Here is a 63,352-nt window from a genome sequence, read left to right on the forward strand (position 1 = left end):
AGGGAACTAGTGTTCGAACCCCATTTCAAGGATAAATCCGGTTCGGACCCGGACCCAAGTGGACCCGCACCCGCCTCCCTGCGGATCGGTTTCGGGTCCTCCAGAACTCGGACCTTGACCCGGTGGGTCCGACCCGCCCCGGGGCCGGGTCTAGTCCCTCGGGACCAACAAAGGGTAGCGCAGGAATATCCACCTCTTGTCCATCGGCCTGATCTTAGGCCCTGACTAATATATAAACTCCGGCTTGTCAAAGGAGTCTTGATTTTTTTTTTTAAATTGTAATAATGTGTTGTATATTGTTGTATTTTAATGTTGTTATTAAAAATATGAACTAAATTCTATATTTTTTCATCAATTTAATTAAAATTTGTCCGTTCCGGCCGTGAGGTTACTACAGACCTAGAACGGTAGTGTCTGCAACAATATACCGCACCGTTCGGCGAACCATGATTATGACCATACATTGGCCCAAAACAAAATACACCAAAAAATTTAATGATAACATTTTCATTTTTTAGTGTAACCTTTATATTTAAAAGAAAAGTTTTGCCTGAAACCCTAATCTTATTTTTGTGAATATTTATAACCCTAGGGGCATTTATGTTGTTTTATTTTTGTCGTTTTTTTCTGCTATTTTTTTTGGGTTTTTCATCGATACGATCAAAAGTAAATTGAATAAGAAACTTGTACGAGTGTGAATAACTGAAAACACGATCTGCGTAACCAACTTCAACACACCATCTCCTTTCAACTTCTATTTGATTTATATTTAAGACATTTTACACATATTATTATTATCTTTTGCGTGTTCACACGTTTCAATCCTCTTTTGCTTCTCCCTATTTTACTCATATTCCGCCGCCTCACCTATTTCTTCTCTACCCTATATTTTCTTTTTTGTTTGTTGGAAAAGCATTCAATATTTTTTTTTCCTTAATTTTGTTTTTGCTTATGACATTCTTGGATCCAAGTCTTATGATTATTTGCTTTTTTGTTTTGGTTATTATTAACAGTATAATATTTTGGTATTGTTGTTGAAGCTGGTGCAATTTCAATACTTGTGTCTTTTGATGTCTCTCCATCGGCCATAGCCCATAGGTAACTGATATGCTTAATTGGCCCAGCCCAATGGGCCTACAAATTATTTACCTACTGGGCCACGAGTCCAATATCGAAGACCACTATCACCGAGGCCCAATCACCTTCAAGCAAGGTTTGGGCCCGACAATCTCAACTAAGCTATAAATACACATTTGAACTCATTCCATAAGGTACGTCCAATTAACTGAGCAATACTACAATACGTATTCTCTGGACTATTTCTATGATCAGCACGTCTGATTTGAGCGTCGGAGGGGTTTCCGCCGGATCAACCCCCGGCGTAGTTCACGTGTGTTCATTTCGCAGGTACCTCAGGATCATCAAGTTGTCAAGCTACTGATCTGCTTTGCTCTCCCATCTCGTTTTCTACACTACCCCAGGTGATCTAAGTAATTAGCATCATCATTTTGGCGCCGTCTATGGGAACGATGCAAACCAGATCACGTAGCCAACAAGATCCTCCTGAGGCGTCAGCTCAGAGAAAAAATAACACAGTTAATCAAGATCCTCCTGAGGCGTCAGCTCGGAGAAAAAATGACACAGCTAATCAAGATCCTCCTGAGGCGTCAGCTCGGAGAAAAAATAACACAGCTAATCAAGATCCTCCTGAGGCGTCAGCTCGGAGAGAAAATGACACAGCTAATCAAAATCCTTCTGAGGCGTCAGCTCGGAGAGAAAATGACACAGCTAATAACCTCCCAGTCCGTGGAGGATCTGGCATGCCACCTCCTCCACGTGCCGCGGAGCCACCTCCTCAACATGCCGCGGAGCCACTTCCTCCACGTGTCGCGGAGCCAGCTCCTCCACGTGTTGCAGATCCACCTCGCGAGGTTCAGGTGATCCCCCCTCGGGACCCACCACTCGCCGATCCACCACTCCCTGCTCCTCGAATGGTTCAAATAACCGAGGATGCGCTTCAACGCATGATAGCAGAAGCTTCAACTCGTGCTGCCAGAGGCCGTGTCCCAATATATTGCCACGATGGGAGCAAATGCTCCCAACGCGATACCAGCACCTGCTCCACATGTGGGGCCACCTATGGCACCACCGCCAAAATATTTCGCTCGCCAAGGGTTATCGACTCCCTGGGGGCTTACATATGCCCCCAAAATATTTCGCTCGCCAAGGGTTATCGATTCCCTGGGGGCCTACATCTGCCCCCAAAATATTTCGCTCGCCAAGGGTTATCGACTCCCTGGGGACTTACCTCTGCCCCCAAAATATCTCGCTCGCCAAGGGTTATCGACTCCTTGGAGATATACAGTGCCCCCAAAACATTTCGCTCGCCAAGGGTTATCGACTCCCTGGGAGCTTACATCTGCCCCCAAAATATTTCGTTCGCCAAGGGTTATCGACTCCCTGAGGTTTATAGTGCCCCCAAAATATTTTGCTCGCCATGGGTCATCGACTCTCTGGGGGCCTACTTCCGACCCCCTCGAACGGTTCAGATAACCGAAGAGGACCTTCAGCGTATGATCGCCGAAACTTCAACAATATCAGCTGCTACTGGCTCCTCTAACGGTTCAGATAACCGACAAGGACCTTCAGCATACGACAACGAAAGCTTCACCAACCACTTTTCCCGCCCGTTCCACCTCACCCCTTGACTTGGCTAGAACTCCTCACCTCAGCCAACCACAATTCGCCAAGTTTACACCACTTGCCAAATCACCATCCTATGAGGATTTTTCTAGCCTCAAACTACCGGTCCCTAAACCGGCTCACGATAATATTACTCAAATCCGAGCCCAAAACCCTAAAACGGACCACCTAAACCCCAATCTTGTGGCCCAAGCTGGTTTTATGTCCAATTCAAACACTAAAAATGATATTTCTATCCCTATTTCTCAATTGGACAATCATAATCCGAATTCCCAATTCCAAACCCAAAATCCCCAATTAAAAAACCCCAATCCCGAAATTGAAACCCTTAATCCCGAAATTAAAATCCCAAAATTCCAATTCCCAACCAAATCCTTTGCTGCTGCTGTACACGGTGATCTCGGACCTCCAATTGCTCCTTCTAAGGTTGATCGCCGTCGTCACTTGCTCCACCGAGAAGATATCGCTCCAATTGGGACAATTAAAGTGATAGATGGCAAGAATGTGCTCTATTTCTCGAAAGAGGATGTTGATAAGATGCTTGAGCCGTTAAAGTACACCTTGATTGGTAAGTTTTCTCATGGGATACCTCACTACAAAGTTATGGAGAAGTTTATTTACGATTTAAAGCCCCGCGGTTCCTTTGAGTTGCATAAATTGAATTATCGGCATGTGTTGATTCAATTCTCGGTATTAGATGATTATTCTTTGCTTTTGAGAAGATCGATATGCTATATTGATGGGCTGCCCATGCGTGTTTTTAAATATACTCCGGGCTTTAATTTGAAAAACGAAACTTCTATAGCGCCGGTCTGGGTTAATGTGCCGGGAGTTCCTCCTTACATGTACAACCGGGAAGCTATATTCTTCCTTGCTTCTTCTATTGGAAATCCACTTGAGTTTGATGATTTTACAGCCGATCGAAAGAAGCTATCTGTTGCTCGATTTTGTGTCGAAATTGATCTCTTGAAACCGAGGGTTGAAGAAATTCCGGTGATGACTGGCTATGATGATATTGAGATGATTTCCTTGCCGGTAAACTACGAGAACGTCCCAAAATTCTGCACGTTTTGTTCTCACCAGGGTCACTCGATTGAAAATTGTTATATGAATGGAAATGCTAAAAAACCGGATTTTCCACCACCGCCACAACGGATTCCCAAACCCACAGCCCCACCAAAGGAAAAACAAGTTTGGCGACGAGTTGAAAAGAGGAAAAATGTTGTTGTTGAAAACATGGATATTCCTAAAACATCGGGGACAAAATCAACTGAAAATCCTAGTTTTTCTCAAGCTATTGTGCGGACTACTGCCGATAATATTAGTGAAGGAGATTTTGAGCATTACAACCCCTTTGAATTGTTGGAGAGTGGGGTTCAAGAGAATATAGAGGCTGCTCATATTCAACCGGATGTTGCCTCCAAACATGTTCCAAAATCTTCGAAAAAGGGCCGAAAAAATACTTCTAACACCAAACAACCGATGAGTCCAGACCCTATAGATACTATTGCCGATGATCAAGCAGCTGATTTGGATGATATTGAGGCCTTATCCATGTCCAAAAAAAATCAGCATGTGTCTCCCTCCAAAAAGAACAGAAATCAAGCTTCTAGCTCCCGAACCGCAAAAGGGGCAGCCCTCTCAACCCCCTCTCTATCACCTTCAGCCACTTCGGTGGCCAAGGATGTTCCCCTTAATCATGGGGTACACGGACGAGAGGGGTCAGGACTTTCGGCGGGTACGGATCCGATTACACCTACGTCGGCTGCCTTATTTTGCGAACACTATGTGACCAAGGTCCGGCCCACGGCCGAGCAAAATTTGGCCGGCACGCCTCCTTTCAATCACCTTGCCATGATCCCTTATGAGCACGTGAGCCCAGCCACGAGCATACGCCCAGCTGATCACGCTACTCCGGGCTCTATCACTGATGAACCTTCGGCCTCGTGGCGATCGAGCCTAATTGATGTTGAGCGTTGGCGTTTGCAGAATGCCGAACGTTGGCATGCGGAGGAGGCCCACCTTATTGGTAACTCATTCTTTGTCACATCTCGGAAATCTTCAAATGGGTCGCATTCCCCCTCTTCTTGATGTCGGGTAAATTTTTGGTGTGGAATGCAAGGGGGGTAAAAAATAAGGCGACCCAATCCCACTTGCGCTTTATTTGTCGCCAACATAGAGTTAATTTATTGGTTATTTCTGAACCTATGACTGAGTTTGTGCATGATTACTATTGCCGTCGTTTGGGTTTCGTTGCTGGTTTGTCTAATTGTGCGGGGAAGATCTGGATTTTTTGGGATCACAATTTTCGAGTGGAGTTGCTTAGGGATGAGGTACAATTATTACATGTTAGATGCATATCTGGTTTATTTGGTGCTCCTTTTGTATTTACTGCGGTCTATGCTAGATGCTCTCGTTCCGAGCGCCGTGTTTTGTGGAATTCGTTCCGCGACATTTTTGAGACGATTGGTGACACTCCTTGGATTTCTGGGGGCGACTTCAACTCAATCTTGCTTGAGTCAGAACGGAATAGATCGGTTTCGGATAGGAGACTAGATATAGCTGAGTTTGGTGCTATGGTTTCGGATTGTGAACTTTCGGATGCCGGGTTCTCTGGGGCTAGTTCTTGCTATACTTGGGAGAGCCCTTCAGGTCTTTTGGAGCGTTTGGACAGGATTCTATATAACTCTGCTTGGCTAGATTTACTGCCTATTACGCAGGTTACCCACCTCTCACGGACCTGGTCGGATCATGCTCCTCTTTTGGTTTCATCGGCTGCTTCTTCGTCTAGGCCTCTTGCTTCATTCCGGTTTCAGCATATGTGGATCCGCCACGCAACGTTTCGTCAGATTGTGGAACAGGTTTGGGATTTTCCGTGTGCTCAGACGGGGATGCATCGATTACATACGAAGTTGAGACGATTGAAACAGAAGCTTCAGTGGTGGAATTGGAATGTTTTCGGGGACGTGTTCAAGAATAAAGAGAGGGCCGAGGCAGCTGTTCTAGAGGCCGAGCACATATATGACTTGGATCGATCCCCCGAGAATCGTGCAAATTTGAAAAAGGCCACTGCTGAACTTACTCTCATGCTCAATATTGAGGAGGACTTTTGGAAGCAGAAGGCAGCTTGTAGATGGGCGACTGATGGAGAGAGAAACTCTAAGTTTTTCCACTCATTAGTCAAGAAAAAACGATGTGTCAATCGAATCCACTCTATCTCTCATGGTGATTCGGTTCTCACATCAGCTCAGGAGATCAAGGATTCGGGCGTTGATTTCTTTAGCAAGCTTCTTACCGATGATATGCCTAGTTTGCTTCCGGTTGATGAGTCCCTATTTTCTGCTCCTCAAAGGGACTTTTCTTCAGTCTCCACCCGTCCGTCGGTTGAGGAGATCAAAGATGCGGTGTTTGGGATTTGTCGAGATAGTGCTTCGGGTCCTGATGGGTATTCTTCGCTATTTTATCAGCATTGTTGGGACTTGATTCAGTGTGATGTTTGTGAAGCGGTTTGGGATTTTTTCGAGGGTGGATCTATGCCTGCGAGCTTCACCGCTACCACCTTGGTTCTTATTCCAAAGGTGGACTTTCCGACGGCTTGGACAGATTTCCGCCCGATTAGCTTGTGCAACGTGACCAATAAAATTATCACCAAGGTACTTACGAACAGACTGGCACCTCATTTGCCCCACATTATTTCTCCTTCTCAGAGTGGGTTTGTTCAGGGTCGTCTCATTAGTGATAATATTTTATTAGCACAAGAGATGGTCCACTCGATATCAGTTCGTTGTCGAAATCCGAATCTTATATTGAAGCTGGATATGGCAAAGGCTTATGATAGGCTTCAGTGGCGGTTCTTATTTCGTGTACTCGAGCTGATTGGTTTCTCGGCGAATTTGGTTGATATTATTCGGCGATGTGTTTCCTCGTGCGAGTTCTGTTTACTAATCAACGGGGAGCTGACGGGGTATTTCACTTCGTCTCGTGGTCTAAGGCAGGGAGATCCGCTCTCGCCGACTCTTTTTGTACTTGCGGCTGAGTATTTTTCGAGAGGGTCTCGATGCACTATACAGCCGTTGCCCAAGCATGTTTTATTCTACAAGGGGAGGCATCCCTATATTCAATTTGGCCTATGCGGATGATGTGATGATATTTACCTCGTGCCATAATTTTGGCCTGAAGAAGCTGCGGGATTTTCTCGATCATTACTGTCGGACTTCGGGTCAGTTGATTAGTGTGCACAAGAGCACTTTCACAGTTGATAGGGCATGTTCTGATGGTCATCTTCGCACTATTTCTCGGATTCTCAGTTATCCGAGAAAGGATCTTCCTATCATTTATCTTGGAACTCCACTATACAAAGGGAGGGACCGGGGCAGTTTGTTTCACACTTTGCTTGATCGCATGCAAGCCAGGATTTCGGGTTGGGCTCGGACCGCTTTGGCTTTCGGGGGCCGTCTTGCCTTGATCCGGAGTACGCTTTCGACTATGGCTTTGCATCTTGTTCAGGTTATTCAACCTCCGCAGTACATTATTCAGCAGATTGAGCAGTGCATGGCCTGATTTCTCTGGGGATCTTATGGTAATCAGCGCCGGCCTCATTGGGTTGCTTGGGAGACGATTTGTCGGCCAGTTAGTGAGGGTGGCTTGGGGTTGAGGCGTTTGACGGATGTGATTGACGCCTTCACTTACAAGCTCTGGTTCCGATTCCGTGCTCAGGATTCTCTTTGGCCCGTTTTCTCCGAAACAAGTATTGTCGGAATCGGTTCCCAGGTTCATCCGCTGTGTCTTCACTCTATAGCACGGTGTGGAAGCGCATGTGCCGTGTCCAAGAGCGTGTTCAAGCTCAAATATTTTGGCGGATTGGTCCAGGTCATGTTTATTTCTGGCACGACCACTGGTTTGGCGATGGTCCCCTTTCGGGCATTATTGATGGTGGTCGGCTAACATCAGTTTGTGTGGAGTATTATTTGGTAACGGTCAGTGGGATCGAAACAAGCTAGCTGAGGATATTCATTTTGAGTGGATCGATAGGATTTGCTCGGTCCCAATCTCTGGTGCTTCGGGTGATTTGCCCATTTGGAGAGCTTCTTCGGATGGCAAGTTTTCCTTGACCTCGGCTTGGGCCTTGATACGACAGCAGCATACCCCTACCCCTCTTCTTCGTATATTTTGGGGTTCTTGTCTTACTCCTACAATTTCTATCTTTCTTTGGCGTCTCCTTCTTCAGCGTCTTCCAGTGGATACCAAACTTTAGTCTCGAGGCACCTCTCTTGCCTCGAGGTGCTATTGTTGTCTAGATCCATCTATTCCTGTGTCGAGTCTTGTATCTCAGTCTGTCGAGTCTCCTTCTATTGAGTCGATTGATCATATCTTCGTGGAGAGCCCGACGGCTAAGAGGGTATGACATCATTTTTTCTATCTTTTTGGTTATACACCTGCACACACTACGCACATATCCCAGATTTTACTTTATTGGCAGCACTTCACTTCGCACACACTCACACACCACACACACATCACGACCATTGTGCCTTGCTTGATCTTGTGGTACTTATGGATTGCAAGAAATGACAGCAAGCACAAGGATATCACGGTTCGCGCTTCTTCCATCATTTACAAGGTCATCCAGCACATCAGGATTCTTCACCAAACCAACTTACTTTCGGCGGACAGCTGGACTGGCATTCCCCACGTGGCTGAGTCTCTTGGCCTATATTACCGAGTCAGAACACCAACTCTCACACCTCATCGAGTTGTTTGGCTTCCACCGGATCCGGGTTGGGTGAAGCTAAACACAGACGGAGCCCGTAGAGCATCCACCCAGATTGCAGCTATTGGCGGGATTATCAGAGGTTCGGACGCTGAGGCCATACTTGCATTTCACGAGAGGATCTCTGCCCCGAGCAGTATTGCAGCCGAGCTTGCTGCCCTTGCCTCGGGGCTGCGATTTGTTATTCAGAGGCAATTCACTAGAGTTTGGATCGAGCTTGACGCAGAAGTCGCTGTTCGACTTCTTTCGCACACGGACCAAGGTCATTGGAGTCTTCAGAGTTTTCTCACGGCGATCCGGAACTCTCTTTCTACTTTGGAGTACAAGATTACACATATCTACCGGGAGGGCAATACAGTAGCTGATGCATTAGCTAACTTGGGGTGTCAGACCGAGTTGGCTCGTACCTTCACAACAGCGGAGCTTCCCCGACCTATTCAGCAGATGATTCGGATGGACCAGCTTGGATATACATCCTTTCGACGACAGTCTCGCACATAGGTGCCATGCATTCCACGTTTTTATATTATTGGCAATTTAGGAATTTTCGTGAACTTTACATGTTAGGAAGGGTTGGGGTTATTATGGATTGTTTGGGTCTATCAAGACTAGACTGTTTGCCGAATGGTGCCACACATTTCGCAGCCGTTATACCAGTTTTGCCCATTTTTGGCGAAAGTGTAAGTGGCCTCGGCTGTTGTGGTGAGGCGAACGGTCTACCTTGGTCTTCCACGACCTTCTATGATCATTCCCTACCCGTCCATTTTATTATTTGGGCCACCTGTTTTGCCCGTATTCTTAACGTTTTGTTAGTTAGCTATTGTCTTTTGCTTGTCAATTGCTATTATTAGCCATATGTTGGGCAGTAGCAATTTGAGCGAAACTCATTATGTACTTCTTAAATATTTTTTATAAACAGGTAGGGGGTCAAGCCTAACCCCCCACCCTCATCGGGTGTCGTTTTCTTAAAAAAAAAAAAAAAGCTTCAACTGTGTTGTCACTGAAGCAACGACACAACCGTGTGCATTCACCTCAGACCATAGGTCTCGAGCGCCTCATCCTACAGTGGGTGGTTAACCCATCCCAAGGTTGGGCAACACCCTTACCTTTCAACCCCAAGTGGGTTCACATCGCATCGCAAGAGACGAGTATAATCTTCCTACTCAAAAAATAGAACATCCCAAGGGGTGAACATCAACCACCAAAATAAAAAAAAAAAAGGGGTAAAATCGCGCACGCGAAACCCAATAAAAGAGAAGAAGATGAAAAAATAGAAGAAAAAATAGAAGAAAAAAAGAAGAAGATGAAAAAACAGAAGAAGAAAAAAGAAGAAGATGAAAAAATAGAAGAAAAAAAGAAGAAGAAGAAAGAAGATGAAAAAAGAGAAGAAAAAAGAAGAAAAAAAAAAGATGAAAAAATACAAGAACAAGAAGAAGAAAAAAGAGAGTAAAAGAAGAAGAATTAAAAGAAAAGAAAAAAAGAAGAAGAATTAGAAGAAGAAGAAAGAAAGAAGATGAAGAACACAGAAACAAGAAAAACAAGAAGAAGAAAAAAGAAGAAAAGAAAAAGGAAGAAAAGAAAAAAGAAGAAGAATTAGAAGAAAAGAAAGAAAGAAGAAAGAAGCCAAAAAAAAAAAAAAAAAAAGGGCAAGAGGCGCGCATGCACAGCACGCGCGCGTCAGCAGGAAAGAAAAAAAAAAAGACAAGAGGCGCGCGTGGCGCACACGCGCTGACGCGCACGGGCGTCAGCAGTAAAAATAAACAAAAAAATTATTATTGGAGCGCGCGCGCTTTCCAAGGCACCCTTGGACTGCGCGCTCCCATCAAATCGCGCGCAACTTTGCCTACTCTCTACCAAATTGCGCGTAGATTTTGACTCGCTTCACCAAATCGCACGAAAATTTCAACGCGCTTCACCAAATTGCGCGAGCTCTCCAGCGCGCTTTACCAAATCGCGTACGCTCTCTCCCGGATAAATAAAAAATATTATTTCTCCACACCACGCCAATAATTAATGGTACACCACAACACCGATCTACTCTCGACACGATCTGGTATCCTTTTCGACTTGGCTCCCCCAACGTCTCGAGAGTGGGGGGCTTGCGAGACAACTCCCACGAGGAGCAAACTCGCACGGTCATATAACCCGCAGCGAGACAACTCCCACGAGGAGCAACCTCCCTCGGGTCTACGAAACCATAGTGAGATAACTCCCACGAGGAGACCACTCGCTCCGTCCTATAACCCGTTGCGAGGTAACTCCCACGAGGAGCCAACTCCCTCGAGTCTCATAACCACAACGAGATAACTCCCACGAGGAGACCACTCGCTCCGTCCTACAACCCGCAGCGAGACAACTCCCACGAGGAGCAAACTCCCTCGGGTCTACGAAACCATAGCAAGATAACTCCCACGAGGAGACCACTCGCTCCGTCCTACAACCCGCAGCGAGACAACTCCCACGAGGAGCAAACTCCCTCGGGTCTACGAAACCATAGCGAGATAACTCCCACAAAGAGACCACTCGCTCCGTCCTACAACCCGCAGCGAGACAACTCCCACGAGGAGCCAACTCCCTCGGGTCTACGAAACCATAGCGAGATAACTACCACGAGGAGACCACTCGCTCCGTCCTATAACCCGTTGCGAGGTAACTCCCACGAGGAGCCAACGCCCTCGAGTCTCATAACCACAACGAGATAACTCTCACGAGGAGCCAACTCGCTCGGTACCACAACCCGCACCGAGACAAATCCCGCGATGAGCTAACTCGCTTGGTACCACAACCCGCAGCGAGGCAACTCCCACGAGGAGACAACTCGCTCGGCACTACGAGCCTAGTGCAAGGCAACTCCCACGAGGAACTACCTCGCTTGGTAATAAGACTCGATGCGAGACAACTCCAACAAGGAGACAACTCTCACAGAGCGACCTGAATCCGCATGCTCCCCAATCGCGCGTCCAATGCTCCTACAACTTCGCTGCGAGATAACTCCCATTAGGAGAAAACTCGCCCGAAATTCACTATATAATCGCAAGCTCAAGTTAGCACGATTACAACCCTAGAAACACTTAGAGATATTATGAGAATCTATATAGCCTGGCCAGCTTGATTACTCAAATTTATCTACTTGTTTTCGATGGGTCCTTCATTAAAACGTGGCCACGGTCCAAACATACTTACGACCCACGAGGTCTAACAAGGGGCACGATCCCCATAAAAAAAAAATATCTTGAGAGCCTGATCCCCTCCTCAAGTACATCACGCACAAGGCTATATGTAAACACATACAAGCAACGAGTCAAAACATTGACAATGTCGATAAATAACAATTCCCACGAGGAGAACGCTAGCTCCGTGCTACTTCATTATCGCGAGACAACTCCCACGAGGAGATAACTCGATCAATTCTATTACCCCAGAGACAACTCCCACGAGGAGATTACTTGATCCGTGCTACTACATTATCGTGAGACAACTCCCACGAGGAGATAACTCGATCAACACTATTACCCCGCGACGAGACAACTCCCACGAGGAGATAATTCGCTACTACATCGTCGCGGGACAAAACCGACGACTCAATTAACTTACATCGCGACAACTTGGTCGCGCTATGCACCAATGCGCATTCACGCACCTCCGACACACGCTCTAACGCGTTATCGCACACCATCTACTACTACAATTTTTTTTCTCGACACGATATGTCACCCATTTCAACATGGCCCCCACATCGACTCGAGAGTGGGGGGCTTAATGATATGCCTAATTGGCCCAGCCCAATGGGCCTACAAATTATTTACCTACTTGGCCACGAGCCCAATATCGAAGACCACTATCACCGAGGCCCAATCATCTTCAAGCAAGGTTTGGGCACGACAATCTCAACTAAGCTATAAATACACATTTGAACTCATTCCATAAGGTACGTCCAATTAACTGAGCAATACTACAATACGTATTCTCTGGACTATTTCTATGATCAGCACGTCTGACTTGAGCGTCGGAGGGGTTTCCGCCGGATCAACCCCCGGCTTAGTTCATGTGTTCTATGATCGCAGGTACCTCAGGATCATCAAGTTGTCAAGCTACTGATCTGCTTTGCTCTCCCAGTTCATTTTCTACACTACCCCAGGTGATCTAAGTAATTAGCATCATCATTTTGGCGCCGTCTGTGGGAATGATACAAACCAGATCACGTAGCCAACAAGATCCTTCTGAGGCGTCTGCTAGGAGAGAAAATGACACAGCTAACGACCTCCCACCTCGTGGAGACTCTGGCTTGCCACCTCCTCCACGTCCCATGGATCCGCCTCGCGAGGTTCAGGTGATCCCCCCTCGGGACCCACCACTCGCCGATCCACCACTCCCTGCTCCTCGAATGGTTCAAATAACCGAGGATGCGCTTCAACGCATGATAGCAGAAGCTTCAACTCGCACTGCCACAAAGGCCGTGACCCAATATATCGCCACAATGGGAGCAAATGCTCCCAACGCGATACCATCACCTGCTCCACATGTGGAGCCACCTATGGCACCCCCGCCATCGACTCCCTGGGGGCTTACATCTGCCCCCAAAATATTTCGCTCACCAAAGGTTATCGACTCCCTCGGGGCTTACATCTGCCCCCAAAATATTTCGCTCGCCAAGGGTTATCGACTCCCTGGGGGCTTACATCTGCCCCCAAAATATCTCGCTCGTCAAGGGTTATTGACTCCCTGGGGGTATACAGTGCCCCCAAAACATTTCGCTCGCCAAGGGTTATCGACTCCCTGGGGGGCTTACATCTGCCCCCAAAATATTTCGTTCGCCAAGCGTTATCGACTCCTTGGGGGTTTACAGTGTCCCCAAAATATTTTGCTCGCCATGGGTCATCGACTCTCTGGGGGCCTACTTCCGCCCCCCCTCGAACGGTTCAGATAACCGAAGAGGAAGTTCAGCGTATGATCGCCGAAACTTCAACAATATCAACTTCTACTTGCTCCGCTAACGGTTCAGATAACCGACAAGGACATTCAGCATACGACCGCGAAAGCTTCAACTCGTGTTGTCACTGAAGCAACGACACAACCGTGTGCATTCACCTCAGACCATAGGTCTCGAGCGCCTCATCCTACAGTGGGTGGTTAACCCATCCCAAGGTTGGGCATCACCCTTACTTTTTGCTTATGACATTCTTGGATCAAAGTCTTATGATTATTTGCTTTTTAGTTTTGGTTATTATTAAGAGTATAATATTTTGGTATTGTTGTTGAAGGTGCAATTTCAATACTTGTGTCTTTTGATGTCTCTCCATCGGCCATAGCCCATAGGTAACTAACTTTTTTTAGTTTGGCTCTGCATTTCTTGATTTTCTGCTGCAACCATTTTAGTTTTTTCGAATCTTTTGATATGGTTTTGAAGCTCGCGATGTAATTAATCCAGGCTATAACTTATCAAATAAACCGAGCCTTCAAAAATTCAGCAACTGAATCTCGATCACGACGGCATTAAACAATATTTCACAAAAAATAAAAGTCAAAGAATTGGGGGAATCCCTTTTACGCAACACAGACCAACGGAACGGTAGTTTTGTAGTTTCATCAGTTTGGTTTCCTTTCTATCCGACTTATAAGTTTTTTGTTTTTGTTTCACTCACGTTTGTTTTCGGTTCTCATTAACGTTCTTAAATCTTCTTCTTCTTCTTCTTCTTCGTCTTCTTAATTAAGCGATGTTCTCCATATTTTCTTCCTATCACGATGCATCCCTACAAGACCTAAACTAGGTTTGTATCTTACTCTTTTTCTCATAATTTATTGTTTGTTAAAATTTAATCTTTTACTAATTTAATACATCAATATGTTTGTACTAATTTTATAGATAGACATTGTGCTATACATCATTCTTCTGGAATCCGTCAACGAAAAAATTGAAACATGTTTTGAATTTCAAATATGACACCAAAAAGTTTGTAGCATACGGTTGGTTATAATGCAAAACGAATTTCTGCTTACAATCTTTTATTTCTTCTTTTTCATCATCCGAGTATTGTTCGGCACAACCGATTATTTATTTTGTTTTATTTTCACAGAAACGTCAAAGAGAAGAGACGTCGCAATCCACCAAAAGATTTGTACGTAGTTCGAGTTAATCTGGCACAAGTTTTACTTTTTTCGCGTATTCCTATAATTTCTAAATATTATTTAGTTCAACTAAACCTGAATCGAAAATAATGTAAAAGTTGTATTGGAAATTTATATATGGAAATTTATATTTCAAAGAAAAATTCGATCAGCGTTTAATTATTTTCTGATATATATATATATATATATATATATATATATATATATATATATATATATATATATATATATATATATATATATATATATATATATATATATATATATATATATATATTATTGTTTGTTTTTTCAAGAGGGTTCCTTTTATTTACGTTGTTTTTTTCTTCTTTAAGATGGTTCACTAATTATCCGGGGCTTGAACATACAAAAGCAGTTGGAGTTCGTTTTCATCTGCGTGTTCTGTTGGAAAAATTGTTTACTATTTTCTTTGAGGCTAAGAATGTTCCTTCCAACATCAATTGCTCGAACAACATTGAATTATTTCCCCTTGATTTCTCGAGAGCGTTCCTTTTATTTATTTATGTTTCTATTTTATTTCTCAACATAGTAAATTTGCTTTGATGACTGACTACAGGTTTTCCCATTTCTAATTTTCCGAAGCTTGACGATAGAACAGCTATATGAGGACAACCATTTTTTTTCCGGATTTGTGGAATATCGATTGTCCATGTTGTGCCTCTTCAATCTGTTTAATTTTGCTGTTGATGTTAGAATAATATAATATAAATTCATTTTGATTTAGTTAAGCCTTAATTAGGTGATTTGATTAGATTCAATCAAGTCTTAATTAGTGATTTGATTAGTGATTTGATTAGATTCAATCAAGTCTTAATTAGTGATTTGATTAGGGATTTGATTAGGTGTAATTAGTTTCTTCCTTTATTATTTCTCTCTTGTGTGTATATAAATGTACAAGCTCTCATTGATGAAATACAAGACACAATTCATCTTTTTCATTATGTGTTTCATCTTTTCTACATGGTATCAGTGAATCTTTGATTTTTTTCTCCTCATTCTTCAAAATGTCTACCGACGATCTTCTTCCTACAAAGTCGTCTTCATCATCACCCACACCCATCATAACCGATTTATACACAATCCATCATTCCGATAGTCCTTCTACTATCCTTGTCACACCTTTGTTGACAGGAGATAATTACGGATCATGGAGTCGTGCAGTCACAATGGCACTTCGTGCCAAAAATAAGCTTGGTTTCGTTGATGGGTCACTCCCAATTCCGACAGAGAAATCTGACATTTCTAATTGGGAACGTTGTAACGATTTGGTAGGAAGTTGGATCCTTAATTCTGTTTCACCTGAGATCCGTCCAAGTATCTTGTATGCTGAAACTGCAGCACAAATTTGGACCGATCTCAAGGATCGTTTTTCTCAATCAAATGCTCCAAAAATCTATCAATTGAAACAATCAATTTCTTCTCTCAAACAAGAAAGCATGTCTGTTTCATTGTATTTTACGCAACTCAAATCTCTATGGGATGAACTCGGTTCCATTATCCATATCACTCCTTGCATTTGTGGTAATGCTAAAAGCATTATTGACCAACAAAATCAAGATCGATCCATGGAATTTCTTCAAGGACTACATGATCGTTTTTCCGCTATTCGCAGCCAAATTCTCTTGATGGAACCATTTCCTTCCATTCAACGTATCTATAATTTGGTTCGTCAAGAAGAAAAGCAACAAGAGATCAATATTCTCACAACTCCTACTGTTGATGCCGCTGCACTTCAAGCATCTAAACCTCCATTTCGTCCGTCGGGAAAACGTCAACGTCCATTTTGCGACCATTGCAACAAACATGGTCATACTCTTGCTACATGCTATCAACTTCATGGCTTTCCCGACAAACATGTGAAGAAATCCGTGCCACCACCATCCAACTCCACTCTTATGGCTAGTTCACTCACGCACGAACAATACAACAAGCTTCTCACACTTCTTGCCAAAGAAGAAACTAGTGGACCCTCAGTGCACTTAGCAGGTAAAAATCACACATTTTCGTCATTTTGTTGGATTATTGACTCCGGTGCTTCTAATCATATATGTACATCTCTCTCATTTTTTTCTTCATATTCTCCTATTCGTAAAAACATATATGTTCAATTGCCTGATGGCTCTCACGCGCCTGTGACTCACATAGGCACAGTCAAATGTTTTGGTACTTTCATTCTCACGAATGTTTTTTACATTCCATCTTTTAAGTTCAATTTGTTATCCATTTCACAATTTACGAAATCCACAAATTGTGATATAATTTTTTCTTCGTCTGGATGTGTATTTCAGGACCAATCAACGAAGAAGACGATTGGTCGGGGTAATCCTCACAATGGCCTTTTCTATCTAGATTGCAATTTGGTTTCTAATTCTGCTATTTCTATTACGCAATGTAATAAATTTGATCTATGGCATTCTCGCCTTGGTCATCCATCTAGGCCTCGTTTTGATTTTATTGTTAAGAATTCTCAAAATATTATTCCAAATAAGGATTTTGTTTGCGATGTTTGTCCACGTGCTAAACAGGCACGTCTTTCATTTCCTCAACGTACATCTTGTTCTTCTCATTGTTTTGAATTGATTCATGTTGATATTTGGGGTCCTTTCTCTATACCCTCACAAAATGGATCACGATTCTTCTTAACTATTGTTGATGATTATTCAAGATGCACTTGGATTTATCTAATGAAACACAAATCCGAAACTTTCAACATGATAACTCATTTTTTTAATCTAATTCATCGTCAATTTAACACGAAAGTCTCTCGTTTCAATTCCGGAAATGGGGATATTTTTCTTCCTCAACTTCAAACCATACGTTCAGATAATGGTTCTGAATTTCTTTCCAAACAAATTCAAAAATGGTTTCATGATAATGGAATCATTCATCAACGTAGTTGCGTTGCGACCCCACAACAAAATGGCATTGTAGAACGTAAACATCGGCATCTCCTTGATGTCGCTCGAGCTTTACGATTTCAAGCAAACTTGCCTCTTTCTTTTTGGGGTGAATGTATTCTAACCGCTGCATTTCTCATTAACAAACTTCCAACTCCAGTCCTTCAATATAAATCTCCTCATCAAGTCTTAGTTGGACATCTTCCATCTTATTCCTCTCTTCGAGTTTTTGGGTGTTTATGTTTTGCTAAAAATATAAATATTCAACATAAATTTGATGAACGAGCAAAACCTGGCATCTTTGTTGGTTATCCTTATGGACAAAAGGGATATCGTATATACGACCTCAAAACTCGTCAAATTTACGTTTCACGCGATGTCATTTTTCATGAGTCAATTTTTCCATATCATGATCTTGCAAATTCATCTTTACAAGATCCAATTTCAATTACTCCGATCAATGATAATGGGACTTTTGACTACCCTACACCACTCATCGACCCCCCTTCGGGTGATTCTATTCCTCATAATGAAACTACGAGTTTGGATGACTCGCCACCATCTCATTCCTTACCCTCTCAACTTGATGATTCAATCAATTCTCCCTCTATTTCCGAACCTCCTTCCTCACCTTCTCAAGTTGATGGTTCAACTAATTCTCCATCTATTTTCGATGGCACACCATCTTCTGATTCACCTTCTACAACCATTGTTCGTAATTACCCTCAACGCATCCGTCACCAACCAAAGCGTCTCAATGATTATATTTGTAATCATATTTCACTATCCACTGATTTTCCACTAGCAAATTACATTTCTTTCCGTAATTTAAGTCATTCCCATCGAGCCTTTCTCACAAATATCATTAAGAATCAAGAGCCGCGATCATATTCTCAAGCCATAAAATCAATTGAATGGCGTGATGCAATGGCCAAGGAAATTCGAGCTCTAGAATCAAATAACACTTGGTCCTTATGTCAAATTCCACCCGGCAAATCACCCATTGGTTGTAAATGGGTCTTCAAAATTAAATATCGGTCAGATGGTTCAATTGATCGATATAAAGCTCGTCTAGTTGCCAAAGGTTATACTCAAATTGAAGGAATTGATTATCATGATACCTTCGCACCTGTGGCAAAACTAGTTACTGTACGTCTCCTACTCTCAATTGCTGCCATTAAAAGTTGGTCCATCCACCAACTTGATGTTAACAATGCATTTCTTCAAGGAGATCTTAATGAAGAGGTCTATATGAAACTTCCCCCTGGCTTCTCTCACAAAGGGGAGACTCGTGTATGTAAATTAAATAAATCAATATATGGTCTTAAACAAGCATCTCGTCAATGGTTCTCCAAATTCTCAACCACTCTTATTAGTCGAGGTTTTCATCAATCAATTTCAGACTACAGTCTTTTTACATATATTCGTAATAAGACATCCATTTTTATACTCGTCTACGTTGATGATATTATCATTACAGGAAATAATGATGATGCTATTTCCGATATCAAAAAATTTCTTGCCAATTCTTTTTCCATAAAAGATCTTGGTAATCTTCGATATTTTTTGGGTATTGAAGTATCTCGTTCTAAACAAGGCATTTTTTTATGTCAACGCAAGTATACTCTAGACATCTTATCTGATTCCGGGATGACTGGTTCTCGTCCGTCTGATTTTCCAATGGAACCACATCTTCGTTTACGTCCACATGATGGGACTCCTCTTCCCGATCCATCAATCTATCGACGTCTCATAGGGCGCCTGTTGTATCTCACTGTAACACGACCGGACATTCAATATGCGGTAAATACTCTTAGTCAATTCATGCAAAATCCGCATTCTACTCATCTTGATGCTGCCAATCGAATCCTTCGTTATCTTAAAGGTACTGTTGGTAAAGGTTTATTCCTTTCTGCATCTAGTTCTCTCACTCTAGTAGGATATGCTGACTCTGATTGGGCTGGTTGTCCTACCACTCGTCGGTCTACCACTGGTTATTTCACCATGTTGGGTTCTAGTCCTATTTCTTGGAAAACTAAGAAACAACCAACCGTTTCTCGTTCTTCTGCCGAAGCCGAATATCGTTCTCTCGCTGCACTTACGTGTGAGTTACAGTGGTTAAAATATGTTCTAACGGATCTCGGTTTCAACCACTCTCAACCAATTCCAATTCATTGTGATAGCCAAGCTGCTATACACATTGCAGAAAATCCTGTCTTTCATGAACGCACCAAGCACATTGAGATTGATTGTCATTCGGTTCGAGAAAAAATTCAGGCAGGTCTCATTGTTCCCTCATACCTACGTTCAAGTGATCAACTGGCAGATATTTTTACGAAACCACTTGGCGGTGAAGCTTATCGGCGATTAGTTCGCAAGTTGGGTGTTTTTGATATATCAATACCACTTCCAACTTGACGGGGGGTGTTAGAATAATATAATATAAATTCATTTTGATTTAGTTTAGCCTTAATTAGGTGATTTGATTAGATTCAATCAAGTCTTAATTAGTGATTTGATTAGTGATTTGATTAGATTCAATCAAGTCTTAATTAGTGATTTGATTAGGGATTTGATTAGGTGTAATTAGTTTCTTCCTTTATTATTTCTCTCTTGTGTGTATATAAATGTACAAGCTCTCATTGATGAAATACAAGACACAATTCATCTTTTTCATTATGTGTTTCATCTTTTCTACAGTTGATGCCATTGGTGTTTTGGTGCCAAATTTGTCCCTAGTGTTGTATTGTTTGATGTGAACAATCTATATACATATCTTATTTGAGTTTTTTTTTTTTTTTTTCTTTTTTCTAATCGAGTATTTGTTGATTTTCTTCTTACGAATGCAGAATGGGGCTATTTGAAACATAATCTGAGTTGGGACCTGGAGAAATATGTTCCCTGATTTTGACATTTGTTCGAGTTAAAAGAATTCCAGCTTTAATTCGTTAAAAATGTCTGGGTTCAGAAAATTTTTCACATGAAAACAAAAGTATTTTTCAAGTTACTACAAACGAATTTCTCCGATTCTATTATGTTTCATTTCATTTTTTCATATATTTTTTTCTATTCTATAATTATGTATATGTGATTATCCCTGTAAATTTCTTATGATCAATATATATGTCTTATTTAATTTTGTAGCCAAGCATATTTGGACTTGGTTGAGTTAAAATATTATGAACAATAGTTAAAAAACGATAGTTTTGTACTAATTACCATGTTATGATTAAAGGCATAGATTTTTTTTTTTTTTTGTCCACTAATTAAAACTAAAATGCATTTTTGATGTGGCATTTTTTTATAAAATTCGTATTCTACAGATAATAGATCTATTATTACCTTTGAGGAAAAAAAGAATTGCTTTCATTAACAGATAAAGACAATATATTGGGCGAGTGAAAAACAACGAATAGTTAGTCCCGTGCATCGCACAGGGCTATTACTAGTTTGGGTAAAAGCACTGATGCAAATTGACCTAAAACATTTGACATTGAAGTCAAATAACACAAACATAGGACATAACAATTTCAAATTCAAATTCAAATTTAAACATTGCAATTAGGGGAAAATAAATAGTCTGAAACTCATACAACAGACAAACTTGGATATTATTCCATGCATGAGCGAGTTCGACTCAGGCCAGCAACATATATTTATTTAATTAATTAATTAATAGAGTTAAGGAATGGATAATCCCTTAACCAACTTTAGGAACGGCGATGCATACGTCGTTTTGGTCAAGAAACAGATAAACGCGGTTGCAGCAGTAGTTTGGATTAACTCCTTCATCGCTCGGAACCAGATTTATTATTGATGTCACAAATGGATTATCTTCTTTTATCGTCGCCGCGCATACTGGCGCCGGCAGCCCTACTAGCTCCGGCCACCTCATCTTGTAGTTCACTCCTGCATGCACAATTCAGTATAAGAGAGAGAGAGAGAGAGAGAGAGAGAGAGAGAGAGAGAGAGAGAGAGAGAGAGAGAGAGTACCACGATAGTCGCAAACATTAACACAAGGATATTCAGACATGTTTGTGTAATTTTTTTTTTAAGTTCTATATGCAAATGAATAGCTATTTTACCAACTTAAATAGCCATTTTTTTCCCCTGCTTATTAATGGTGAATTTTATTATTAATAGATAATATTTATTTGATTCATTATATTTTGATATGATTATATGATCGTGTTTCCTTGTATAAAAATAATCAATATTTGATCGTGTTTCCTTATATAAATATAATATTACCAAAAATCATATATTTAGGGTTTATATTTTGATATGTTTCCTTGTATATATATTACAAAATCAAAGAGACAGACCCTTTTGTAGGGGTTTTTTGCACTTTGCCCGCTTGAATTACACCCTCTTGGTACTTTGCACCCTTAAATTGCAAAATTGGCAGATTGCACCCTTTGAACATAAATTGTTTGGCACTTTGCACCCCAAATCATTTTTGGCTTAGAAAAATTACCTGCAACTTGTTGAAAACCTGAAAGATGGGCAAATTCGCAATTCTCTAATTACTATCATCTTCCCCCAATTCTTAATCATTGTTCCACCGTTTTTATATTCGTCCTATTAATAAAAAAAATCCTTAATTCTTCTTACCCGCTTCTATTTGCCATAATATGTAAATTCTGAACTAAAATCCAAATTATTCAATGGGAGCACAAAAAAATTTCCATCACGAAATTAATAGGCACCACCTTTCTACCACCAAATAAACTTCTGAGTCTTATTTTGTCATTTGACGATTCAAAAAAAAATTGAGGGCTCGGCCTAAAATTTCCAGTTACATTATTTTTCATACTCAAAAGAAAAAAAAAAGTGATTTAATATTATTGTTTAGTGTTTATACCGATTTTACCGTTGAAAGAAATGGCTAAAAAGATTTAAGGATTTTTTGATTGAAGGGACGAAAGATAAAAATGGTGGAACGGTGATTAAGAATTGAGGGAAGAGGATATATAATAAGAAATTTATGAATTCGCCCATCTTCCAGGTTTCCAGCAAGTTGCAGGTAAGTTTTCTAAGCCAGAAATAATTTGGGGTGCAAAATGCCAAACAATTTATGTTTATAAGGTACAATCTGCCAATTTTGCAATTTAAGGGTACAAAGTGCCAAGAGGGTGTAATTCAAGGGTGCATAGTCCCAAAAACCCCTTTTGTAGAGGGAATTACCTACTTATTACCCAAAAATGTATTGCCACCACATGATTGATTGTATATACAATTAATCAACGATAATATAGTTATTGTAATTAGGAGCTATAATATATAACTTTGACCCAAATTTTGATTGTTAGCGGCATTGACCGTACACAAGGATGTTACTATGGCACTGTATTGACAAGTCAACATAATAACATTAATAATATTCTTTTACTATGTTGACCGGTCAACACAATAGTATTATTGGTTGACACACCAATATTATCGAGAAAAAAATAGCGTTATTGTGTTGACCTGCCAACATAGTAACATTATCAGACAACACAATAATATTATTGGTCAACACAATAATATTATTATGAAAAAAAATTAATACTATTGTGTTGACCGGTCTAACAGTAACATAAACGATCAAGAGAATAGTCCAACACACATTGCTTTAGATAAACAAAATGTGTGTAATGCCTGTATACGCGTCTCACTCTCATGTATGTATTTGGGTGTACTATACTTTTGTACATTTAAATATTTCCTCTTAAGTATAGGGCCGGAAAATGAATTTTGGGATTGGGCCCAAACTTATTAATAATTTCTTGGCAGCCCGACTCCAAGAATTGTGCCCAAACCACTTGGTCTAATTCAGTGCGAACTTCTGATCTTGACCGTCCGGATTCTTGGACGTCCACTCACTCATATTTAGAGCCCGTTTGGCTAAATTTATTTAAAACATCTTATACTCACATCTTATAAGATATTTTAGGAGCTGATAAGCTGTTAGATTTTCTTTTAAAAATTATTTTTTAAGGTGTTTGGATATGTAACTTATGAGTTACTTTTAGTTTTTATAAGTTGTTCAGGTGTTTGGAAATAAAATGTTTGTTTATCGCTATAATGACAAAAAAGTACACGACGCCATTATAACTGTATATTTGACTCAAACACTTTTGTTCCTAAATTATAATTATATATTTAAAAATTAATTTTTCAAATAAAAATTATAATATAAAATTAATATATTAATATAAAATAAAGGTTGTAAAGAAATGTAATTTTTTTTATAGTTAAAGAAATATAATTTATTATTGAGATAATAAAAATATTCTTGTGTTTTATATACATATAAATTGTAAATTAACGGGCCGTTGAGTTACCATGATTTACATTCCTCCATCAATCCTTGTCGGGCCAAGGGATGGGGGTCCTGGGGGTGAGGGATTTCGCCTTTTGGTGCAAGAGAACATTTTTTTCTTAAATTATTACCATAATTATATTTTAACTAGTAATTAATTTTGATTACAAGAATACCCTGTTTTAATAAAATATGAATGTTATTAGTATTCATCTAATATAATAAAGTATTTGAGGGTAATTTTATTTTGAGTGTTTTAGTAAATAATCAAATAAGATTTTAAAGAAACAAAATGTGGGGTGGAGGTACTATTTTAAAAACATCTTATAAGCTTCCTAATAGCTTATTTTTTGAAAAAATAAGATCTTTTCTAATTTTTTTACCAAACACTTTGAAACAGCTTATAAGCTCTTAAACATCTTATAAGATGTTTTTAGGAGCTTATAAGCTTAGCCAAACAGGCGCTTAAGCTCTCTTTTCTCAATCTTAATTTTATTTGAACTGTGTCTCTTCTCTACAATACTTCTGTCATTAGCCTGTCTTTTCCCGGTAACTCTTTGAGAGTGTCCACAGTACATGACTGACTTTGACTGCGGAGCAGCTTTGGTATTTATGACCATTGATTTCATGCCTATTTATACCGCCCTTAGAGAGATGGATAAATGTAACACTTTACTGTTCACACCTCTGATTTTTCTTATTTCGATCTCCTTCTTCTGTGGGTGATTGAAATCCTGAGTGAGAGAAAACTGCGGTTATGACAATTGACCCAAATTCGAATCCATTTGTCAACAGTCGCTAGGCCGAGTTTGTCACACATGGTTAGTCTAGTGTAGTTCAAATCTCTTTTATGATTTGCAAGCTATTATACGAGAGTGTAGATTTACCCAGTGACCTATGGTTGGATGCGGGTTGTTTCATCAAAATGTAACATAGTGCCCACATCTCTAAGTTTTCTTCTTTTGATGTCCTACTGTGAGTGATTGAAACTCTAATTGAGAGAAAATTGGGGTTTAACTAGGTGTGAGAGTGTTTCTCCAACTGACCGTATATGTGTTGGTGAGTCAACTCATTGTATGTACTGAGATAGATCTAGGGCTACATGGGTTGAGCGGCTTGACTTGGTTCTTATTTCCGATTGGAGTCGCCATAATTTTGAATTTTTGTACAGTACCCTGAACATATGAGGCCAGAGCCATATTGAAGTAATAATAGCTGCATGTGTTGGAACTACTGTTGTTTTATATATTTATTTCGCTCATTTATTTATGGATTCCATTAATTTATATATCATTTTGAATGAGTACTCAAACATTTCTAAATATTGTGAAGGGGGTTGTTCGGAGTATATAATATGTGCAGTGCGTACAAGTCATAAGTATGAAACTAAGAGCAAGATAATCATAATCATAATATACAAATGTTGAATCAAGAGACTTTTCATGAAGAAAAAATAAGCTTATTTTTATAGCTAATCGCTATAGTTTTTGCTAATTAAATCTCCTTTTTTTTATCTGGATTCCAATGTTTGAATTTGAGAATTTCGTCGGCAAAAATGGGGGTGGGCCTCATTTGTTTGCTGCTGCAATGTGAGTGTAAAACATCCACGTCATTCAAATTACGAAAAAGTCGAAAAGCAGAAAATATCTTATATTGATGCCAAAAGAACTAATCCCACGTCTTCAACCATATTTGATTGATTTCTAATGCATTTGTGTTTTCTGGATTAAATTGTATTGCGAACAAAATTATACATATATATATTAATAATTATTTTGTGGTTACCTACTTCGGCTTGATAGACGCAGAAGAGCTTTTGATAAATTGCAGAGTAATTTTCAAGATTCTTAAAACTCATACAATTTAAGAAATTTTCTCCTTTTAAATTTCGCAAATTGTTATGTTTTTTTATTCGGATTTTAGGAAGCGACACAAAAACCAAATTGACGACGATTAACCCCATTTCCAACTAAAAAACCGGATTTCGTGTTGAACAGTACGGTAATAGCGTAGTTTTTTTTTTATTGGAGACGTACATAATTCAAGAATCGTAAAAATATAAAATTGAACTCAAATCTGTTACCCTATGAGTCGAAAATTAGCATGACAGATGTTTTTGTTTGAAAGAATTTGAGAGAGTAATGTTTAAAAATTAAAATATAAGAAAATATTAAAAGTTATTCTACGACCGGTCAATTTTCACTCTATCAATATCATTTTAATTTTAGTGTGCATCGTTTTCACCCTATCGGCTGATTCTGTTTTTAGAGAATCTGATTCTTATTCACTAGAAGCATAATTCTATTTTCCAATGTATTCCCAACTGAGACTAATAGGTTGAATTAATAATTTTCGTAAATTGGTAAGACATATCTTAGGTTAAATTAATAATTTTCATAAATTGGTAAGATGTATCTTATAAATAAAAGTAACCAACATTCGGACAAGTATTTAAGCAATTTTTTTTGGCTCTTTGAGAAAACTCCCTCACTAGGGAGGTCCAAAATATTTTAGTTCATTTGAGAAAAGTCGAGACACATTTTCAGCCATTATGGTTTCCAGCTTTACTCCCGCCCGCCACCTCATCACTGGGTCAGCGCTCCGCGATATTTTTTTTTATTTTTTTTTTCCGTTTTTTTAATCGACTATGAAGCATAGTCGATTAGTCTTAAATCGACTATGCTTCATAGTCGATTAAGGAAAATCTTTAATTTTTTAATTTTTTTTTGTTTCTAATTTTGTTTTTAAATTTTTTTTGGTTTTTTTAATTTTTTTCTCTATCAGGTTTATTAATGCATAGTCGATTAAAATTTTAGCTATTAAAAATAACAAATCATAATTACAAAAAAATGCAAAATCAATTATATTTTAAAAAAAAATACAAACATTGTAATTGATTTATACATTGGAATTAATAAACAAAAAAAAAAAATTAACGACTAGAGTCGGTTAACCTTAATCGACTACTGAACATAGTCGATTAAGCCTTAATCAACTATTGAACATAGTTGATTAAACCACGTAGTCGATTAAGGGCCCTGCCTGCGCGAATTTTTTTTTTCTGCGCCGTCTTCCGCCACAATCCACCAAAAAACCCTAGATCTGTTCTTCATCGTCACCACATCGTCGCCACACCACAGCATTACCACCCCACTTCCATATTCTAACTGTTTTTACACCAAAAAAACCCTAATTGCTTATGGGCCTTGATTTACTCCCATCAGAATCCAACTCTCCTTCGAAACCAATCCCTAACAAGAATAAAATAAATACCCGGAGCTAAAGACGGCGGTTTTGAGTGCTGCTGGGAACACCGCCGCCATGGCCAGTTGGGTGGCGAATACAAAGCCATCTTCCTCTGACCGATAATCCATGGCGGAGGTAATTGCCAAGAGAAGAGAGAAGAGAGAAGACGAGAAGAGGGAAGACGAGAAAAGAAGAAGAGAGAACGGCAGAAGAGATAAGACGAGAAGACCAAAAGAAAGAAAAAAAAAAAAAAACGGCAATGGGTTAGGGATAATAAGGGTGGTTTGGGAATTATTAAATAATTTTTGGGTAAGATATTAAGTAAGGCGGTTTTTTCTAATTATTTTTTGGGAGGGAGGTTTTCTTAACTCATTTATCTAGATGAGGGGTATTGCTAATTATCCTTTTTTTTTTTCAAATCTTTTTTCTCATTATTCCTTTCTGTTCTCTCCATATGCACCTAAAATTAATTGGAAATTAGCAATTTTATAAAGAGTTTAAATTATAAAGAGACCATCCGCTATAAGAAAGAAAACGGATTCCATTAGTTGAAAGACACGTGTTATATATAATGAAAATTTGATTACTATTAATTGTGCTATAATTATCGTAACTCTCCTTTGAATTAGGAATTAGTTAACTACTCTGGATTAGGAGTACTGGCCTAGTGAGATAATATGGATGCCTTTTAATAACTAACTCAAATGCATCCATATTCTCAGCACTAGGACAGTACTCTTAACCCAGAGTATAGTTAACTAATTCTTAATTCAAAGGAGAGCTACGATAATTATAGCATAATTAATAGTAATCAAATTTTCATTATATATAACACGTGTTTTTCAACTAATGGAATCCGTTTTCTTTCTTATAGCAGGGCGTCCGTTTATAATTTAAACTTATATAATTATCTGATATACTTATTGGTTCAGTCTAATAGACCCATATTTACTGGGTTACATGTCCAGTTTAAAAGTTATTACTGTGAAGACCCAATCACCTTCAAATAAGGTTTGTGTTCGATAAATTGGTCTCCGACCAATCAATGAAGTATAAATAGAACTTAAATTCATTTAATCAAGGTACGTCTTATTATTCAACCAAGTCATCTGCTCGTATTCTCTCTACTATTATCGACTATCCGCACGTCTCACTAGAACGTTGGAGGGGTTTCCGCCGGATCAATCCCCGGCTTAGATTACGTGTTCTCTGTTAGCAGGATTCATAAGTTAATTAGAGTGTTTCAGGACAAACTAACTCGTGAGCACTTGACTCACCTTACTCTCCCAACTCTTTCTAATCCAATATCCCAGTTGATCTAACAATATCATCATCACTATCCAACAAAAAATACCTTCTTTTGCTTTTGTTTTTACTTTTTTTCTTGGGTAAATTACACCCACACCCCTGAGGTATGCTTGAATAACTTTAAGGTCCATGTGGTATCGATAACTATACTCACCCCCTTGAAACGTAGTTATTAACTCTAATGGGATAATGTATTGGATACGTGATTACGATAGAGTTCTAACGAACTATTTGTTTCAGGAAGTGGTGAAGACAACAAAGAGTTATGGGTGATTTAAGAAATATTGGGGGAGCCATGTCACCCCATAACTCTCCATAACTCTATGTTATCTCCACCACTAGCTAAAAGTAATAGTCCATTAGAACCCTATCGGAATAATGTATCCAATGCATTATCCCGTTAGAGTTTCTAACTACGTTTCAGGGGAATGAGTGTTGATCCGGAATGGAAATCCCCAAGGCCAAAAGGGCCTCCATCAGCCCAAGTCAAATGCCACGTGAGCCCTTTGCTATTAGGCCAAATGAAGGGTGGGCCAAGGCCCAAACCCCCCTCGAGAGCATCGGCCTCCCGAGGAGACTAACACCCGAGGGACTCGTGGGTCCCTTCCAGGGCCCTTTAGCGGCGACGGAAAGGACCGCATTAATGACGATTGACAGTCCTTCAGTAGACCTGCTTCGGCGCATTAACTACTCTGATAAATTGCATTTAATGTCTGAATGATTGAAAGGCCCGCCGTTGGTAAAAAGTCCCTCGTTTGGACTAGCCTGTGAAGGCCGGAAGGAAGCCGCTCTAGCCCCCCGAGGGAAATGATGTCTAACGCCGCCCGAAGAAAGGGAAAAGACAGCCACCTCGGCAGTGGGCCCGGTTTTTCCGGAGAATCCAGGTTAGAATGCTATAAATACCCGCCCACACTCGCTAGGTAAGGACAAGTAAGAATCCCAAAAACACATATAACATTTTCCTCCACGAAAACCACCATAAGCGACCACTGACTTGATCGTCGGAGTGCTAACCCCGGCATCAGACCGGCTAGCTCTTTGTCGCAGGTTAATAGGTTAGTGGCGCACGCTGAAGCCGGAATACCTCAGATCATACTGCTATTCTAAAAGGTGGTTTCGGGCGGATCAAGTGTAATAATCGATACCGTAAGGACCTTAAAAATTATTTAAGCATACCACGGAAGTGTGAATGTAATTTACCCTTTTTTTCTTTCTCTTTGGAAATCATATAAGAAGTTAAAAACCCTTGTATAGAAATCCAAACCTCGTGGTTAATTTAAAATTAGGGGTAGTTTAGATGCTATATGAACTATCTATTATAATACTTAGAGTTAAATACAAAAACACCCATTGTACTATGAATTTTGTATCATATACCTTTTTATACTACACATAAATACAAAACCCCCCTCACATTATATTTTTTTTCAAAATATGATGAAAATACCCCTATTCAATATATATATATATATATATATATATATATATATATATATATATATATATATATATATATATATATATATATATATATATATATATATATATATATATATATATATATATATATATATTACAATTTTCAGTCAATTTACATGGGAAAATTTGGTATTTATATTTTTTTCTCCAAAACATCTAATTGCTTAGATTTTTTTTAACTTTTTGAATAAAACCTTTTGTTTTTGTCATTTTGAGTTTCTTCATTTTTTTTTTGTAAATGTTTTCCGCTAGTTCAAACATGCTAAGATTACAAACATCTTTACAATCCTATGATTGTTGAGAATTTGAGCTACCGGAAGACATTTAAGAAAAAAATTAAAAAAATTGAAAAAGACAAAAATAAAAAGTTTTATTCAGAATTTAAAAAAAAAATCTAAGTAATTAAATGTTTTGAAGAAACAAATAAATATATCAAAATTTGCCAAGTAAAATTGACCGAAATGTTAAAAAATATAGTGGAAATGACTCAAACAAACCCTTATATTTATAGGTTTAGCAGGGGTATTTTCATCAAATTTTGGAAAAAATATAATAGTAGAGGAGGTTTCGTATTTATGTATAATACATGGAATATATGATACAAGATCTATAGTACATGGGTGTTTTTAATTTTTATACTTAACTCTAATCCTTATTAACAAATAACAGATTAAATAACAAATATGAACTGTAAGGATAATATAATCATAAATTCCTATAAAGCTCTTTTGTTTTAGTTGGTCTAGCTAGAGAAGTGAATGTTCACCTTATAGGAGTATAAATGAGTTGTGCGGTTAGCCTAATTAGCCGATTCGAGTAAAGCTTGAGCTCGAGGTTAACGCTCATTTTTAGTTATTCATAAGCTCATCTTTTCAAAAGTTCTATTTTTCTTAAGTTTATTTAAAATATAAATAATATATATATATATATATGTATATATATATATATATATATATATATATATATATATATATATATATATATATATATATATATATATATATATATATATTAGTATAAAATATAACAATAATAAAGTAAATACATCTAAAAATAACAAAATAATTGTCAGTTTATTTCTTTTCTTTTTTTTTTTGTTATAAGTTAAATAATTTACAATAATAACTTAATATATATAATAAAATAATAATATAAAAAAAGCTTGAGCTCAATTAAAATCTTAGTTTAGGTCTTTTCGTTGGTTTTTCATAAGAAAAAAAAAATACGGAACTATTATAAGGTGTAATTAATTTACTCCTTCCGTTACAAATTAACTTTTGTTTTGATTTTCTTTTTTTCTTATACCATGTTATCTTTTCGCGTTATAATTTCAATGGTGCATTAGTTACCATTTCTTTCAATTTTCCACTTCACACTTTTAATGAGCTACGAGAGAATTAATTGAATAAAATTAACCGGGAATATATTCTAGTCATATTATGTCTTTTTCCTAAAACTCACGCATATTTATTAATTTGTGTTTTTATAATATTTGCGCATTAACACATAACGACATTTATTCTAGAATGAACTATGTGTCGATGATTTCGTCCTTATTCTCAAATTCGTGAATTTGTGTGTGTTTTGTCACTAACGTATTGTACCTAACAATTCTCACTTGTCCTAAAAACCGGTTTAATTAGGTGTTTTTTTCTTTTTTTTCCTCATCTTGTAATTCTTTTTCATTTTTATTTTTTTCTCTACTAATTATTTAATTAGTGTTTTTTTCTTGACTCAATGGAACGGTTTGTGGGTTTCTTTCTTATCCCACTTTCTTTATTAGTAGCATGGTTGTAAAAAAAGAAATAGGACCGATTCTATGCTTTCTTTGTTAGTGACATCTTTGTGATTAATTTTTTATTTATTAATTATTTCATTTATTTGACAATCAATTTCCTATTATGACAATTAAATTTATATAATCTTTTGTCGAGTAAATTTGTATTATAAGATTTATATGATGTTGATATTGTTACTGTAATTTATATCATATTAAATTTTATTATAATAGTGGTAATACCGTCTCAACTTCAAAAGCGATTTCGATAATTGTTTACTCCAAATTTTTCAAACCCTGGATGCCATGAGAAAGATATATATATATATATATATATATATATATATATATATATATATATATATATATATATATATATATATATATATATATATATATATATATATATATATATATATATGATGCTAATTACTTAGATCACCTGAGGTAGTGTAGAAAACGAACTGGGAGAGCAAAGCGGATCAGTAGCTTGACAACTTGATGATCCTGAGGTACATGCGATCTTAAAACACATGAACTAAGTCGGGGGTTGATCCGACGGAAACCCCTCCGACGCTCAAGTCAGACGTGCTGATCATAGAAATAGTCCAGAAAATACATATTATAGTATTGCTTAGTTAGTAGGACGTACCTTAAGTAATGAGTTCAAACTTTTATTTATAGCTTAGTTGAGATTGTCGGGCCCAACCTTACTTGAAGATGATTGGACCTCTGTGATAGTGGTCTTCGATATTGGGATCGTGGCCCAGTAGGAAAATAATTTGTGGGTTTCTTTCTTATCCCACTTTCTTAATTAGTAGTGGTTGTAAAAAAAGAAATAATTATCTCAATGGACCGATTCTATGCTTTATTTGTTAGTGACATCTTTGTAATTAATTTTTTATTTATTAATTATTTCATTTATTTGACAATCAATTTCCTATTATGATAATTAAATTTATATAATTTTTTGTCAAGTAAATTTGTATTATAAGATTTATATGATGTTGATATTGTTACTGTAATTTATATCATATTAAATTTTATTATAATAGTGGTAATACCGTCTCAACTTCAAAAGCAATTTCGATAATTGTTTACTCCAAATTTTTCAAACCCTGGATGTCATGAGAAAGATATATATATATATATATATATATATATATATATATGATGATGATGATGATGATGCTAATTACTTAGATCACCTGGGGTAGTGTAGAAAACGAACTGGGAGAGCAAAGCGGATCAGTAGCTTGACAACTTGATGATCCTGAGGTACCTGCGATCTTAAAACACATGAACTAAGTCGGGGGTTGATCCGGCGGAAACCCCTCCGACGCTCAAGTCAGACGTGCTGATCATAGAAATAGTCCAGAGAATACATATTATAGTAGTGCTCAGTTAGTAGGACGTACCTTAAGGAATGAGTTCAAACATATATTTATAGCTTAGTTGAGATTGTCGAGCCCAAACTTTACTTGAATGTAATTGGGCCTCGGTGATAGTGGTCTTTGATATTGGGCTCGTGGCCCAGTAGAAAAATAATTTGTGGGTTTCTTTCTTATCCCACTTTCTTTATTAGTAGTGCTTGTAAAAAAAGAAATAATTATCTCAATGGACCGATTCTATGCTTTCTTTGTTAGTGACATCTTTGTAATTAATTTTTATTTATTAATTATTTCATTTATTTGACAATCAATTTCCTATTATGACAATTAAATTTATATAATCTTTTGTCGAGTAAATTTGTATTATAAGATTTATATGATGTTGATATTGTTACTGTAATTTATATCATATTAAATTTTATTATAATAGTGGTTATACCGTCTCAACTTCAAAAGCGATTCGATAATTGTTTACTCCAAATTTTTCAAACCCTGGATGTCATGAGAAAGATATATATATATATATATATATATATATATATATATATATATATATATATATATATATATATATATATATATATATATATATATATATATATATATATATATATATGATGATAATGCTGCTAATTACTTAGATCACCTGGGGTTAGACCTGGCCACGGTTCGGTTCGGTTCCGGTTCCGGTTCCAAACCGCCGGTTCCGGTTCCGATTTTGGAGGAACCGGAACCGAACCGAAAAAATTCGGTTCCTGGCGGTTCGGTTCCAAACCGGTTCCGGTTCGATTCCGGTTCGGTTCCCGGTTAGAACCGGTAGAACCGCCGGTTCTTAATAATATTTTTTTTTTATTATTATATATATATATATATATATATATATATATATATATATATAGATATATATATATATATATATATATATATATATATATATATATATATATATATATAGAGAGAGAGAGAGAGAGAGAGAGCTAGGAAATTAATTTTTTTTTTTTTTTATAAAAAACCGGTTCAAACGGTTAGAACCGCGGTTCTTACCGTCGGTTCCCGGTTCCAAAAATGAGGAACTAGAACCGAACCGGTTTTTTCGGTTCCGGTTCCGGTTCTGGTCAAACCGGTTCCGGTTCGGTTCTAAAACCGTTGACCTCGGTTCGGTTCCGGTTCCGCATCTGGTTCTAACCGAATCGGTGGTCAGGTCTACCTGGGGTAGTGTAGAAAACGAATTGGGAGAGCAAAGCGGATCAGTAGCTTGACAACTTGATGATCCTGAGGTACCTGCAATTTTAAAACACATGAACTAAGCCGGGGGTTGATCCGGCGGAAACCCCTCCGACGCTCAAGTCAGACGTGCTGATCATAGAAATAGTCCAGAGAATACATATTATAGTATTGTTCAGTTAGTAGGACGTACCTTAAGGAATGAGTTCAAACCTTTATTTATAGCTTAGTTGAGATTGTCGAGCCCAAACTTTACTTGAATGTAATTGGGCCTCGGTGATAGTGGTCTTCGATATTGGGCTCGTGGCCCAGTAAAAAAATAATTTGTGGGTTTCTTTCTTATCCCACTTTCTTTATTAGTAGCATGGTTGTAAAAAAAGAAATAATTATCTCAATGGACCGATTCTATGCTTTCTTTGTTAGTGACATCTTTGTAATTAATTTTTTATTTATTAATTATTTCATTTATTTGACAATCAATTTCCTATTATGACAATTAAATTTATATAATCTTTTGTCGGGTAAATTTGTATTATAAGATTGAGTCATGCTATTTCCACCCTTATATTATCTCATTTCACCACCAAATTTTAAATATATAATATAATACAACATAAAATAACATAAATACCCTTAATAATTAATAATCTTTTAAATCACAATTTTGATCCACCACCGTCACTTCACTCTTCATCTTCTCCAATATTTTATTTTTCTTCATAGACTTCCATAACACAAACCTTTTTAGACCAAAAAAAATTAAAAAAGAAGAAATCAGTTAATCTAGAACGACATAATTAATGTCCATTAAAAAAAAACCTTAAATATATTTATGCTTTAGAAATTACGGCAATTGTTTATTGGTTGTTATCCAGAGAGGAGTGAGAAACTGAGAACAAAAAATGTTCAAGAAAATCAATGAACCGGAATTAAACCAATATCCCAATTGCTATTATTATCTTCTCTAAATTTCTTGGATTTGGATCGCATCGATAAAAAAATTGGAAAGATCCGCCTTTCGAGTTCCTCTATATGGAATATTTATGTTGATCGTATGAACATATAAGTCGAGGAGGAATGCATAGGATGCGGCGGCGCCATGAGCTAGGAGAGGGAGTACTTCCATAGTATTTTTTGAGATTTTTTGCGATGGGGATCCCCGATTGTAGATTCTTTTTATTCATTTTTTTATTTACTGGTGAAATTTATTTATAAAAAAAATGGAATGGTGTTAATTTCCAGAAACATTTTCTTTATGTTGTAATTGAGAAGATGAAGTTAGTAAATTGATGGTGGTGGATTAGAAAAATAATTAAATGAATACGTATGAAGGGTATTTCAGATATTTTATATTATGTTATTTATTTATTTAAATTTTTGGTGGTGAAATGAGATAAAATGAGGGTGGAAATAGCACATCTCATAAGATTTATATGATGTTGATATTGTTACTGTAATTTATATCATATTAAATTTTATTATAATAGTGGTAATACCGTCTCAACTTCAAAAGCAATTTCGATAATTGTTTACTCCAAATTTTTCAAACCCTGGATGTCATGAGAAAGATATATATATATATATATATATATATATATATATATATATATATATATATATATATATCAATGAATGTCGCCCTTAACTTTAATGTATGAGTTATCTAAAATTCAAAACTTGACTCATTCGAGCATAATTTTATCAAACAACATCCAATCTAGCTGATTTAAGTCGGTTTAAAAGGCCAACCCAAAGAGCGACAATATTCGTAATTCGTTGTCAAAATCAAGTTCGGAGTCAAAACAGTAAAATCAAAACAACATTAAAAAAAATGAAAAAATGTAAATATAAAAAAAAATGACAAATGTCATAAAATTGTCCTAGATAGTGCTTTTGTTCATCATGCATGTGTAGTCACAACTTTTAGCGGAGACATCGAAGCCCACAACCACTCGATCATCGAATTGCCTTTTTTTCTTATTCTCCCTTTCCTTGTCATTTCTTCATTATTATTCTCTCTCTATATATCTCTTCCACTAAATATTCAGATTTCTCATTATTATTACTTACCTAAGTATTATCTATTTCTCATCACCCCCCCTACACACAAATCACACACACACACTCTCTCTCTCCTCCCTCTCTCTCTCTCTAGAACTCATTGTATACACACACAACTGCATATACTTAGAGAGAGGCGGAGTATATATAGTATATAAGATTGAAAGAAAATGGTGGGAAAATTATTGATGATTTGGTTAGTTTTGTTGGTGAATAATAATTTTGCATGGGGAGAAGAAAAATATGGAGTTGTAATAAACCCATCAAAATTGGAGATGTTTGTTGATGAATTACCAGACATGCCCAGAATCAAAGCTTTCGATTTCGTCGACGGGTTTCCTGTTCCCAACTCACTCCGAGTTGGCATGTTTCACAAGAAATGGGTAATTTTCTTTATCTTTTTTTTTTTTTTTTTTTTTTTTTTAACTCTACTTGCTACTTTTTATTTTTCTTACATATCTAGAATTTTGGTTGATTTTCTTTGCTCAATATAATTCACTTGTCTTAACATGTGACTATCTGACAGTACTGTATATTTGTCGTACGTGTAATTAGTTTTTATACTTTTTAACTTGGTTAATATTCATAATTAGCTTTGTGATTATTTTTTGTTATTAAAATAAATTAATTAAAAAAAAAAAAAAAAACGAGAAGAGATGTATGCATTCATTTTGTTCGTCAAAGTAAAGAAAGTTAGCTTTGAGCTTTCTATTTTGCAATTTTTTTCCTTGTGCCTTTTTGACTATCTGGTTGCCTTCATTCTTAAATATCCAGCTGGAATTACTTTTTATTTTGGGGTTATTTTTCTATTTTAACTTGTCGGTGAAATTTGTATTATTTTTTTCTAATTTTTAATACAATATTACTTTTTTCTTTTTCTTTTTTTTATTTCTTCAACATTTTTGTCAATATTTCCTATGTTTTTTTGTTGTCTTTATGCTGGACCAGTTCTACTATTACCTTTCTAGGTGATTAGGTTAAGAAAGGTCATTATAGTAATTTTCCATGTCCACTACCAACCAATTATTTGAAAATTTCTCTCTGCATTGGAATACATGTCAGCATAGGATGCCTCTTTATTCAAATCCATACATTGACGTAAAGTTAAACTTCTATAAATCAATATAGATGGACTAATAAAATTTTATTAATTTAATAAAATACTAAATTATAGAACTACAAATTTCCTTTACGTCAAGTCGGACCAGAATAAATTATTATTATTTAAATAAAATTATTAATTTATTGAGTAATAGTTTTTCGAGGTTCTACTGTATTTTAAAGTTGTTTTGAATTGTTACTTCCTCTCAAAGTAACAGTCCGTTTAAATGATTTTTGTTATTATATGCTAATCTCAAATTTTATGCATTTATTACTCTTTTTTAGTTTTACTCGAATTACACATAAATTATTTCAATATAAATTATTTATAAAAATTGCTCCTCTAAATTTACTATTTTATATGCCATATTGTACTTTAATCATTACTTGATTAAAACTAATGGCATCATTCCCCACACATTACTCCAATAGGGGGATTTATTCTTTTTAATTTTTCCTATACTAATTGATAAATAAAATAAGCCCCGGCAACCAAGAAATCAGACTGGGATAATTGTTAAATATGTGACAAAACATGGTGGAAGATCATCTAAACAAGATATTTGGTGGACTACACCATTTCATTCTTTCATAACATTATTTTTATTCAATCAAATAATCTTTATAGTGGCAACATATCAAATCACTTGCATATCATGACCAAAAACCGGTCAAATCTGCCAATAATGTATTTAATATTTAGATCTTGAACTTTGTTACTGTATTTTTGTATTTTTACATGAAGTTAGATGTTACACCTGATTATTTATATTGGGTGGATTTGAACCGTAGTTCTTGAACTTTGTTACTGCATAAGCAATTTCAATCAAGACTTTCTAATTAAACTTTCTAATTTTTTTTTTTTTTTTCTTGCAGAACTTTCATAGAGACCTCCCACCGACGCAAGTGTTCGCATACGGTACATCGAAAGAACACGCAACGGTACCCGGGCCCACAATAGAAGCCCTGCATGGAATTAGCACACACATAAAATGGACCAATCACCTCCCCTCAAAGCACATATTGCCATGGGACCCCACCATTCCCACCGCCATCCCCCACACTAGAAATGGCGGCATCCCCACCGTCGTCCACCTCCACGGCGGCATCGACGAACCCGAGAGCGACGGCAACTCCATGTCGTGGTTCACTTCCGACTTCAAAGAGCGGGGCCCGTCTTGGACCAAGAAAACCTACCGCTACCACAACGCCCAACACCCCGGCACACTATGGTACCACGACCACGCCATGGGGTTGACCAGAGTCAACCTTCTCGCTGGCCTTATCGGGGCCTACGTCATCCGAGACCCGCATGTCGAGCTCCCCCTCGGACTCCCCTATGACCGAGAGTTTGACCGTCCGTTGGTTGTGTTCGATCGGAGCTTCTACACCGACGGTTCAATTTTCATGAATTTGACGGGGAATAATCCGTCCATACATCCTCAATGGCAACCGGAGTATTTTGGAGACACGATCGTGGTCAACGGGAAGGCGTGGCCCCGCATGACCGTACGTCGGAGGAAGTACCGTTTTAGGATTATCAACGCGAGCAACGCGAGATTCTTCAAATTCTTCTTTGATAACGGTTTAGGGTTCGTCCTCGTGGGGTCCGATTCGGCCTATAATGAGAAGCCCGTTAAGATGAACGATCTCCTACTAGCACCGTCCGAAATTGCCGACGTGGTGGTTGACTTTTCTAAGTCAAAGTCCGATTCGGTTATCCTGTCCAACGACGCAGCGTATCCCTACCCCTCGGGAGACCCCGTCAACGAAGCGAATAGCAAAGTCATGAAGTTCATTATCAAGGCCGGACACGAGTTGGAAACGTCGAGAATTCCGAGAAAATTGGTCAAGTATCCTTCCGCGGATTTATCCTCCGCATCGGTCACACGGTACATTAGCCTATACGAGTACACGAGCGACACCGATGAGCCCACGCATTTATACATCAATGGGAAATCGTACGAATCTCCGGCGACGGAGACTCCTAAGGTGGGGTCCACCGAGATATGGAACGTGATCAATTTGACGGAGGATAATCACCCGTTGCATATACATTTGGGGCTATTTGTGGCATTGGATCAAACGGAGTTGGTGGATGTCGATGAATTCAAAGAATGCATGTCCAAAACCAACGATGCGGTTAAATGCCAAGTGGACAAGTATGCACGTGGTAAGAAGGTGGGAGTGCCCGCGCATGAAAAAGGATGGAAAAATGTGTACAAAATGATGCCCGGATATGTGACCAAGATATTAGTTAGGTTTTCGTACATTCACACGAACAATTCGTATCCTTTTGATGCAACCGCTGAGCCGGGATATGTCTACCATTGCCATGTAAGCGGTTCTACCTTAATCATGCATACTTATTCGTACCGTTGCTCTATTTTCTCCTTCATTTTTATTAATGAGATTTTTTCTTTAATTAATAATTAATTCTGCAGATTCTGGATCATGAAGATAATGCTATGATGAGGCCGTTGAAATTCACCTACTGATGATATATATATATATATATATATATATATATATATATATATATATATATATATATATATATATATATATATATATATATACATATATATATATGCAGACGAATTTTGAGGCTCGGTAACTGGAAATTAGTCTTACATATGTTGATTGCATACATGTGTTACTAGACACATTTTTGCACAAAAATATTTAAATGTAAAAAAAAATGGATATGAAAAGAATAAATTTATGATGATTTTATTATATAAGTTATATGAAAATTTACCGAACTAAAATATTGATCAGTCTTCAATCATATGTTTGTTTGTTTTAAGGTAAATTACGTTCACCTTTGAGGTAAGGTTAAACTACCGAAAAAAATTCCTTATGTTTGGGTAATTACAACTACACTCAAGTATGAATCTTTTCACACGTTCACCCTTATGGTGTCAAATTTAACAGAATTTTCTAGATTCCGTGTAAAGTTCTCTAGTTTTTACTCGTTTTGTAAAAAAATGCAGTTTCTGATCACATTCCGATATTTACAAGTCAAGAGACACATCTTATGATTATCTTGTTTGAAAATGTGGAGCTCGAATGAGATAAAACGGGTACAAACTGAAAAATATTCCACATATCTAGAAGATTTCAATAAATTTGACATCGTAAGGATAGACGTGAAATTCATAATTGAGAAAATGATCGTAATTATCCAAATATTAGGTGTTTTTACGTAATTGGACCGGACCAAGGGGGTTCCCTAATTTACCCTTTATTTTAAGTACTGAACTAATTGTGAGTTTCACAGTTAATCACATGTTTTAAGTACTGAAGTTAATTTAAAAAAAAAATATATGTTCAAGTTAATTGATTCAAAGAGGGTTGGAAGAACACATAGTTTGATAATATATAGAACAATTTATTTAATCATTAGATATATAGTTCAAAGGAATCAACAGTTTTCAGAAAATGAAACTGTGGCTCAGAGTTCATCGTTGAGTGATGAGTCAGCATCTTCTCCGGGATTATTTGATGAGTTCTTGATTGGATAAGACGCCATCATTGCTATGCCACATAAGCCCTCTTTCGCTTCGGTCCCACGTTTCATCCTAATGTAACCCTTCTCGCCCCATTCGCCTCCCCACGAGTTTTTCACCGTCCAGTATTTTGTTCCGTCGCGTGTTGTTCCGTACCCTACGATTGCCACCCCGTGATCAAGTTCTGTGCCGCATTCCCCTGTGAACACTCCCTATATATATCACCCCAGATAAGAAATTGAAGATCTTGTTTTACCATATAAAACATTTAGCGACAAGCTTAAATATAAGCACTCTACTAGTGTTATGGTTTATATGTGTTGTTAGTTGGGATGAAAATCGGATGAATTTGATCAGAATTAGCACTTTCGGAAGACTTCAGACTTTTTTCCAAGTGAAAAACCAATTCCAATATGTGCCAAAAAAAATCATTTCGGAAATTGGAAAGAATAAAACTTCATTCTATTTCCGAGATATTCGGATCAGAATCGACGAAAATCGGAACTTGAAAATTGGAATGAAAGCAATTTTGTTCCAAAATTTTCGGATCAGAGTCATCAGAATTTGAAATATTTCAAATTTTTAGCCACCTAAAGTAATTTTTTTTTTAATAATATTGATATTATCAGTGTAATTTTTGAAGAAAGTAATCTTAAATATCAGAAATTAAAATCGAACCAGAATTCGGAATCACATATATATTTCAATTCCGATTATAAAAAAGAAAATCGGGAAAATTTCGAATCGAAGTTTAGAAAATTCAAAATGAAAAAAAATTATTTCATAATCAGAATCAGAAATTTTGTTCCAATTTCCACCTCTAGTTCTGAACTTAGTATGCACAAATTTATAGTTTACCTCAGAGTAGAACTGGAAATCAGAACCTCCAGCATCTATAGCAACCGATATAGGCTGATTAGCCGCTGCTTTCAACAACGCTTCTTCGTCGTTAATCGGAACGTTTTCATGTCCGTCAATTGCGACAGCTGGAGAGTTCGCCTGCAGCAGCAGAATATGAAGACATTATTATATGTTCAATATTATGATTTAATTTGTTGCAAATATATGATTTTACCTTTTTGCCATCACACTTTCCATTTGCAGCTGTGTAAGGATAGTTTTTCTCTGTTGTGATCCCTCCTTTCTTTTTAATAAAATCAAATGCCCAATCCATCAATCCTCCATTACAACCTTGATTCTGCTCAGTGTCACAATCCACAAGTTCTTGCTCGGACAAAGATACCAAGTTATTCGTCTTTATATGATTTATCCCTTCCACCGCCACGACAGTCGAAAACGCCCAACAACTACCTATAAAAGGATAAAAAAAACTATATTTTGATTAATAATTCTAATTATTGTACGAAAATTAAATCAAATAAAAATGGCAAAATATATATAAATTTACCACATTGCCCTTGATCTTTGACACCGGTGACGGATCCTTTCTCCCTCCAATCAACGGAGAGCGGAACGGTGCGTACATTTTCGTACATAAATGTTCCGTTTCCTCGTACATTTCCTTGGACCATACGATGATGTTTCACCTTTGCTCCGGCATAGACGCTCTTAAACTCGTGGCTAGTCATATCCGCAAATTTATTCAATTTCAACTTATAAGGATTGTCCTTTTTATTGAAATTGTTTACGTAATGAGCGTTAGCCTTAAACACGTTGAAGCGCTTGTGCTTATCATCTATGCTCTTCGAGACAGTGTGGTGGCTCCTCCACCTCTCGTATAAATCCCACATCTTCTCTTCGGTCTCCAATTCGTTCTCGTGGAAATCGAAACTTTCCACGAGACCGGTAATTAGAACCAATGAGAGAATAGCTAGCAAGAATTTCATCATTTCGTTTTTCAAGAAAATTATAAATGTGATGATTTTTATTTATTTTTTTTATTTTTTTTGGTTTGGTGAGTGTTGTGAATATTTTAGAGAATGGGAGAGAAGAGCCCTTTAAATAGAAGGGGTGTGAAGTCACAAAGGATGGGAATTTGGTTGTTACTAATTATGGGGCAAAATAATAATTAAGAAAGAATAGTGGGTGTTGTTTTCAAGATTGGATAAAAGAATTATGGGGAGAGCAACAATATGGATATGAACTTGCTTAGAGAAGCAATTATATATGTTGGTTCTTATAATTGATTTCTGTTCTAACAAAACAAACGAAAAAATAAATACACAAAGAATATAAATTATTTCAAAATTGTTTGTGTGAAATTGTAAAATACGGGATATGCGTATATATACCATTGCCATGTAAGCGCTTCTACCTTAATCACGTACGCGCTCTTATTCATACAAGTCGAACAAAATATGTTTTCAAAGCTTTTGACAACCTTAAACAAGAGAAAATTTGTTTGGAATAAATGGGAGTTTATTTTGCAAAACTAACGATTGCACTATATTTTTCTCCTACATGTTTATTAATGAGATTTTTCTTTAATAATTTTGTTATATAAACATGATATTACAATTGTGAGCTTGACAAGTTAAAAGTATTCAAAGAGGGATGAAAGTATGAGTTTTCCTTTATTTCTTGGGTTAAATACAGTTTGCACTTTTGTACTATTGCCGTTGTCGCATTTACCCTCCTGAACTATCAATTGCGACAAAATAACCCTTCCGCTAACAACCGTTAGTCTTTCTATCCATTAAAGATGATGTGGCGCATTGACCAAAGTGCTCGATCTTTTTCAGACAATCATACCCTATAAGTAAATATTTGAGAAAAATAAAGCAAATGAAATAAACTCTAGTATTTAAAAAAATGGCAAACAATTATTAAAAACAATAGTAATAACGTGTAAAATGCATAAATATTTGAAACACGATAAAACCATAAAAATATTTTGTTTACTTTCGGAACGATAAAAAAAATATTTTTAATTGTTGATTCAATTTTTTTATAAAAAAATTAAATTTTAACAACAATTAGTTCATCTTCATAGTATACCTCTCTTCTTTTTCCCAATTTTTTTCCTGCTTCAATTGAATTCCATTATTATATTTATATTTAAATCATCGAAAAGACAAAAAAAATAAAGAAAAAAAGAAAAGGATAACAGGAGCAGCAACATCATGAACGCATACATTCATCAGATAAGAACATTAAGATTTTTGTTCCAAATAATTCTTAGAAATATTCTCATAAAATTTGCACCCTAGGAAGAGAAAACTCTTGAATCTCTAGACTTCAGTTTTCAATTGTTAAAGAAATTCGGAGAATTACGTTCGGATGGAAGAAAATTCTCAAGTTGCAGAAGTTTCAAAATTCACATGCTTAACGGTCTCTAAATGCTCCCTACGAAAATGGTATATATTTTAAAGCAGTTCAATGAAAACTATTGACAATTAAAATACCATATAGATAACTTACTCAATGTAAGGTTGAACTTCGTCACAGTTGAAAAGGCAATAGTTGTGTGCCTTCTCCATTAAATCATAATTGAGGACTTTGTACTTAGGATGTACATCACTATCATTTGATACTCCCAAGAATATTGAAAATGCACTTTGTGGTTCATCATCACAAAGTGTAGCACAGGAGTTTTCGGTGTATAGTGAGCAAAAGTTTAAGCATTCCTCAGTGACGTAACATTCGGCAATAGAGCCTTCAGGACACTTTTTATTCTGGACAAAACTCTTTAAGTGGCCCAAATATCTATGTCAAAGGAAATTTTATAAAGATTAGATTTTATTATAATAAGTTAATGGAAATTAAATATGACATCAGCTCTTGAAAAAATTATAAATACCTCTCTATTGGATACATCCATCGATGATGCACTGGTCCGGCAACCATTGCTTCATGAGCTATGTGAACCGGCAAATGCATCATCACAACAAAGAATGATGGGGGGAACAATTTCTCAAGATTGCATAGTACTTTTACAATATCAGAGTGTAGTTTTTGAAAATCTTCAACTGTGTTGGTTTTGGAACATAAGCCTCGAAAAAAACTACACAATTGAATAATAGTACAAGCCATCTTGTTAGGTAACCCCACATTTCGAATTGCCAATGGAAGCAATTGTTGCACCAATACATGATAGTCATGGCTCTCCAGTCCCCCTACTTTGTATTCATTCACACAACGGGCTATATTGGATGCATAGCCGTTAGGAACCTTAATGTTTGATATAACATCACAAAGCGATTTCTTAGACTGGACAGACATCTTGTGATACTTCCCAAGTTTTGGGACTAGAGTGGGAAAACGTGGACCAATCTTACCAGATGGTGGTTTTTTTTATTTTTTCAATGTCCTCCTTTGCATTTTCAAAACCATCATTTTTGCTAAGAAGATTTAATAGCCACTTTAGTAGCAATTCCCCAATGTTCTTCTCAATATGCATGACATCCAGGTTATGACGTATCAAATTATCTTTCCAATAAGGCAATTCAAAGAAAATACTTCTCTTTCTCCATTGAGAATCTCTATGAACTGCTTGGCCTACGCCAAATACAACATCGATTCCCTCCGTTTTTGATAAGACATCTTCCCCGGATGGTGGAGGTGGTGCCCCTTCCTCTGGAAAGCGGCTATGTCCCATAAAACATTGTTTGTTTGACTTGTACAAACGCTCAGATACGGTATCTTCAGCACAGCTAGGACAAGCAAGATAACCGCTTGTGCTCCACCCCGATAAATTACCAAGTGCCGGGAAGTCATTAATAGTCCACAAGAGGGCCGCTCGCATATTAAAGTACTGTTTGGTGGACATATCAAAAGTTTGAATTCCCGAAATCCACAACTCCTTCAACTCATCTATCAATGGTTGCAAATAAACATCAATGCCATTTTTAGGTCCCTTGGGACCAGAAATAAGCAATGACATCATCATATGAGAACGTTGCATGCACAAATTTGGTGGCAAATTGTAAATCATTACAATGACAGGCCACGTGCTATACTTGCTACTTAATGATCCAAAAGGATTGAAACCATCTGTAGCCAAACCTAGCCTTACGTTTCGGGATTGCAAAGAAAATGACTCATGTTTCTTATCGAACTCTTTCCACGCATCGGAATCAGCGGGATGCCTGAGAACTCCATCGTCACATCGAGTCTCCGCATGCCATCTCATGTTAATGGATGTTCTCTCACAGATAAATAAACTCTTAAGCCTCGGAATCAAGGGGAAGTGTCGCAAAACCTTTTTGGGTACTCTTTTGTGGCGAGTGGTTGAAGAGCTCGGCTGGTTCTCCATGGAAGTCTTCCATCGTGAAGCATTGCAGACTCTACATGAATCTAAGTCTGCATCATCCTTCCAGAACAACATGCAATCATTCTCACATGCATCAATTTTCACATAACCACACCCCAATTTCCCAATCAACTTCTTAACTTTGTAAAAAGTGTCGGGAATATTTAGACCAGGAATTTTTTTAATTAGTTGGAGTGTGTCTGAAAACGTCTTATCGCTCATCTTGCCTCGAGATTTAATTTTGTAGAATTCCAACACGAATGAAAGTTTAGAATTTTCTTGGCATCCATCATATAGAGGGATACACCACTCTTCAATGAGTTTACGAAAATCATCAACTTCCGGTGTGGATTCTTCCAATGATTCGTGTTGATCGGGATGAACACATGCTTGCAACAATTCTTCCATGTTCTCACGACCGCTCGCACCACCATCAGTTTCATGATTCACCTCTTCAACTTCAGAAATTCTGAAATCAGCAGCTTCATTTGTTTCACAAACCTGATGCCCGAGACGATATTCTTCCTCAGACTCTAGATGCATTACCCATTGGCCTAAACCATAAGATTTATCCCAACCCCTCCAAAGTAAATGTCCATGGACAAATTCCCGATCCCCAATTTTTCTACACTCACAATCTCGACATGGACATCGTATTTTATTATCAATCGCAGCCTTATTAAAAGCAAAATCCAAAAATTCTTCACAACCCTTTTGAAATGCATCTAATCGATGATCATCTATCAAAACCCAACTCCTATCCTTTGCCATTTTGTAGTAAGTAAATAGTCTTACTGATGCTGGTAAAAAATAGCATGACAAATATTTCAGTTATTCAAAATATTGTTTTTATTATGTAGAATGCATTAATTAATATAGAAAAAAAAATAATCGAAATGAGAAGAAATTTTTCCGAACTCCCAATATTGCCCCCTTTACCACTTTACCACTTTTTCCGAAATGAGAAGAAATTTTACGGAACCACGCACACAAATATTTCTTATTAACATAATAATCATATAATCAGTTTTTACATAATTATTCATTTATTTATAAATCAATTGCTAAAAAGAATTATTCAATATTTAATAAGTATTTTTAATAAATGGAAATGTAGATTGTCTTCTACTATTTAGAACGCATAAAAATCGAAAGGAAGAGATAAGTTGCATCATATAAGTTTGCGTTAACATGCGACAACAAAGTTGAATGAATACAGAAAAACTTTGTCGTGGTAAAGGTGAGGGAAAGGATAATTTCTTACTCGAGAAAGTCTAAATGTGAAAAACTTGCGCTTCCCTTTCCAGCTATACTTGATTAGTTGCGTTCCTTTCTTCAAAGCAATGAGTACCTTCAGTCAACAAGTCAACAAAATTAAGAGAGTTGTTCATAAGTGCATTATCAAATAAAGAGACCCCCAAATACACCCCCAAATACAGCAAATACACCCCCAAATACACCCCATAATCAGCAAAAACACCCCCAAATACACCCCAAAATCAGCAAATACACCCCCAAATACACTCCAAAATCAACAAATACACCCCAAATTCAGCACACATATAAACATTGAATCAACACATACGCAAAAAATCAGCACACACATACACATTAAATCAACACATACACACAAAATCAGCACACATACACAAATATCCATACACGTTGTCTTTGTTTTATTTGTAATTGGGGAGAAATTAAAGGAAAATTACAGAAATTACAGTTTCTTAATCACCTTAAATACAAAATCGATAATAATTTTTGACATTCAGGAAAAAAAAACGGAATTTTTCGAAAACTGATATCGGATCCGAAATCATAATCTCATAATTATTCCAGTTTCAATAAATAAACAAATTGGAATTTGTAATGAAAAATATTGTTTCAAAATCGAAAAATCAGAAATTTTGTTCCAATTTTTCGAAAACTGATATCGAATGCATGTCTTAATAAAAAAGAAACAAAAAATAGGCAATAATGAAGATTATACCTCGACAGTCTGCACACGGTTCCACCAAACTTTGAAACGGCAGCTTTCACAAATGAGGCGGCGGCAAGGCAACGGCAGAGGCGGCGGCAAGACACCGGATCAGAGATCCCTAACAGTAGAGAGAGAGAGAGAGTGAGAATGGGGGAGTTTGATGGCGTAGGTTACAAATTAAGATTAGGGCAGTTTGGTGGCCGGTAATGGTGGAAGCGCGCCGGCAGAACGACGCCGCCACCGGCGACGGTAGAGTCGAGAGAGAGAGAGAGAGAGAGAGAGAGAGAGAGAGAGAGAGAGAGAGAGAGAGAGAGAGAGAGAGAGAGAGAGAGAGAGAGAGAGAGAGAGAGAGAGAGAGAGAGAGAGAGAGAGAGAGAGAGAGAGAGTGGAGAATTGGGCTGAAACGAATTAGGTTTTTAACCCAATTCTTTTATGCGACGAATTCCACCGAATCGACGCGAACATGAAATAAAAATAAATCTTAAATTAATTACTAGCGTCGATTTCATATCAATCGTCGCAACAAAATAATAAAAAATTAATTCCATTGCGACGTTTATATATTCATAGCAATCTGGGCTCCAAAATTTGGGAAAGAGAAAACACTTGCGACGTTTCATATACATATTCGTCGCAATATTTATTAAAAACTTATAAAAGGAAAATAATTTATTCTAACTGCGACGTTTTTCTGAAATCGACGCAACGGGAAAAAATAAATGCAATTTGTTTGCGCCGTTTAGTCACAATTCGTCGCAGCTAACATAATAAATAAAATAAAAATTATTCTAATTGCGACGATGTTCATTTCGTCGCAGGGATTGAAGAAAAAAATATTTTTTTTCAAACGCCTGGCGACGATTATCTCTATTTCGTCGCTATAATATAATTTTAAAAAAAAAAAATTACTTTGCGCGACCTTTGTCGCTTTTTCGTCTCAAAAATATGTGAAAATTATTTTGTTTTCTCCTTGCGGCGTTTATGAAATTATTCGACGCAACACAGCGACGATAATCGTGTTTCGTCGCCAAGGTTTTGAGTCAAAAGCGGGATTTAAACTATTGCGACTAATGTAGTAGGAATCGTCGCAATTTTGCGACGATTTTTATTTAGTCACAAATTTTAACGTCGCCAGAACTGTGTTTTGGCCTAGTGTGGCATCAGTATAAGTGTGCAAACTGTATTTAACACTTATTTTTTTTTCTTTTGTTGGCAAATAAATATTGGAGCGTAATAAATATTGCAAGTATCTAATGAGCAACCTAGCTCAGCCGGTCCAAGGGGTAGTAGTCCAACGAGACTCTCGTCTTGGGCCAATATAAAATAGCAATTTTGTAAGGCCCAGTTAAATTTAGGGTCAAATACAATTTACACCTCTTTACTATTATTATTGTCATTTGCCGCTTGAACTATGAAATGCAATAAAAAAACCCATCATTTTAACAGTCAAGTACTATTAAAATCTTAACATTATTAAGTAGCATGGTACAATTGCATTTTTACCCTTATCCCTGCAAGCATGTGAATTGAAACTTCTGCAACCTGAGTATTACGGGAAAGAAAATATATTGATACTAGTAGTATATATGCCTTTGATATTTAATTGATTTTAATTGATTCATTAGTCAGTAGTTTCCTAGAATAATGATAGCCAATGTACTATATACATATGTATTCTCATTTGTACGAGATCACCAGTTGATTACACATGATTTCCACATCTCTCAATATTCTTTCATGGTACCAGAGCACCGAACCTGGTAAACCTAAACCCCTATAAACGCTTCCGCAACCTATTCTCCATTCACAAAACCATGGGAGACAAAACAAATGACGTGGTGGGAACAACACCAACTAAGGTGATTATCGAAGCCACTGATCCATATTCTCTACATCATTCAGATCATCCAGGGGTAATACTCGTGTTTAGAGTACTCGAAGAAGACAACTATGGCACATGGAGTCGGGCCATGAGAATCAGTTTAAGTGCCAAAAACAAGATTGGATTCATCACAGGTTCGATCAAACCCCTTTCTCCTACAGATGACGATTTCCCGTCTTGGCAACGATGTAATGACATGGTAATCTCTTGGTAATGACATGTGGTGGAATGGAAAAACTCAAGCAAAGAGAAGAAAAAGAAAAAGTCATGCAATTTCTCATGAGATTGAACGACAGTTATGCTGCTGTTCGAAGGCAAATCTTATTGATGCAACCCTTACCTGATACACGGAGGGTTTATTCTCTTGTTCTTCAGCAAGAAAAGCAGGCCGAAGTTTCTCTTAATCGCGGGAATCTGAACCACCATGCAATGCTTACAAATCGAGATAATAAGGTGACTCAAAGGCAAAGGACGCCCCTGCATTGCTCTTACTGTGATCGAGATAATCATAGCATAGAGAAGTGTTTTTACCTACATGGTTTTCCAGTGGGCCACAAATTACATGGAAAGAACATAAAGCTTCCCAATCAGCGGCGTCCAACCGCAAATAATGTGAACCTAGAGACAGACAAAATTTTCGAAACGAGTGGAAAGTCTCTCACGGGGGATGACGTGCCAAAATTTACTTCGGATGAATACAACCAATTGATGGCGATGCTACGAAAATCCAATACTGATGGTAACCAACAACACTTCATCAATGCCGTAGGTAACATCATGCATTCATCTGGAACTTTTGCAGGTATAACACAATCACGTTTGTGTTGGATCATTGATAGCGGGGCTACAGATCATGTAACTCCTTGCGAGTTACTTGATTCAAAGATTTTGCCTACAACAACCACCATTCGACTTCCAAATGGTGGCCAGACACGTGTTGAGTCGATTGGATCTTAGCAAATTACACCCAACATAAAGCTTGATGAAGTCCTTAAAGTCCATCAATTTAGAGTTAATTTACTATCAGTTAGTAAGTTAACAAAAGGACTGAATTGTACAGTAACATTCTCTTCCGAATTTTGTATTGTACATGACGCTGCTACGAAGAGTATGATTGGCCTGGGCAAGCAACATGATGGTCTCTACTACTTGACACAAACCCAAAACCCAGCCCTCGCTTTCACCATCCGCAAACAATCAAATCTTTGGCACCAACGTCTTGGGCACCCTTCTTCCCGTCCGCTTCAAGTCCTTAATAAAAGTAATCCTGCTATTTATTTTGATTCGAGTCATGTTTGTGAAATTTGTCCTCTAGCTAAACAAACTCGATTACCTTTTCCGTCTAGTTCTATTTCTTCCCATTCACCTTTTGAAATAATACATTGTGATATTTGGGGACCGCATCGTTTAAAATCCACTTATGGAGCTAGTTATTTTTCTACAATTGTTGATGATTTTACTCGATATACTTGGATACACCTCATGAGCTTTAAATCCGTAACACAAGGGATATTAAAATCATTTATTTCTTGGGTGGAGACGCAGTTTAATGGTCGAATTAAGACTATTAAAACAGATAATGGTACTGAACTACTTTCCATGAAAGATTATTTTGATGCGAACGGGATCAATTATCATTGTTCATGCACTTCAACGCCTCAACAAAATAGGGTAGTTGAAAAAAAGCATCGACATCATTTAAACGTAGGAATGGCTCTTCGTTTTCAAGCAAACTTACCTTTAAAATTTTGGGGGGAAAGCGTTCAAACAGCATGTTACCTAATCAAACGTTTACCAACGCCTCTTCTTTTTAATAAATCTCCATATTAAGTTCTCTATAAAAAGTTACCTATATACAACCATCTTCGCATTTTTGGATGCCTTTGTTATGCGACTAATCTCCTACCTTCACATAAATTTGATCAAAGAGCTCGTCAATGCGTATTTATCGGTTATCCTCTAGGTCACAAAGGTTATCGGGTTTATGATTTTCCAACTAATAAATTCTTTATATCCCGAGATGTGGTGTTTCACGAACACATTTTTCCATTTCATAATAGTCCACAAGAAGTACAAAAAGATGAGGTTGTACTTCCTTTACCACACACTTCTGATGACTTGATAACCACAGACACACCAAATCAAAACTTTGCAACTGACCCTTCATCTCCACCACTTGTGCCCATCATTAACCATGATGTTGATGAACCAAACCCAAATCCCATTGTCCGTCGTTCTGATTGAATCAAACAACCAAGTATCAAATTCCGAGACTTTCATCTATACCACATGACCAAGGTTGCTCCCGGTCAATCTTCTTCCTCGGTTGGCACGCGTCATCCTTTGCATTGGTACATTTCTTACACAAAACTTTTTCCTAAATATCGGAATTTTATTTGTGCTGTCACTACTTTGGTGGAACCTATGACCTATGAACAGGCATCGTTGGATCCAAAATGGCAAGAAGCCATGGTTGTAGAACTGCAAGCACTTGAACAAAATCAGACTTGGACAATTACAGCTCTCCCACTTGGACATCGCCCAATCGGATGCAAATGGGTATACAAGATTAAATATAACTCTGATGGCACAGTTGAAAGATATAAAGCTCGGTTGGTCGCCAAAGGCTTCACTCAACGAGAAGGAATAGATTATAAAGAAACGTTTACTCCCGTGGCCAAGTTAACTACAGTACGTTGTATACTTGCAGTTGCGGCTATCCGAAATTGGTCACTACACCAAATGGACGTTCAAAATGCTTTTCTCCATGGGGATTTGATTGAAGAGGTATATATGCAAATGCCACCGGGTCTCCGTCGACAGGGGGAGGATTCTCTTGTGTGTCGACTCAATAAGTCTTTATACGGACTTAAACAAGCCTCTCGCAGTTGGTTTCAAAAGTTCTCTAGTGCTATTCAACAAGATTGTTTTCACCAATCAAAGGCAGATTATTCTCTTTTCACCAAGACCTCTGGGAATTCTTTCACAGCAGTACTCATCTACGTAGATGACATGATCATAACCGGCAACGATGATGGTGCAACTATCGCTTTTAAGAAGTCTCTTCACACCAAATTTCGTATTAAGGACCTTGGTACACTTCGATACTTTCTTGGCATTGAAGTTGCTCGTTCTACTAGTGGCATTTCAATATCACAACGAAAATACACACTTGATATTTTGGATGAAGCAGGATTGCTTGGGGCGAAACCATTGTCGACACCTATGGAAGAAAATCTTAAGTTTTTACCAACAATGGGTGAACCATTGAAAAATGCATCCCTCTACAGGAGGTTGGTCGGTCGACTTATCTATCTCACTATTACGAGGCAAGAAATAACTTATTCGGTTCACATTCTAAGTCAGTTCATGCAAGAGCCAAGAAAACCACATTTGGATGCTGTTCATCACCTTTTGAGGTATCTTAAAGGTGCACCTGGTCAGGGATTGTACTTCCCCGCAAAAGGGAATTTGCTATTGAAGGATTTTGTGACGCGGATTGGGCTCGATGTTCAATCACAAGACGATCTGTTTACTGGTTATTGCATCTTTCTCGGAGAAGCAATAATTTCGTGGAAAACTAAAAAAAACAATCGACTGTGTCAAGATCCTCAGCTGAGTCAGAAAATCGAGCTATGGCATCGATCACGTGCGAAATAAGATGGTTGAAATATTTGTTAAATGACTTGCAGGTGAAGCATTCACAACCAGTTAAGTTATTTTGTGATAACAAAGCAGCACTCCATATCGCTGCAAATCCCGTTTATCATGAACGTACGAAGCATATAGAGATTGATTTTCATGTCGTTCGTGAACAAATTCAGTCAGGTGCTTTAGTAACTGCTCATGTCCCATCTATTTGTCAACTTGCCGATTTGTTCACCAAGCCGCTCAATCCATCAGCCTTTCATTCTCTCCTCAGCAAGTTTGGCGTACTCGACATACACGCTCCAACTTGAGGGGGAGTATTACGGGAAAGAAAATATATTAATAATAGTAGTATATATGCTTTTGATATTTAATTGATTTTAATTGATTCATTAGTCAGTAGTTTCCTAGAATAATGATAGCCAATGTACTATATAGATATGTATTCTCATTTGTCCGAGATCACCAGTTGAATACACATGATTTCCACATCTCTCAATATTCTTTCACTGAGAGTTTTATTCCATCCGAACACAACTCTACGAATGACTTTCATAACTGGAAACTAAAGTCAAGAGATTCAAGATTTTGATGATCTAATATAAATATAATAGCGGAATTCAATTGAAGAATGGAAAAAATAGGAAAAAGAAGAAAAGTATACTATAAAGATGAACTATTCTTGTCAAAAAATATTTTTTTATAAAAAAAATTAGATCAACAACTTTTTTTTCTTATCATTCCGAAAGAAATAAGTCATTTTTTAATAGTTTTATTCGTGTTCCAAATATTTATGCATTTTATATTTTATTACTATTTTTGTTTTATCATTGTTTGTTTGCCTTTTTTTTTAAATACTGAGAGCTTATTTCATTTGTTTTATTTTTCTCAAATATTTACTTAATGGGTAAGATTGTTTAAAAATAATTAAGCAATGATTAAGCACTTGCGCCACATCATCTTTAATGGACAAAAAGGCTAATGGTTGTTAAATGAATGGTCATTTTGTCGCATTTGAAAGATAAGGGACGTAACTGCAAATTTATGAAACTCACAATGTCACGCGCACATACACACACACACATATATACATACATACATATATATATATATATATATATATACACACACACATATCTATACACACATATATATATATATATATATATATATATATATATATATATATATATATATATATATATATATATATATATATATATATATATATGCGCATCAAAATAAGGAAGAAAAGGAACCCACAAGCAGAGGAGATCTTGGGTTCGGTCTCTCACAAAAAAAAGATATTGAAGAAAATTATGCAAGATCAGACATGAAAAGGGAAAAAAAAAATAATACAAAAGCAAAACTAGATTTATTCCTTAAACGGTATTTGCTTTTTCAATTGAGATGGAACAATACCTTGAATCAAAGAATGATGAATAATATCAAGGTATATTGTCTCCTGCTTAGACTGATAGATCCAAGAAAAAATATTATATCCTCGATTCAAAAGAGAGAACTTAGTTTGGATATAATGATGATTCCGAATAATTTAGCTCTTACAAAATTGCTGAAAAAAGGAATGTTGATTATAGAACCCATTCGTTTGCCTCGAAAAAAAGATGGACAACTTATTATGTATCAAACCATAGGCATTTCGTTGGTTCATAAGAGTAAGAAGCAAACAAATCAAAAATACCAAGAGCAAAGATATGTTCCTAAAAATACTTTTGATGAAACTATTTCACCACATCAAATAATAACTCGAAATAGAGACAAAAATTTGTTTGATTTGCATATATATATATATATATATATATATATATATATATATATATATATATATATATAAGAATGATGCATACCTCAAGAATTTACTCTCCTTTTATTTTCTGAAATGTTAACTGCAACGGGAATTTTCCTGAAATTGCCTTATTTGCAGTGGTAGTCTTCTTTCTCATTTTTTCAACTTTCTAAAAAACCCGAAACTCTCTCAACTAAAAAAGTCAAAAAACGAGAGTTCTAAGTTCATTTGACAAATTTGCTGCCGAGAAACAACAACTTCTTCAATGACCGATCCGGATGACTTTTACGAGGTAAAACCAAAGAAATTCGCATGGAGGTTCTCGTGCTACACAGCACGAGAAATTTTAAAAAAAAATTGTAGTTCGTCCTCTGCAAGACGGGAACCTAGGTTTTCGTGCCCTAGAGGACGGGAAACAAGAGGGGTTCGTCTTTGGGGCACGAGCAATTTAATTTTTTATTTTTATTTTTTCTATTCCATAGTATTATTAATATACTAATTATAAATTTTTATACTTTGGTAGGCTAATAAAGGTGATTTTGACGATGAGTATGAGAACGGGTACGGGAATCCCAATATGTGTTATGATGTTCCTCAAAACGCACCAACAACTTTTGAAGATCACAGTGAATGTTTCAATGTGGATATTGAGTTAGAAATTGGCAAAGAATTAGAGGTATAAGCAACAAACACCGCTGCTAGTCTTGGTCATCGATTGAGAGTAGTTTCAAGCAAGAAAAATGTTTATGTACTAATTACATGTCATTCATCTAGGAAGGGACATGAAAAACAAACTGATGGTATGAGGCTACGAAATGTGGGAACAAAGAAATGTGGATGTACATTTCGTTTATATGGGAGCAAAAATCGATATGATGGACTATGGCGAATGAAGTTAAAAGATGGCATCCACACTCACACAACGCTACCATATCCTACAGGACAAGGTCCGGAAAGTCATTTGACACCATATGAGTACGAGGTAGTGAAGTTACTGAGAAGGAGCCACGTGAAGCCGGCATTAATTATGGATCGATTGAGAAAGGATAATCCAAAGACATCGACGAACGTGAAACATGTCTACAACCAACTTGAGAATATGAAAAAAAAGAATATGGGGGGGAAGACTGTGATACAACACGTGATGTCGAACCTTCAAGAAACTAGAGATGAATATTGATATCGAAGTAATGAAACTGGTGATACACTTAGTGATTTGATGTTTGCCGCTCCTATTTCACTGAAACTTTTGCGATTATTTCCTCACGTTATATTGATGGACTGCACTTACAAAACCAATAGGTATGAAGTTATTTTGTATTAAGTTATTGTACATTGATTGCATTTGATATTTACGTTTTGAGGTTTAAAAATATTTTATGTAGGTCTGAAGTGCCACTTCTTGAAATAATTGGGATTACCCCTATTTGTTACAATTTTACAATTGTTGTTGCTTTCATGTCCACGAAGATGCAGACACCTGTGCATGGACTATGAGTTGTTTAAAATGTGCATTGGGTTGGTTGGTACTTGATGTGATAATGATGGATCGTGAATTGGGACTTATTAAAGTACTGCCTCAAAAATCCAGCACTATAAAAAAAAAAAAAAAAAAAAAAAAAAAAAAAACATACTAAGTTATAATATATTAATTTAATATAATAAATAAAAAATATATTAAATTAGTACCTAAGTTATACTAACTTATACTACATTATTTATATAATAAAGTAAATATATTAAATTAGATACTGAATTATAATATATTAATTTAATATAATAAATTAAAAATATATTAAATTAGTATCGAAGTTATACTAACTTATACTACAATATTAATATAATAAATTAAAACATATTAAATTAGATACTAAGTTATACTAACTTATACAATATTATTTATATAATAAATGAAAATATATTAAATTAGAATACTTGAAACAGTAATGTGCATTCTTGTAGCCCCTTCACGTGTGTCTTACTAGCCAAGCACAATTGTTGGTAAAAGTGACCAAAACCGCTGCACTCCGATTCAAGTATACTCGCCGACGTGCTCAAGGTCGCAGGAGTATCTCATCCACGTTGGCTTCAACCTGCCTACACTCCGATCAGGGAACAAAGACATCCCGAGTAGAAACGTCAAAAACCCTATGATCCATCAAATCCGACCATTGATCGCACTATTGCCGAACATGGCATGCGAGTCGATTATGTTCAAATCAAGAACCTCTGCACACCTTTCCTCCTCAAAATCACCGTGCAATGATAAACCGTCGACACGCAACCATAAGATGAATGCAACATCATGCAAGGTGATCGTCAACTTACCTCAATGCATGTGGAAATTGTTCGTCTCCGGCTGCCACGTCTCTACAAACGTCTGCATGAGTCATTTGTCCACATTATTAATGTTGAGGTGCTCGCGTAAGTCCACGCAAGATGCCTCTAATAGCTCTAACTCATGATGTCCGTATGGAGCCATGACTCCTTCAGCTCTTCCTTCTTAAACGCCTCTAGCGCGTGAATCCTATAATCACATTGTCCAACAGTGCGCTCCTGTAGAATATTTTATTAAATTAAAAAATACATAATTAATAAAAAATAAAAAATATATAAAAACTTACATATTCTACCCAAATGTAGCGGGCGATATGACTCTTGAAGCTAGGAATCAGCCTCCAGTCAGTCAATCCTCCCGGAGCCGAACCATGTAACACAATCTCACAACTGAAAGTGTCGAACTCATACCGAGACTTCCATTAGCGGGGAGCCGGGACGAGAATATCTGCAGAATCACTCGTCACACGGTCATGCACGTCGTCTTGTCGATCGTAGGAGATACGAGAATGCTCCTCTATAGATCCAATGCTACCCCCGCCATAGCTCTCGAACTCCGGTCCACATCCGATACCTCATCCACGAGGTAAATCGGCAGCGCCACCAACTTTCCTACGCCGATGAGATGAGATGTAGTAATACGAATGCGCTCGGTTTTCACCTCGGCTTCCCCGCCTCCTCCGCCAAACCGAAATTTGATCTTCGACACTTTTTCCGAACTAGAAGCACCGATAATCCCTTTCCCCCTGTCGAGATGTGCCATCTATACAAAATAAACATTCTAATTATTGATAATAAAAGTAATTAACAAAAAAAAAAACAAACTTTTGAATCTCCCGTTCTGCAGAGCACGAAAACTTGAAGATTCTTCAAATTCCCGTCCTCTATAGAACGGGAGATTCAAAATTTCATTTTTTTTCATAAAATTACCCAGATCTAATCCTTAACATGCGTTTTTACCTAAATTGTATATGAAAATAATTAAAAGTAGCGGGATATGAAAAAATTATCGGAATCGAGCCTCATTTGCTACGGATTGAAAGCCAAAATGTGTTCCGAATGTAGAGTGTATTGAGAGAGTGTAAGAGTGGGAGAGAGAATTTCAAAAAAAAATGAAAAAAATTTCGTTGTATTCATTAATAATATTGCTGCAAATAACAACACCCTTTCATTTTCTGCCTTTTAAGTGTAAAACGGCATCGTTCCATCGAATTTCTGCCAAAAAGTGTATATATATATATATGTGTGTGTGTGTGTGTGTGTGTGGTGGTTCGTTCTTTAATATATATTTTTTGGAGGGACAAAAATATATTCTCGTTTAACAAAGGATTTTTCTAACTATACTAGTGCGGTGTTCGCCTATTTTAGGGTGAGATACTCTCAACAAACAATTAACAAAGTCGATCTTAAGACATAGGTCCCCGTGACAAAACTAAATTAATTAGAATTAAATGATAAGACAACTAAATATTTGCTTCACATTATTTATTAAATTCATTCCGAAAATACCCCTTCATTCACAAATTCGAAATTTGCATTAAGTAAAATTCAAACTACATTTATCATTTTTTATCATGCATTTAATATCTTCTTTTTTTAATCTAACATTTTTTTTTTTTTAGAGACTTTGTCATCTTTATTTTTTTCGTTTTTCACTCTAGCATTTGTTACATTATTATAAACAACTTATATTTTCTTTATTTTTAACATTTTATTGAAAATTACGAAAAAAAATATTTTTCATTTTTGTTAAATAATATAGCAGATTTTAAAAATACTATGGTGTACTGTGGTATACTATGGTGTACTGGGGTGCTGTGGTTTACAATGATGTACTATTCCAAACTCTATCACTGGACAACTCCCAACCACCGTCAAATCCTAACTTCCAACATCTTCCTGCCACCGTTAAATGGTAGCAGCCAACAGATTCCAGCTGCCGACCAAAAATTAAACTCTAGCCGCCACTAGTCACCATAGATCTGATCTCCACCACCATAGCCACCGCCTCCTGCCTCCATAACCGTCCTTTGTCCCTTCCGCCACCATAGTTGGGCCATAGCCACTGTCCCCCTCAACAACGGCGAGGGAAGGAGAGAGAGAGAGACACCACCATAGTTGGGCCATAGCCACTGTCCCCCTCAACAAGAGAGAGAGAGAGAGAGAGAGAGAGAGAGAGAGAGAGAGAGAGAGAGAGAGAGAGAGAGAGAGAGAGAGAGAGAGAGAGAGAGTCCACCATAGTTGGGCCATAGCCACTGTCCCCCTCAACAACGGAGAGAGAGAGAGAGAGAGAGAGAGAGAGAGAGAGAGAGAGAGAGAGAGAGAGAGAGAGAGAGAGAGAGAGAAAGAAGAAGAAGAAGAAAAATAGATCTGAGAGAAACGTGATTGTAGAGTTTACGAATTTAGGTTGAGGACAATTCATGATTAAAAAAACGTAAAGGATGTGGGTCATATTTGTTTTTTAAAAAGTATCTAGTTCAGGAAAAAAAATTAGATTTGTATCCCACATCTAATTATGTTTTCAACTAAGGACCTCTAGCAATTAACCCTGGAAAAAATTACAAAACTGATTGCAAAACTCTCTAACATCATGAGTTACGAAAATATCCTTTAACTTGATTATGTATTAAATAAAAATAAAGTGGAATAAGGAGTAGTCTATTTTACCCCAGTTTTCAAAAATTCTTTTCCAAACAAAAGATATCGTTTGAAAATAGTACCCTTATATAAAATAGAACCGCATCAAGGTATGCCTATTTGTTGTTGCTTGATTCCGTGACATCTGCAGATTGTGGCGAGTCCATGAATTTTTTTACAGAGTGCGCTAAAATTTTCGGAGGTTCGAAAGCAGCGCCTCTTATAATAATTTTAGGATTTGGTTTTACAAAAAATAGGACAAAACAAGAGAATTGTTCAAAGCAAAAAGAAAAAAAAACATTTAGAACTTATTTTGCAAGAATTTGGGTTTTGGGTAGCATAAAAAAGAAAAAAGAAAAAAGTTCAGTAGGCTAATTAAAAAATTATAGGTATAATATAATTTAAGTTATTATAATTGACTGTAGGCTTGAATCCATCCTTGCCCAAGAGTGGACTCGCTCATATCCATGCATTTTGGAGTTGAGGCTTGCTAAAGTTGCTGGATTGGAAGAATTAATTGAAAAATCATTTGATCTTCATTTTTTATTTGTCAATTTAATTCTCCGTTTGATACTTTAATATCACGACATGAGTCCATGATGCATCCATAACTTTTAAGATTAGCCATTCCACAATGCAAAGGTTTACTCTTACTAAATTTATGAGACTGAATTAAGTATTTATTCAAGTCTTAATGCAGGACCAACTATGTTTTTGGAAAACATGGGATCCTCCAACAACCAGCCCTCCGTCATCGTTGCCATCGCATATATTCATCCTCCTCAACACCTCTCCGCAACTCGACGTACAACAAAATTGAACTAAGCTCAATTATAAAGCAACACCTCGCCACAAATGTTTACGAATTTGATTTATTGATGAATTATAATGCTAATTTTTCTTAAATTATATATTTATTGAAATAAAATTTATATGCTCGTAATAGTCATTATATAAATTTTAATGTCCTATATAGTGAAGGGCAAATTTCACTTTCTCCTAGTACTTTTGTTCGATATCACTTTACCCCATTCTACTCTCAATTAGGAGTTAAGATAAATATTTTGTAGCCATAAAAACAGAGTGGAAAGGTGGGCCCCCACTGGCTTACCATTTTCCACCAAGAAATGACATTTTCGAACAAACTATATCACATCATCCAAATATATGAAACTAAACCCAAAAAATGGAATAAATGAATGTATGAACAAATAAATAATAAAGATGACTTGTGCGGCTACAATTATTCATATAATATAATATTGTGCTTCCAACTGGACCTTTTTGTTTGTTTTCTTCTCTACCACTTTTTTTCTTTCTATGCTATCCAGCTATCTTTCTTTTTTTTTTTTTTTCTTTCTTTCTTTCTTTCTTTCTTTCTTCTTTATTTTATTTTTATTTTATAAGCCTGTCCAGCTTTCATTTCACTTTATGCAAGTTTATTATGGATAATATATCCTGTAATTGACACTTGTATTAATTTATTATATTTGTCAAAAAAATGTCAAATAAACTCAAGAGGCCAAGGGCCTCCCATTTTGAGGATAATTTTTTTTTCTTTTCTTTTTTGGTAAGTGAACGCCTGAATGGCATAACAAATAACAAAAGTCGGTGTAGTTCAATTAATTATTAGAATAGTAAATTGGTGCAAAGTCATGTAACCGAGTACTAGTAGTTATAGTGTGGGAATTTCAAATGCAATGAGGATTGTTACTTTATATGCACCAAATTCAGGTCCGCTATCCTAATTGACTGTTGAATCATCACTATTTATATTTTTTCATCAAATATTTGTTAGGCGGGGTGGGACCCCTGGGGATGAGAAATTCGCCTTTTTGATATATATTAGGGTAAATTACACCCACACCCCTGAGGTATGCTTACATAACTTTAAGGTCCATGTGGTATCGATAATTACACTCACCCCCTTGAACGTAGTTATAAACTCTAATAGGATAATACATTGTATAAGTTATTACGATAGAGTTCTAACGGACTATTGGTTTTAGGAAGTGATGGAGAAAGCAAAGAGTTATGGGTGATTTAAGAAATATTGGGGGAGCCATGTCACCCCATAACTCCCCATAACTTTATTTTATCTCCACCATTAGCTAAAAGTAATAGTCCATTAGACCTTATCGGAATAATGTATCCAATGCATTATCCCATTAGAGTTTCTAACTACGTTTCAGGTGGTGAGTGTAATTATCGATATCATAAGGACCTTAAAATTATTTAAGCATACCACGGGAGTGTGGGTGTAATTTACCCTAAATATTATATGGTGGAAAAATTCGTTCACTTCATTATTAAGGGTGGATGCAGATTATGAATTATATCCTTAAATTATGTGATTATATAATTTAAAAACGTCCAAAAAATAACATGGTAAAGATCACGCAATAATTTTGTTCTCTTTCTTTTGTATATTGGATAAACTTCGTCTTCGCGCAATAACTTGTAAACGTAATAAACATGTAAATCACATGAAATGAATTATGTGGAGCTAATAGCACAAACCCTCCCTGTGTTATATCTAATTGGCGAAAAAACCCTTGTATTAAAAAAATTAGCCAAAATCCCCTTATGTTTTGGATTACGAAGCACACCCACCCTTATTTCAATTTTCATTGTTGACTTACCCAAAATGACTAAATTATCCCTAATGAATTAATATTATTTTAATTTTAACAAACAAAGTGGAATATTTATAAATTAAATATTAAAAAAAAAAAAGTCATATCTAATTGCCATCACCCACCCGCAATTCGGCGATTCCCCACTCCCCCAACCCCAAACCTTTCATACAACTTCAACCACCGCCGCACCACCACATCCGCGGCCGCATCACCACTCGAAAGCTGCCAATACCCAGAAATTTGATTAATTAGGTGAACGAATCTCATACATTAAATAAGAGAAATT

General features: G+C 36.9%; 3 protein-coding genes and 1 long non-coding RNA gene across 4 annotated transcripts; 2 read left to right on the forward strand and 2 right to left on the reverse strand.

Moving 5' to 3' along the window:
- Positions 1–6,846: 6,846 nt before the first annotated feature.
- On the forward strand, positions 6,847–8,974 carry LOC148766545 (uncharacterized). Its single transcript, XM_088827337.1, has 4 exons — positions 6,847–7,209; positions 7,291–7,572; positions 7,685–7,803; positions 8,269–8,974. Exons 1-4 carry the CDS (start codon positions 6,847–6,849, stop codon positions 8,972–8,974), a joined length of 1,470 nt encoding a protein of 489 aa, XP_088683463.1.
- Positions 8,975–36,215: 27,241 nt separating this feature from the next.
- LOC105971190 (multicopper oxidase LPR1) lies at positions 36,216–40,445 on the forward strand. Its single transcript, XM_088826371.1, has 4 exons — positions 36,216–36,693; positions 38,288–39,748; positions 39,856–39,919; positions 39,992–40,445. Exons 1-3 carry the CDS (start codon positions 36,481–36,483, stop codon positions 39,907–39,909), a joined length of 1,728 nt encoding a protein of 575 aa, XP_088682497.1. The 5' UTR covers positions 36,216–36,480; the 3' UTR covers positions 39,910–39,919; positions 39,992–40,445.
- Positions 40,446–40,754: 309 nt separating this feature from the next.
- Positions 40,755–42,773, reverse strand: LOC105971189 (vignain). The gene is made up of 4 exons (XM_012996040.2): positions 42,332–42,773; positions 41,999–42,234; positions 41,782–41,922; positions 40,755–41,135 (listed from the first exon to the last, which is right to left on the reverse strand). The coding sequence occupies exons 1-4, from the start codon at positions 42,771–42,773 to the stop codon at positions 40,869–40,871; spliced, it is 1,086 nt and encodes a 361-aa protein (XP_012851494.1). The 3' UTR covers positions 40,755–40,868.
- Positions 42,774–46,805: 4,032 nt separating this feature from the next.
- LOC105971186 (uncharacterized) lies at positions 46,806–47,488 on the reverse strand. Its single transcript, XR_001174028.2, has 2 exons — positions 47,400–47,488; positions 46,806–46,935 (listed from the first exon to the last, which is right to left on the reverse strand). It is a non-coding gene; the product is annotated as an uncharacterized LOC105971186 (long non-coding RNA).
- Positions 47,489–63,352: the final 15,864 nt, after the last annotated feature.

Source organism: Erythranthe guttata, chromosome 12 (genome assembly GCF_056151865.1).
Source record: "Erythranthe guttata isolate IM_541 chromosome 12, IM_541, whole genome shotgun sequence".
NCBI lineage: Eukaryota > Viridiplantae > Streptophyta > Magnoliopsida > Lamiales > Phrymaceae > Erythranthe > Erythranthe guttata.

Coding starts and splice junctions, on each gene's coding strand:
- LOC148766545 (XM_088827337.1), top strand. CDS start 6,847: ATGATATTTACCTCGTGCCATAATTTTGGCCTGAAGAAGCTGCGGGAT. Junction 7,573..7,684: donor ATTTTGGCGGATTGGTCCAG/GTCATGTTTATT, acceptor GGTAACGGTCAG/TGGGATCGAAACAAGCTAGC. Junction 7,804..8,268: donor AGAGCTTCTTCGGATGGCAA/GTTTTCCTTGAC, acceptor ATGGATTGCAAG/AAATGACAGCAAGCACAAGG.
- LOC105971190 (XM_088826371.1), top strand. CDS start 36,481: ATGGTGGGAAAATTATTGATGATTTGGTTAGTTTTGTTGGTGAATAAT. Junction 36,694..38,287: donor GCATGTTTCACAAGAAATGG/GTAATTTTCTTT, acceptor TTTTTCTTGCAG/AACTTTCATAGAGACCTCCC. Junction 39,749..39,855: donor GATATGTCTACCATTGCCAT/GTAAGCGGTTCT, acceptor TTAATTCTGCAG/ATTCTGGATCATGAAGATAA.
- LOC105971189 (XM_012996040.2), bottom strand. CDS start 42,773: ATGATGAAATTCTTGCTAGCTATTCTCTCATTGGTTCTAATTACCGGT. Junction 42,235..42,331: donor CAAAGATCAAGGGCAATGTG/GTAAATTTATAT, acceptor ATCCTTTTATAG/GTAGTTGTTGGGCGTTTTCG. Junction 41,923..41,998: donor GAAAGTGTGATGGCAAAAAG/GTAAAATCATAT, acceptor CTGCTGCTGCAG/GCGAACTCTCCAGCTGTCGC.